We start from the raw sequence: 72,089 nt of genomic DNA on the forward strand, positions 1-72,089 counted from the left end.
AAGAAGGTAGTGAACACAGCAGAACACAGTAGAAATCCTTGAAATAATATGAAGTGGTGACTCTTATTCTTATAGTATTTGGCATCACAGAACTCTTTCATATGCCTAGTTTTACAATGATGGAATCGAAGCTCTGAAGATTGTCTTGCCAGAAGTCACACAGCTACTTACAGGCACAGAGAAAACTAGATCTAGTGACTGGAAGGAAAATTGTTTTTTACTCTGCAGCTCACTAAAATGTTAATTATGAATGCACTATATGTATTAATTGTATAAGAGAACCCCATGTACTTTTAAAAATGTTAATGCCATGTCAAAATCCAGCCTCACTGTATCATTCGTTGGAATTGTAAAAGGGGCTTGTACTGTAAACTGTCTCAAATTCTTTAAAATTATGTAAGAACTGCTTTATAAACACATAGGATTACATCTCACGTATATGATCTCTGATATGAGCATTTCAGCAAATATGGTAAATATTCATAAATATTTAATAATAAAATCTGGGGGGCTTCCCTGGTGGCGCAGTGGTTGAGAGTCCACCTGCCGATGCAGGGGACACGGGTTCGTGCCCTGGTCCGGGAGGATCCCACATGCCGCGGAGCGGCTGGGCCCATAAGCCATGGCCACTGAGCCTGCGCGTCCGGAGCCTGTGCTCCACAACGGGAGAGGCCACAACAGTGAGAGGCCCGCGTACCAGAAAAAAAAAAAAAAAAAAAAAATCTGGGTATTTTCAGAGGGTATGAAAGGGATTCGTATGGTGGGATTGCCCATATTATTTTAAAAAGTTGTTCATAAAAATGGGAACAACATCTTAGTTTTCCTTCAATACATTTCCTCAAAACAAACAGCTGTTCAGAATCCTTCCATGAACTATTCTTTTCACAAGGATTTTGAGCATCTGGAGAGGAAAGCAGTTTTTAAATCTTATCTCATCAACATTAATGATGATTTTTCCCAGGGCACAGCTCTGGGCCCTTTCTATATTTTTCTTTCTTTTTTTTTTTTTAATCTTCACAACACTCTTCCAAGGTAAGTATTACTAATAGTAATATTATTCCAATTTTACAGGCAGGTGAACTCACTGGCTCACCCAGCATCACAGGGGGCTGGTGGGAAAGCTGCGACTGGATCTGGAAACCCATGCCCTTTCTCATTCCTATGGTTCCTCCCCTCTACCCTCCCCATCCACCCCTAGCATCGGAGGTCCGTGTGACATTACCTTCCCGGATACTACAGGGGGAAAATTTGAAGGGACTGTTCTTCAGGAGGAGGGGGAGACCAGGGCGGTATGTAGAGTTCACGTTCTTGGGCTGATGTAAATGCCCGGTATTTTGTAGAAGGAGCCAGGATGGTGATGACTAACCATTACCTGTGTGCACAGCTGAAATTGTGCCCACTGCCATGCAGATCCACCACACACAGCCAGCCAGATGCCCCCAAACTTCCACCCTCAAAGGAATGGCTGCTTTGACAGGAGGGATGATCCCAGTTGCACCTGGTTTTGGATCAGTCCACAATTGACATTCATTCTTTTGCTTCATATTTTCCCAAACTTAGGGAGGAACTAGAACTAGACCTAAGAGGAACAATAAATGATTAAAGGGAAAATTAAAATTCACCCTTTTAAAGTATACAATTGAATGGTTTTTAGTATATTCACAAGGTTGTGCAACCATCACTACTATCTAATTCCAGGACATTGCATTACCTCAAAAGAAAATCTATCCCCATTAACAGTCACTCCCCACCCCCACCCCCAAACACCTCCACCCTTGGCAAGGGTAATCTATTTTCTGGCTCCACGGATTTGCCTGTTCTGGACACGTCATGTAAAGGGAATCATACATATGTGGTCTTCTATGTCTGGCTTCTTTCACTTAGTATGTTTTCAAGGTTATCCATATTGTAGCATGTTTCAGTATTTCATTTTTATTGCCAAGTAATATTCCATTTTTGTATATACCACATTTTTTAATCCATTCATCAGTTGATGGGCACTTGGGTTGTTTCCACTTTCTGGCTGTTATGAATAATGTCACTATGAACATTCAAGGACAAGTCTTTGTGTGCACATATGTTTTAAGTTTTCTTGGGCATATACTCAGGAGTGGAATTACTGGGTCAAATGGTAATTCTCTTTTTAACTTTTTCAGAAATTGCTAAACTGTTTTCCAAAGTGACTGCACCATTTTACACTCCTACCAACAATGTATAAAAGTTCCAATTTCTCTACATCCTTGTCAACTCTTGTTATTATCTGTTTTTTTTTATTACAGTTGTCCTAGTGGGTATAAAGTGGTTTTGATCTGCATTTCCCTAAAGATGTTGAGCATCCTTTCAAGTACTCATTGGCAATTTGCTTATCTTCTTTGGAGAAATGTCTATTTAAATCCTTTGCCCATTTTTTAAATTGGGTTATATGTCTGGATACTAGACCCTTATCTGATATAAGATTTATAGATATTTTAGATACTTTCTCCCACATTAGCTGTCTTCTCACTTTCTTAATAGTGTCCTTTGATGTACAAGTTTTTCATTTCATTGAAGGCTGATTTAACAACTTTTTTATTTTCTTGTATGTGCTTTTGGTATCGTATCCAAAAATTCATTGACAAATCCAAAGTTATTCAGATTTACCCTATGTTTCCTTCTAAGAATTTTATAGTTTTAGCTCTTACATTTGTATCTTTGATCTATTTTGAGTCAATTTTTCTATGGAGTATGAGGGTAGGGGTCCAACTTCATTCTTTTGCATGAGGGTATCCAGTGGTCCCAGCACCATTTGTTGAGGAGGTTATGCTTTCCCCCACTGAATGGTCTTGACACTCATCTATTGATCATAAATGTAAGGATTTACTTATGGAACCCTTTCATGAGGGAACTTGCCTCTGCTTTTACTTTCCAACCAAGTATGTGACTATCCAGTGATAAGAATGGATGTGAAAATGTGTGGTAACCTTATAGTGCTGTGCACATCAGAGGGTGATGACGTTGATGATGAAGACTGGTCAGGTAGAAAATAGAGAGGTCTGGTTTGCCCCCTGCCTCATAGCCGAACAAGTTGGATCTGTGCTCTCAATTTATGATTTTCACATTCTGGGTGCAAAATGCGTGTGACCAATGTCTGCATGAACTGAAATAGGACATCAGGGAAGAAGGATGCCTAGAACAGGCAATGTTCTTTGGGGCAGAGGGAGCATAGGACAACGATAAAATAATAAGAAAGGCTGGAGATTTGCTTCCCTGCACACCTGCAGGAAGGAACGAAACATTCACTGCAGCCCCTAAGGGCCTGCGACCCCTTCACCGCAGCTTCCTCTGCAGTGTGCAGTGAGGCCACATGTCAGAAGGAAAGGGATGTGGAAGCACTTCTTTGTCACAGGACGACGCAGGGCACCCAACTCAGGGTACAGAGGAAGGGAAGTGGGGGCAGGCAGTGCCTCGTCCCTCCCAGCCAGGTTGTCTTAGGGGACTGAACGCTGCTCAGCCCCCCCTAAGGGGTTGGTTGACTTCGCGAGACTTGGGTTCACCAAAAGCTTTCTTGACCTCGGTATTTCCTGGAATAAAGCCCTTTCTTTGGGGTGATTACCCATGATGGGACCCAAATGTAGCATTTTCTACTAAGTGATTTGGTGCTGAAATTATAAACTTAAATTATAATTGAAAAATATTTTCAAGAGGAAATCTGGAAGTTGTCAGGGGCGTGTCACTGCAATCACAACACTCACAGCTGGCTCATTTAAAACATGGAGCCAGAACGCTTCTTAAAACAATGACCAAAAGTAAAATGTCCGGAGGTCTTGGCGCAGTCATAGCCAACAGCTTCAGAGAACAGAGAGGCTTACTTTCTCTTGCTGGCCACACTTGGTGCACCGGAACTGGGCTAGTAATGTCCCTTGTGTCGGCACTGGGGACGAAGGCACCAATAGGATGTACAATGGGATGCATATTGGATGGTATTCTCACCCTGGACCTTACCAGATATAGTCCAAAGTAAAGCACTGCTTTGTGTCTGTGAGTGTGCAGTGCAGTAAAAACAAAACAAACCCCAAATTCATTTTTTTTGGCCTCTGAACCTGAATTAGTGGAGCAATTTCACTACAGAGTAGATGGTCTTTGTTTAGCAAAATACTTTGGTACGGTACACCGTTGTAACGTGAAAGAGGAGGCCCCCAAGATGTTATTTGGAAAGGGACAATGGAAGATATAGTTAAAAGACATTGTCTAGAAAATCAAAGGGAATGCAGGGGTGGGGAAGGCCACAGAGAAGAGGACACATCTCAGAGGAAGGGAGAAAAAAAGCGGGGGCGGGGGAAGGAGGGACAGCCACATGGCCCACTTAGAAGAGAGACGTGCAGTGACAAATTCCCAGAGGCACAGGGTGGCTGACTACTTTGAAACACAGGGCTAGCATACATTAGTTTTATTTTTTTTTATTACATGCTACTGACATTTCACCTCCCCCTACTCTCTCAAACCTTTAAGGATCAGCTAAACTCCTACATCCTTTTGAGGTGGTGGTCTGGAAACACGATATTAGCAGCAAAGGAAAAAAGGTTTCCACCTCCTTTTCAGGGCCATGATCCCAGAAAGTAGTATCTAAAGAAGAGGTCAGAGGTCCTGAAGAGCCCTGCAGTCACCAGAAGCAAAGAGAGCTGAGGGAATGCCTAGAGGAGCCAGGGCTGGTGGGAGGAGCTGGGGCTGGTGGGAGGGGCCGGGCTGGTGGGAGGGGCAACTGCCAAGTTACTGCAGGAAGGAATGAAACATTCAGGAGCACTTTCAGAACCAATCCTATTTGTCTCATCACAGAAGGAAGTGGGTGGTGCAGGGGAGAGCTACATAGGTATCCTCTCCTTAATGTCATTAAAGCAATGAAAATAGAGAATTGATTCAAAGTAAGAGCAGAAAGCTGGGAAAATTGGTGCTAGTTTTATGGTTGAAAGGCTACAAGTAGTGCTGGATGTTGCTTGGACTTCAGAGGCAGCACAAATCGAATGGGAACCCTACTTCTGTCACCTGTGAGCTGGGTAATCTTGAACGGAACAGAGCCTCACGGGACCCCAAACTAAGAAATGGAAGTAAGAATAATGCTCTTGCTGGGAATCATGCCCCCTTTTATCCCTCTTCTCCCCACCACTCCCAGAGGAAGAAGCCAATTTCCCCCTTCACCATGGCCACCCAAGGCGTTAAGACAGCCAGGGGATCTGAATTAAGGAGACCCTATCGAAAGGAGCTCCAGCTCCCTCTGCAGTCCTTTCTTCCTACACCTGTGCTCTCCCAAGGGCCCCCAGCTTCTCTCTCCGCTTGTGGCTGCCAGGGAGCCCCTTTTCACGCTACGTGGACCAACTCCCCTCTCACTCTCCAGCATCATGCAAGCCGGCAGCTCTAGGGCAGTATCTCAGAAGTGGGTTTGTGGTGGATTCCAACACAAACTGAGCAGCCCTTTATTTTTTTTAGCAAAATAAATGTTTGGAAATGTAGGAAGTGGATGGGTGGGGAGAGGTACAAAGAACCCACCCTGTATGAATCAGATACAGCAGGAGACAATGATTATGTCCCGAAATGGATAAAAGGAAGTTCTGGGACATACCCTGCACTCTCAGCATTCCCTGATTTCTTTATGATGCCAGGATTGGACAAACTTATTCCCCAGTGGAAGAGGCTTTCTAAGTCAGAGAGCAGAAGCACCACACGCCTGGGCTGGGGAAGCCCTCATGGCAAAGATACAGTTTCTCTGACCAATACACTTTGCAGAACCCAAAGGTTACCTTGACAGCTTACCATTGAAAGTCTTCCTTGGTGCTCATTTCACAGCTCAGTGATGACTATCTTTGTTAGCTGGTGTCTTGACTTTCTCAGTCCAAACTTGCCTGTCCCCTACCCTCTTCTGCCACGCCAGGCATCTAAAGCCCTCTCAAGCTTCTTAAAAGTGTCACAGGCTGGGCTTCCCTGGTGGCGCAGTGGTTGAGAGTCTGCCTGCCGATGCAGGGGACACGGGTTCGTGCCCCGGTCTGGGAAGATCCCACATGCCGTGGAACAGCTGGGCCTGTGAGCCATGGCCGCTGAGCCTGCGCGTCCGGAGCCTGTGCTCCGCAACGGGAGAGGCCACAACAGTGAGAGGCCCGCGTACCGCAAAAACAAAAAAGGGTCACAGGCTGTAATGCAGCTACCTGGGGTGCCCTACCTGCCTGGAAGACTCAGTCCTGTCCTTCATTTGCTCTGCTTTATTTTCTTCTGTCCTTCCTCCAGATTTTGAGCTCCTCAAGGACAGTCACTTGCTGGAGGTACCTGGGCATAAAAACATTTTGTTGAACGAGTGATCCTTTGCTGTTGGTTGTTGTACGTGTACGCACACACACGCATTAGTCAATGTTTATTGACTTCACCATGTGCCAGCATTTTGCTGAGCATTTTATATGCATTTTCTCATTTCATCCTAAAAACACATTGTCCCAATTTAAAACCAAGAAACAAAGTAATTGACCTAAAGTCAGACGACTTGTAAGTAGCAGAGTCACGACTCTGACCAGATTTATCCACCTGCCCTCCAGAGTTGTTTGAAGGTAGAAAACTTCAGAAATCATTCTAAGCGAATTGGAGAGATGAAATCCAGTGAGCTGTGCAGTTCAGGGAATGTGCATGGGCTTATTCACTGTGTGACTTTGAACCTGAGCCTCAGTGTCTTCTATCTATAAAATGGGGATAAGGGTTTTGAACAACAGGCTTTTGTACAAATTAAATAGGCTAATGTTAATGGGTCTTACCAAACCTCCTGATCAGGGCTAGCACTAGGGTGAAGCCAGCCGGCCACCCACCAAGGGCCCAACTTTGAAAGAAGGCGGTCTCTCTCAGGAGCCGACCTCCACCCAGCATGACCTTGACCTTGAGCACCTGTGTATGCCTCACCCTAGTCCTGCTCCTGGCCCTCAGGAGGTGAGGAAGCATTATCAGTGCCTCTCTTTCTTATTTCTCCCTAACGAAGCTGAGTTTTCTCAGGCACCAGGGTGGAATTGTTCTATCTGTAGGAGGAGCTATTTCCTCCAGTCATCTCTCTTTCCTCGTAGTCATACATACTAGGAAACCCCCCTGACCCCAGAACTACCTTCATATCCTCAATGCAGTTTCCACACACGGGGGGAGTGGTTTACAGTGGGTCTAGTTTTCTATGGTAGCTCAAAGGGTGTCCTTGTGCAGATGTGGTCCCAGGCACAGTCTCTCCAGGAATCACGCTTTTCTTTCCATTTCTATAACCTTCGCGGCTTCCCCCAGACATAGGGATCTTACCAAGGCTTCAGCAGAAACTCTGCCCTGGGCTGTGGATGCCGTGCTTGTGCCCTCAGCGCTGTGCCGGGCCTGAGGCTTTTGACTCCTCTTTAACTGTTGGACATGCAGGTAGCTCTGGGGCCACGTCGGAACGTCAGCCAGGCCCTGGTTGCTATAAAGTTGCTGAATGACGTCTGGGTTCTCTGGGAATCATTGCCATGCGGAGCTGTAAGGGAAAGGCCGCTGGCTGCCGGGTGGAGGAGATAGGGCAGGCGGTGTGCCACGTGCCCCCAGGACTGGGAGCCGCTGCAGGAATGGGGGCTCAGTGCCGGGTGGAGGAGGGGCTCCTGTCCCCTCGTTGAGAGCTCTGTGCGTTCATAAAGTAAATGTGAAGATAGGCCTCGGGGAGCTTAAAAAAATATTCAATCTTTTTATTTTGTTAGCATTCACTCAATATTTTCATCCTCCCCCTTTTTCTCTCCCTCTTGTTCTTAATAAAATGGCATATTTTTTTCCTAGAAGTTTCTGAAATGTAGCTTGAGAAATAACCCTGCCCAAGGACAGAAGAAACTAAGTTATATGGCTAATGCCCCTTTCTGTTTTTGGAAATATTTCTTTGGGCATTTATTCCTGTTTGCCCTTCCTGTCTTGAAAAGCCAAACAAGAAAATGGAGCTTCGATTCTCGATGCAAGCTCTCCATCCCTCTGTCCAGCAGAAATGTGTGAACCACACGTGGGAGCCACACCTGTTATTTTCAGTTTTCTTACAGCCACATCCAGAAGAGTGAAAAAAGAAACAGTGAAATGAATGTTCATAATATATTTGCTTTAACTCAATATATCCAAAATAATATTTCAACATACGATCAATATAAAAAATTATTGATATATTTTACATTTACACAAAACCCAGTGTGCATTTCACACTCACAGCACATCTGCATTTCAGCTGGCCACACTTCCAGCGCTCTGTAGCCACCTGTGGCTAGTGACTTCCACACTGGACTGCACAGTTCTAGATTCTCTGTATCCACTGAGTTAGAACCACCATGCCTGGCAAGGCAGCGCGATGGACTCAGGCAGACCCGCCCACCAGTTGCCACATGATGGTGTGTCACTTTGAGCAAGTGACCCGAGCATGCTGCACCTCAGTCTTTCTCATCTATAAATGAGAACAGCGTCTCTATCTCCTAAGTCTGTTATAAGGATTTAAAACATTGCTGAATGCAAAGCCACAGATGCAGAGTCAATGAGTGTCGATCACTGTTATCAGTACTAGTAGTAACAGCATCCAGGTACAGATCTCACAGACAACGGGTCTATATTGTGAGTGATCATCTCAGGACGTGGTGGGAGACTTGGAAGGGAGGTTTGACATCACCCAGTCCCAGCCACCCATCACATAAGCAAGAAGACTGAGGCCCAGAGAAAGGAAGTGATGCCACAACACCCCGTGGCAGGTTAGAGTGGACCCCTGACATCTAGTCACATGTTCTCACGTATTCCTCCACCTCCCAAAGGCACATATTAGGCTCTGACATCAATTCCACATTTTTTATTTTATTTATTTATGTTTTTATTGAAGTATAGTCGATGTACCATATTATATAAATTACAGGTGTACAATACAGTGATTCACAATTTTTAAAGGTTATACTCCATTTATATTATGATTATTTAAGGAGAGATAAAAGTTCTCACGTTTAATGTATTATACAATTAATATGTAATATAGTATATAATAAGTATAGTCTAGTAGGTAGTATGAAATATAGTATAGTCTAGTATACAGTGTGTACTATATATTATAAAATAAACCTAAAACAGTAGCTATCTTCTATAAGGTCCTTGTCATACGTACCATACACACAGCACACATGTTCGGGCACACCCTGAAGAGATGGATGTTATCTGTATTAAAAACAAAAGGTGTAAGAAGACATAATAGTATGAAATCAGTGCAGGACAATTTATGAGTAATATCAGGAAGTCTTTGTTAAGTGTGCCGTCTATTATTAGACTAAAATAGCCTCCCCAGGGACACAGAGGAGGCCCCATGACTTGAGACATTTCGGCCAGGACAAGGCACTGCTAAGCACAGAGAGAAACAAAGTGCCCCCCTCCCAGGGGATGCTCCCAGGGACAAAGCTTGAGTCTTAGCCTCCTTTCTGAGTCTAGGACGTAGAGCAGAAGTTTGCGCCCGAACAGAGCATGCCTCTGTGTGAAGCAGCCTCATCTTAGTGTCCGACCGTGTGAGCTGAGCTATAGGCTTAGAAACTACTAAGGGCAACTTAAAAGATGCTATGTCAGAACCCCACAGCAGGGCAGGGGAGCACGAAGACAATTACTAGCTGCATGTAGAGATATGTGATGGGCTCAGTGTCTCTGGATTTCTGTGAAGTGTGTGACAAGGTGACACGTGGAAGCTTTTTGATCTAAAGACGACAGAACAAGAGCCTCATGGGCCCCTCATAAAAGCTTTGGTAGTTGATTGAACAATCTCTCACAAAGGGGAGTGATGAATGTGGACCCAAGGGAGCTCTCTAGGAGCTGCAGAGTCTCCTTAAATAAATATTAAGATGGATTGTGGTAATCAGAGGCACTAGGACAGAAAGGCTGCCTGCCAAACTCACTAAATTGTTTTGGAAAGCACTACAGATATACTGGATATCAAAAAAATAAATCACATCCCAAATGATGATACAAAAATTGTGAAGAAACACCAAGATTGAACAACAGTTATAGCAACTGCCTGGCGTGTAATATTCAATAGGAATGAAAGGTTTGCTGGCTCCGCTAATGGATGGGATTAATTAATAGCATGTATAAAAATAAAAAGTTGAACATAAACTCGAAGTGTGTCAGAAGTGCAAAGGTTGTGCCACATCAACTGCTGTGACCTCCACTGTGTGCCCAAGTCCAGCCGTCAGCCCTGGGAGGTGACATCTCATCTCGTGCGCTGCTCAGACCCTGCCTACAGGGTCAGGTGGGCTTCTGGGCACCACTGTGTGAGAGAGGGTTGGAGAAATGAATTGTGTCTGGAAGCGAGGGATCCAAATGGTGACGTCACATCACAGCCCGACGGCTGAAGGCCTTAGGAAGGTTTAGAAAGAGGGGAGGAACTCGGGTTAGGTGATGGTTGGGTTCAAATTCTGGAAGGATTGTTGTGAGAAACAGAACTATTTTTGCTCAGGGTGACTTAAAAGGACAGAGTCAGGGGACGTGGAACAAATGCTAAAGGGCAGATATTGGCTTAACATAGGGAGCTGTTTCCAATGGTGGGAGTTGACAACAGTGGAATGGACTGCTGATGAACTCCCCGTCACTGCAAGTGTTCAGTCAGAGGCTGAACGGTTACTTCCCGTGTTTGGCACGAGCAGATTCGATTCACGCCTGGGGTGGACGATCAGACGGGTTTGTATCCCCCTTAGGGTTGAGTCTAGAGGAAGGCTGCCACCTTGCTGGCCCAGGCAGAAGAACCCATTGCCAGCAGAGGGCGTGCTTACTGATGACCGGTGCGCGGGCTGCCTGGACCACGGGCTGGTGTTGTAAGGAGATGTGATGGGATTCGAAGTGAAAACACCTGGCAGGGGCCTGGTCACCGGGTCCAGAGAGAAGTTGATGAAGCAGGCAGGGCCCAGGGTGAAGAAACTTGTTCACCTGAGCTAGGGGGCCACGGGTTTCTAGCGCTGGCATGAACGCAAAGGCCTGCAGGCCATAGGCGGCTGCGGTCAATAGGTGAAGTGGGCCGGGAGGGGCCATGGGAGAGCTTGGGGCCCCTCTGCAGGGGACAGTGGCCACTCAACTCCAGACCACCCACTCTTGCCCCTTCCTCTGTGCAGCATGTCAGGAACTCTTACTAAACCACAGTCCTTGCATTTCTCACGTTTCCACTTTGGGGTTTTTTCCATACACCGTTCTCTTCAGGCCTGCCTTCCTTCTCCCCCTGCCCCCAGTTGGGTCCCATCCATATCCACACACTCCTGGTCTCACGATGGGCACCTACAGGCAGTGGGGGAAAGGGGGTTTCTCCCCCTGGCCCTCTAGAAATCAGCTGCTCAGAAATGAACCCTCTGACTCTGTGTACATCTCGTGCTTAAGAGGTGAAGAGAAGCCAATCAGCCCTAGAGGCAAAAAAACCATCTTTTCGGTGCCACCCTCTCTAGTTTCCTTAGTGGCTTTTCACTTTTACACACCTTAACGTGAAAATTCCTCTGCAGGTTTCCCTGGGGGTAAGCCCAGTTGAGTCACACCTGGACTGCACTATTAGACACCAGCATCCTGCTTCCCACCGGTTTAGCAAACCCCACCATCTCAAGTGCCTTCCCCACAGGGAAAAAGGGGATGAAGGGAAGTGAGACTCATATTGAGCCTCCCAGGGCCAAGTCTCTGGTCTGTGTCAGTCACATCAGGCAGCCAAGTTTTTACAGAGACGTCTGGCCCTTGCTGGGGTACATTTCATCTTTATGAAACGTGTCCTTTTCCCTCTGCCCCCTAGCCCACCCTCCCTCACCGTGTGTCCAGTGGGCAGCAAAGCTGGTACTTCTGCTGATGCCCCAACCTGTGGGAGAGTCCAGCTTATGAAAGCAGGCAGCCTGACTTCAGGCTTTCATTTGTGGACTGAATAAGCAGGCGGGGTTTCTCCGCATCACCCAGAATCCTCAGCACCAAGCTTGGAATAGTCTGCACCAGGAAGAGAGTCAGGGTGGCTTTATCTGGGGTCAGGAGGCTGAATGGGGAGGTGAAGAGCTGAAATTCCTCCATGCACACCAGGACCCGTTCACTTGGTCGGGGTGCCTCTCTCTCTCTCACACACACAAAACCACATGGATTATTCCTCTAAAAAGTTCTCTGATTTTTTGAACCACATGGTGTTTTCAGTGGATAAACTGTTTATGATTCAAAAGGGCCACAGTTCATTAGACTTTGCTTGTGACAAACTGACTGCTTTCACTTTCTCTAGGCAGCCAGCAGCTCCCAAATGAGTAGCACCACAGCGCCCATTTGTACCTGACAGCGCTGCAATGATTGCGTATGTTCTGCCCTTAAACTTCCCGATGGCAGAGCCCTGGAAACTAGACAGTGGACCAGAGGAGGAGTAATGACAGCCAATGAAAGGGGAGCCAAGGCAGCCCTCCAAAGCGAGTCGCTTACAGACTGAGGGGGACATTTATCAAAATCCAAATCGTCCATACGGTTTCCATCATAACCAGCCAACCCCAACTGTAACACTTGATTTTTGGGGGAAAAAAAAGTAAACACAGCACCCAGCTACAACACTATACTTTTAAACAAATTATTATGTAAACAATTTGGAAGATTTCTGCCAACGATTCACTGGGAAAAATGAAGAGGGCTTGTAAGTTTCAGATTTTTTTTTTTTTAATTAGCAGAGGACTCTTCTATTTGTTTGTGTTATGAAGATTTAATCAGCTAGGTAGGCCCAAAGCAAAGGCTGTCGCTCTGCTTCCCTTTCCCATGTTGAAGTCTTTACTCTCTATTTCTTATTTCTAGGCATCACTGAATTACCTTAGAGCCTCATGATGGATTGAGTTAATTACTCACACGAGAGGGCACAGGTAAAACATCAGATAGGACACTGAAGCTTAACAGGGACAACTGCTTAGAGGTCCAAAAATATATCCCGTTTGTACAGGGCTTGGGGCAGTGTTGGGAGTGAGACTTAGCTCGTGTTAATCAGAAGCACAAGAAGTTGGAAGATGACCAAAGTATCAATTGTTAATACGATATGGGAGTGTAATGTCTCACACCCCCGTGGACTTGGTTGGTACACTCTTTTTTCTGAGCTGACCAAATTCAAGCCAGAAGGTTATATTCTGTGCACTGCCCCCTGGATGAGCCCTGGGTGCTGTTCTGGCTCAGAGGCAGATGAGACGATGATGGGAAAGGCTGAGTAAATAGCTAAAATATCAACAAAAGATTTTATCATCGCCCATCAACAATGGTTAATAGGCTCATGGCTTTTATGAGCCACCACCCAGTGTAAGAATATCTAGCAATCAGTACTTTTTTTGTAATATTATTTTACTGATGCAGGCAAAGGACACTGGATATTTTTTGAGAGAAGAAACTATTTCAGAGGATATGTTAACCATGTCTTTTACTTTCTTTATTCTGGTGCTTTTGACGTCTTAGGACCTTGCTGACCTTGGAGGGACTCCCCCTCCCAAGGTCAGAAAATTCCTGGAGATAGCCAACAACTTGCCTTTCAGCATGCCTGTCAAATGCAGTTAATTGGTCCTATGTCATTTTTAAAATTATAATAATATACATTCATAGTAATAAATCAAATAGTAAAAAAGGCTTATAATACAAAGTGGCAGTTCCTTACCAGATGCCTCCATAGCCCAGAACCAGCCTACAGAGACTGTTCACTCCTTCTGTTGGTAATTGTTCTGAAGTATCTCCCCATAACTCTAAATAACATGCATTATCCACTTATCGCTCCCCGTTCTGCTGGAGATGTAGAGGGGTTTGGTCCCCTTACAACCAACCCCTTCCCTCCTCTCTCTTTGAAATGTTAGAGAATTGTATTATTATTTGTATTATTGTTATTATTTCTAGCATCTCTATTGTTAAATTGTAACTTTAACACACTCCCCCTTTACCTCTAGTTCCAGTTACTTTTGACACACTTTCTCTTTTGTAAAATGAGGGTATTCGTTTCTGGGCACTTTCTTCTACTTTTCTTCTCCCTCTCCCCACTCTTCAAGTCATCTCAGCCCTCCCATCTTCTGTCGGCTGTGCATTTACTCATCCCAATTAATGTGATGTAGCTGACACTCTCCTGCTCGAACTGCAAGTCCAGCATCAGCGTACTACAGCGGCCAGACCAGGAGCTCCTGAGAAGGGAACCGAGGCTGATTTCCACTAGTGGTTTTCTCTGCTCCCCCAAGGAAGCCAGCCAATTCCTTGTAGCAATTCACTACTCTTTGCAAACGATCGTTCCGGTGGAGAACCCATTAATTTTCTTCTACCACCTCCTCAGAGACCCTCTAAGCCTCACAGCATGAGAGGCTTTGGCTTTTATGAGAGTGGGGAGATGGTAGGGGTCAGGGAAGAGAAATATCTGGTTATTTAAAATATCTCTATTTCTTAATTTTTCAATTTACTTGGTGACAGTAATAAATAGAGAGAGCTGGAAAAATGCCAAGCATGTGTCAGACAACACGGGTATTTTTGTCCTGGTGCAAGTTTTGATTCCTCTTAATATCCTATATTAATAGAATATTTAAGAGACTACATTGTAGACGTACTGAGTGCTTTCATCTAGAAGGACCTGCAGCGCCCTCAGATGGAAGCACTGAGCATCTCCACAGCTGCTGCTCCCCACCTCCTGCAAAGATTCCCTGATATCCTGTCTTAAACTTTGATGCTGTCTTGGCCTCCTTTGGCATAGACCTTAATATTTCCTCCTTGGGGCTGCTAAAAATCTTGGGATTGGTTCTTCTCTCAAGGATCACCACCCACTTGCCACTTGCCACTCTGCCCAAAGGTCTAGGACCACTGCAGGCTCTCAACTTGACTCCTCTTCATTATTCAAGTCTTGACTTCCTGTGCTGGCTCTTGGCTTCCCACTCTGCCTGGTTCACTGAGCTGGCCCCAGCCTCCCCTGCAGACGGCTCAGGGCCAACAGATTGCTGACACCAGGAGATTAATTAGGTCCAGGGAAGCTGGAAGCAGGTGGCTTGAGTGACTTGGCCACTCGTTTGCTGCTCTTTCTCTAGGATAGAATGCAAACACACATACACATTCCTAGTGTCATCATGACCATCATAACCCAAAAGACCCTGGCCACAGGGATCTTAACTCCAATAATAATGGGCAGTCAGTTTAGCTGCATCTCAAGCAAAGAAGTACAAGTCAGTAAACCAGTTCTGGAGAATCAGAACCATTGACCACACGGAATTCCGGGGAACAGATCATAGGCTCAAGTCCGAGGGCATGTCTGTCAATAAGTCTGGCCCAGTGCTGAATCATTTAGTTTCTGGTAATTAGGCATCTTCTGTTCAAGCAAAAAGTAACCAGATAAATATCTGCTGAGGTGAGCCAGTAATAACAACAGGAACAGTAATAATCGATTTGCATTGGAATCTCTAGATCTAAAAGCACCTCTCTTTATTTGTTTATGTATTTATATATTCATTCACTCAATGGACAAGTTTAGGCTCAAAAGATGAATGAAGCTGTGTGCAGGGGGCTGTGCTGCACAGAAAGCCCCTGCCACCCAGGAACTCGGTGTGTCTGGGGACACGCTATCTACACAAGGATCCACAGCCTGCAGTTAAAATGCCGAGACAGACGTTACACCACATGCCATGGGAACAGCGTGGGGACTCAAGAACTCTGCTTCTCGATGAGTTCCTTCACGTCCAAACGTATCTCTACATTACTTACTCTCTTTACCTCTGGCAAGGTTGAATGGCCTTATTTTACCCAACACCAGGAATCTTCCAGGAACTCCAGACAGACTCAGGCAGGTGAGGTCAGGCAGGCATGTGTTCATGGAAGGAAGTGGGCAAGCAGCTGCGGGGGCAGACAGGCCTGCCGATAGCCTCTCACTCAGGAAGAACTCTGCCTGCCACCCATCCCGGAGCTGGGGAGTAGACATCCAAGGGTGGACCATGGAGAGAAATGACTTTAGCAAAGCCCCACCATATGAGCAGAGCCTGTGTCCACGACATCTCAGTAAGGAATTTTAATTCTCCATTGTGTAATGTGGCACAGAAAGTCATCTTTGAGGATGGATTAAAGACACCTCGGTAGTCATCAGCTGAAAGCTTTTACCCTGAGCGCTCACATCTCTACGGGAGCCGGGCCTTTCAGAGTCGGATTGTTAACACGAATTCTCTCCTAGGTACCAGCGCTTCTCTGGGAAAAGATCCAAAGTTTGGGTCAGTTCTCCCGGCATATGCATTCCTGGCCTGGGCCATCAGATCTGTGCCAGCCTGTGCAGGCTCAGTGCACCTGCCCTCTTTGCTCCAGACTCCCGACCCGGAGTTGGACTGTGGGGGATGGCCGCCTGTACTGGTGCCAAGAAAGACCCACCCTGACTCTCTGCTCTCTCCCTTCTCCCTGTGTTCTAACATTTTCCTTGGATTATGGCACGTGCCCACCTTGGAAAACTGAGGAAATACAGACAAATTTCAAAGGAGGAAACAACACTTTTTCTAAACCATACCATGCAGCAAAAAATTCAGTTAATATTTTAGTGATTTTTCTTGCAATTTTAAAATCCATGTTGTATATAGAGAGAGAATTTTGAGGCTGTGAGGGGCTAGAGATGATATTCTATAACCAATTTGTCTTCTCATTTCATATTACACGAGTGTTTCCTAAAATCAATAGGAGTGTGTCCGATCACTTAAACACTGGAGATATTTGGGGTCATGCTTTTCTAGACAGACCCACACACATCCTATTTTTGTTCTATTATACATACTATTCTCTTTTTTTTTGCGGTACGCGGGCCTCTCACTGTTGTGGCCTCTCCTGTTGCGGAGCACAGGCTCCGGACACACAGGCTCAGCGGCCATGGCTCACGGGCCCAGCCGCTCCGCGGCATGTGGGATCTTCCTGGACCGGGGCACGAACCCGTGTCCTCTGCATCGGCAGGCGGACTCTTAACCACTGCGCCACCAGGGAAGCCCCATACTATTCTTTAATCATATTTTTTACTTAATAGCCATTATGGGTAGGTCTTTATGTTAGCAAATATAGATCATATGTCAATTTCTTTATAATATTTTGTAGAACAGAGGTTACACAATTTCCTTAATACTGTATCGATAGACATTTAAAATTTGTCCTTTTCTTTTTTAGTCAAATTAAAAAAAGCATCATGATGGGTCCCTGAATTATTTCTTTAGAACAGGCTCCTGAAGCTGGAGTCCCTAGCGTCAGCAGGAGTGTGCTTTGAATTCCTGCCCTTGCCCTGCAGGTAGGTTGTAACACTATTTCTAGCAGCAGTTTATGAGCACGAACAGCTATGGTCCTTGTTAACATTTAAGATCTTTTTAAATCTATGCTGATTTGGGGCTATAAATATCTCACTAAGGCTTTTTCACATTTATTGATCATTTGCATTTCATTATATTCTATCTGAATTGCCTTTTTGTATTCTCTCTGCTTTTAAAAACAGTTGTTTACCTTTTTCTTAATGTTTTATAAGACCTTTTTATATAATAGCTATATTAATCCTTTTATACGCATTTGACAAGTCCTTTCCTGCCCACACCCTCTTACAAATTTTCCTTATCTCTTAACTTTATATCTGGCAGATGGTTGTTTTATTTCAAAGCACAGTTTAAATTTTTATGTATTAACATGTATTAATCTTTTCCTTAGAATATGTCAGATTTTGGTTACGTGCTTAGAAAGAACTTTCGCAATCTAAATTTTCATACAACTTTTCACTCTATATTTTCTTCTATTGCCTTTATGGTTTCTCCTTTTTTTTTTTTTTAACTTTAAAATATTTAGCCCATCTGGAATTCATTTCAGTCTGAGGTATGAATTTAACACTATTTTCCCCTGAAATGATTAGTAGCCTGTCACAACACGTTCCCTGGCTAATCCTTCCTTTTTCCATAGATTTAAAGAGACATCTTTACACATGTACCTCGTCCCATGTGCTTCTGTGGCACTTCTTGTGGGCATCACATCATGATGAGAGATGGTGACACCTGTTAGGGGAACCTCTCTGACTCAGCACTTTTGTTGCTTCCAGGTAAAAACTCTGGAATATACATACACACTGTTGGGATGTTGACTGGCATTTTGTTATATTTGCAGATTACAGAGAATTATGATAGTCTCATTAAATATAATAAACATTTTGTTTCTTCCTTTCCAATATTTATGTAATTTATTTATGTCTCCTTCCTTCTGGGAGTAGCTAAAATGTGGCTCCACAGCAATGCTGAGACATAATACCGAGTGGGGACATCCTTATTTTACTTTACCCACAGATCCCTCTGTCTCACAACTAAGTATAACACAGGCAGGGTATTTCTGACAAATATTGTCCATAATGTGGGGAGAACACAGGAGCAGTTATTGAATTATTATCAATAGCAGTTATTATCTGTCACTTAAGCAATAAATGAGATTGGGGGGTGGATTTTCTCCTTTAGCAAATATAATTTTTAAAATATAAATTATATTAACATACTTCATGCTGATAAACTATTCCCATATTCCTTGGAATAAATCTGGCTAGTTCATGTTACTTTGTTATTTGAATGTGTTCCCAGGTTTAATGTGAAAATATCTCATTAATAAATGTTATATCTATATTCATAAGTGCATTTTTTCTATAGATGCTTTTTATTTTTATTAAGTTCAGGCTTCAATGTGATGCTAGCCTTATATAACCAGTTAAGACAATTTTAAAAAAATTCTATGTTTTGGAATCTTTAAAATAGCATTACATTTAAGTATCTCATCAAGGTCTGATAAAATCATCTGTGACTTGTATTATTTATATGGAATCTGAAGGAGGGTGGACAGTAATTTGCATTTTTAAAAGCCCTCCCTTCTTGGGGTTGGGGTTCTTTGGTAGAAAGAGTAGTTTTACAATTTCCATGTGATTAAATACTGATATTTTTTTGGCCATTACTTTCTAATTTTATTACACTGTGGTCAAAGAATAAGGCTTGAAAATTTCTACTTTATTTAAAGTAGAACTTACGAAAGCTTTTGGGCCTAGTTCATGATCATTATGTATAAATATTTCATTAACATGTTAATATTTTTAAAGAATGTGCTTTATCTCTTTGTGGCTTATAAAAATTTCCTCTGTAGCTAGTATGGCAAGTTTGTTAATTATACTATCAGTCCCTCTATGTCTTTATTTTTTACCTCCTTGATCTGCAAAATTCCTTTTTTTAATAGTTATTTATGTATGTTTTTGTTTGTTTGTTTACGGCTGCATTGGGTCCTCATTGCTGCGTGCAGGCTTTCTCTAGTTGCAGCGAGCATGGCTACTCTTCGTTGCGGTGCATGGGCTTCTCATTGCAGTGGCTTCTCTTGTTGCAGAGCATGGGCTCTAGGTGCGCGGACTTCAGTAGTTGTGGCATGTGGGCTCAGTAGTTGTGGCTCGCAGGCTCTAGAGTGCAGACTCAGTAGTTGTGGCGCATGGGCTTAGTTGCTCCGCAGCATGTGTGATCTTCCCAGACCAGGGCTCGAATCCGTGTCCCCTGCATTGGCAGGTGGATTCTTAACCACTGTGCCACCAGGGAAGTCCCTTGATCTGCAAAATTCTGTGCAATGTGTTAAAACTTTTTGATACCAAACATTCATTTCCTTACATGTTTTACATTTTGCATAGTTTCTTCTGAAACCAGTATTTCAAATGCAAATTTCATGACCACAATGTCTTAATTTTTGATTGTATATTTTATCAATAAACATAATTTTCCCCATTTACTATTTTTATACTTTTTTCCTATATAAAATATGTCTGCTAGATCCTTACCTATCTCCTAAGTGTCAAAGTATCAATCTTTCTGTTCATTTCTCTTTAGGAACATCTAGGTTTTGCCTTTTGAAGCACTCTGAGCTACTTGGGCAGTAGGGAAGTTTAGCTTACTTATTTTTTGAATGTATTCTGATAACTGATCAGTTGGGTCATATTCTTATTTCATCTTCTATATTTATCTTGTCTCTAGTATTTCTGTTTTATCTTCTTTACTTTCAGTGTGTTGACCCAATAATATTTTTTTCCTTTTGCTTGTTCAGAATTTGGCAAGTTATAGATCCAATTTATATTTTCCAGTGGTTACAATTCAGTTTGTAACTGTACAATCCAGTTTTGTAAAACAAAACATTACACGAAAACAACCTTGATGTTATATTTCACTGTAATTGTAAAAAATGAAATCGTTTCCATGAAACAGGCTTTAGAAGAGAAAGACATCTTGTATTTCTCTCCCTCCCTTCTTCCCATATCAGATCTGGATGTCCCACAGTTGGCAAGGCAGCTGGCGAGAAGTTTGAATTTGCCCTTGTTTGAGGGAAAATTAGTTCAGTGTGGCTTTGCCTTTGTCACAGAGAACCTATTTGGGAATGAAAAACGATGAGCTAAACACATGATAACGTAAAAGGGGGTGAACACATTCCAATACTGTGTTTCTTTTAGAACTGTCTTGTTCTTTTAATTGATGTGCATGTAGACTGAGCTATTTATGAAAGCTACTTGTTTTTAGAAGTGTGTGTGCTATGTGCATGTGAATGTGTTGGTGGTGTCTGTGGTATGTGTTGGGTGCTTGGTGTGTGTACTTTCTGGTGTGCATACGGTTTGTATACGTGTGTGATATGTGTATGCAGTGCATGTGTGTAGATGTGTGGTGCGTTTGTGGTGTCTGTGTGTGTGCTGTGTAAATGCCTGTAACGGGTATGGCGTGTGTGGCATTTCTGTGTGGCAAGGTATTTCTGTATTTGTTTGAGTTGTGTGTAGTTTATGTGATCTGTGACATGTGATGCTTATCAATAGAGCAAGTTGTGTGTGGGCACCTGTGATGTGTGTTCCACATGCCTAGAGTACTGCGTTTGATGTGTTTGGCATATGTGTACGTGGTGTGTGTATGTGTGTGAGTGCATATGTGGTGTAATACATGTGTGATGTAGTATGTGTATGTTGTGGGTATTTGTGTGTAAAGTACTTTGTGTCTGGTGTGTGTGTATAGTGTGATAGGTATACGTAGCACGTCTGCGGTGGTGTGTGTGATAGGTGTGTGGCATGTGTCTTGTGTGTGTGTGTTAGTGTATAATGTACGTGTCTGGTTTACTGGACATGTGTAGCACCTGTGGTGCGTATAGTGTGTGGCTTGTGCAAGTGAGTCTGTGTAGGAGGTAGTGTGTGTGTGCACTTGGGTGTGGTCGTGGGCCCTGTGCATCTAATCTTGCACTGGAAGAAGCAATTTCTCTTCACCCCGTGCAGGTCCTGGTGGGGACCAGGCCAAGAGGACTGGAACCCACTCAGCCCGTCTATCCTCCCTGGCCCAGCAGGAGGCATCCTCTCAGATGTGGTGAACAGAAGCCCACAGTCTGGGGGAGATGCATGGAAGTGAGTAGTGGTGTTCCAAAGAATTGTCCCAGGGACCCCAGGCCCTACATCAAGGTCCCATGGGTTAGGGGTGGACTCCTTTATGTCCTGAGGATTGTGAGATTTCCTCCTGTCAATTATTACAAAGGTGGCAGATGCAGGGTCACAAAGGGTGGCCTTGGGGACAGTCCTGGAAACGATTTGGGTGGGCCGGAGACTCAGTGCAGGAGGGAGGTATGGAAAGACTCTCTTTCTCCCTGGGCGATAGGGGACCAGGTGAAAGGCAAGGTGTGCCCATGAGGCATTCAGGAAAAGGATTTCCCTTCTACTCTTAGTCTTCAGCATTACTTTTGGCAGGTGTGCTTTCCTATGCTGTGTTTCTGCTTCATGAACCTCAAGCCGTCAGGAATCTGGCCTTTGCTGAACCGAGGAGCACTTGAGACAGGCTGGTGTGTCTGATTCGCGGTCCAGTAAAACAGAGGGCAGTCTTTGCGTGCCCCCATATCCTCTCTGAAGCCAGCGGCAGGGGGGCAGCACTCCAAGGGAGTGCAGATGCCGGTCGATGCAGGGAAACCTGCATCTTTGCTCCTGGTGGAGCAGGGGAGCTGCAGAGCAAGATGCTGGTCGCGGCCCAGGTAGGGCCAGGAGACTTGAGCGCCGCCCCTCCTCTCTGAGGACCCTCACAGGCACCGGCTCAGCCCTGCTCCTGTGAGCAAATAGATCGGTGCTCTTGGATCTATCCTGCTGTCTCTGATTTCTCTCTCATAATTTCTACCTTCTTTTTTTAGTGATTATATGAATACATGAATGTACTGTTTTTAACTTTCCATTCTGAAATATTGCAAACCACACGCAAAGTCAAAGCCCCCTTTGACACCACTGTCCTGGATTTTACTTCTAATCCTGGCCCTCCTCCTCAAGGGTTATCAGTTTAATGTTTATCGTTTTATACATATTTTCACAGACAAAAATATGTAGTTTTCTTAACATATATAGTATTATATCACACACTTTCTTCAAATTCTCTTTTCACTTATGCCTTAGAGGTATTTCCAGATCAGAACATGCAGAAGGACCTAATCTTAAACTGCTGCATTGCAGTGCACAGTGAAAATACACCCCAATTCCATGTGACACTTTTTTTGGTGGACATTTGAAGTGCTTCCTTTCTATCCTACCTTAAACAATACGGCAATGAACATCTTGATGGATGTGTAGTGTTTCTCTAAAATGGCTACTTAGATTTAGAAATGTCAAGATAAGAAACGTACATTTAAAATTTAACAGATAATGCCAAAAAGTTCCTCAAGAGGATTTGCCGATTGATACTTTCACCAATAATACCCACATTCCTTTTCAATTTTTATAAATATGATGAGCAAACCAACGGTTTCCTTGCTGTTTTAACTTGCATGTCCTTGGTCATGGAGGAGGCTACATAGCTTTTCATGTTTGTTGTCAATCTGCCTTCCCTTTCCTGTGAACTGTCTGCTTTCATCTTTTGCCTAGTTTTTGACTATTTGTTTTCTCATTGATGACAGAAAAGTACTTTATATATTCTGGAGATTGATACATTTTATAAATTGCTAACATTTTCTTCTAGTCTATGGTTTGTCTTTTAACTACGATTACAGTGTCTCATCATCTAAGAACTTTCAACTTTGATGTCATCAAATTTATCACAAATTTTTTTTAAGTTACTTTTTCTTTATAGCTTGGCACTCAGTGGACTCTTCTAAGTGTTCATCTTTTTCCCTTAAGCTTTGGAAAATTTTGTATTTATTTTTAATATTCCCTCTCCTATACTTCTCACATTTGTACCTTCTAGAACTTTGCTAATAAATTTTAGAACTTCGACATCTATTCACATTTCTTAACTTTTAAGTTATTATACCCAACTCTTCCTTTGTTTTATGCTCAGGAAAAATTTCTTAGCTTGATTTTTCTTTACTTATGTCTGTTTGACCATGCAGCATATTGAGTATATAGTAAGTTTTTTTACAATAATAGCTTTGTGTATGTATATGTGTATACATACATACATACATTTTTTAAAGAATCGTGATCATTTCTTTATAATAGCAGCCTATGCTTGTTTCATGGGGATCAACAGTGTCTTGGCTCTCTCTGAGAACTTGAATTATCCCAACACAGAATCTCGCACATCTTGTTTGCAGATGTTGGCTCCTCTCTTGCTGGTCCTGGGCTTCCTCAGCTGCTTGGTAACTCTTGGTATCGCTCATCTTTGAATCTGGCATTCCTCTATGCTGGGACTAGTTGCTGTGACCCAGCAGCAGAGGCTTGGGATGAACCAATAGGCCAAGGGTTCCACTCATTACTCCTCATTATTCTCCTGGGTGAGGAGCTTCCCAGCGCCTCTTGGGTATTTCCAGACATTCAGGTCACTACCCCGACTCTTGGGCTCAGGTACTCAACTCACACCCTCTCCTGATTGACAGAAGCAGCAGGGTGGGGAGAGGGGAGGGTCTGCACCCCTGGCTGCTCCTTTTGTGCCCAGCCAATCACCCTGTCGGTCTCCCCAGATTCCCTTCTGGCTCCTGATTCACCACCTTTGGGGCTTCAAACACCTGGTGGGCTGCATCCACCTTTTGCAAAAGTCCTTTTCTGTGTGAATTTGGCTTATAGTTCCCTTCTGCAAAATGATCCCATTCACTTTCTGTCTTTTAAGGATTCCTCATAGTTTCTGATCCATTATAGAAATGTATTTTTTGTTTGTTCGTTTTCTGGCTCTAATATTGATTTTATAAAATACCTTTTCTGTAACTTTTCAGGATTTGGAATTGGAGATGAGAATGAGAGTAGGTGTAGTTCACCATCCTCATCTAATTTTCCCTCACATTTGTCTCTTGAAACTGGGTTCCAAATTAATTTCTGCATCAGCCTCCTGAATTTATTTTTTCAGTATCCATTTTGCTATTATTTGTTTTATCAATTAATCAAGTTGCCTTCACTGAAGAATTCAACAATGAAGATTTATCTTTAATCACTCTTTTTCCCCCTTCTCAGATTGCTCGCTCTGTATGACAGCCAAGTTATAGACTGGTTCTAAAATATTTATAAATTAAAATAGACTAAGGGGATGTGGATCTTATCTACACTGGCAAAGGCAGAAAGAGCAGAAAGCAAATACCCATCCAAGGAATTGTGCCAACAGCTCTGAGGAAAGTCTGTGTGTGGTTGGCAGGGCACAAAGGAGAGAACATTGTTTTGACCTATTTGGGTGGATTCCAGAAGCCCATACCCAGGATGAGAGGCTCAGCCTTTAATTTCAATCTGCTCGTGGATACAGACACTTAATGGCTCATTAAGCACCAGGACTAATCATGATTTGATTTCCCACAGAATGTGTGTTTGAGAAAGTGGGTTGTACAGTGGTTAAAGGCTTGATTTCCTGAACAGCAATTCTCAAACTTCAGCATACGTCAGCCTCACCTGGAGGGCTTGTTGGAATAGACTGCTGGCTCCAGAGTTCTGATTCCAAAGGGCTGGGGTGAGGCTTGAATATTTGCTTTTCTAACAAATTTTCAAGTGATGCTGATGCTTCTGGCCAGGGACGCACTTTGAAAACGAATCCACAGTCTGACAAATTTAGGATTAACATCTTTATCACTTCTTAACTGCTTGAGCTGGAACAAGCGATCGATCCTCTGCACCCTCAGTGTACTTCACCAAGGATCCTAATAGGCTAGAATAATAGAATTTCCCTCACTGGGTTGGCATAAAGATCAAATAAGATAAAGTTTACACTAAGCACTGAATATGCACCCAGATTACCTCAAATACTCAAAATCTAGATATAATCACGATTTGCTTTGACAAAGTTAAGGACAATAACTTAGAATTTAAAAAATACAATTTATTCTTACCTACACTTTTAAACTGTATGTCAGAAACTTGCCATAGGGTGTTCAGGATTGGATAACTATTGCTTATCTTCCCATTGTTAGGACATAGCCCCAGGCCAACTTATGGAAAAGCCCATTAATCATGGGTCTAGTTAATACCATATTCAGTTTCAGGCTACTTATAAAGGTGAAGAAAAGACATATATTAACAGAACTCATTATGCCACTCTCTTGATAGTTTACATTTTAACATGTAAAATCCACAGGAAACTGCCCAAAATCAATTAAGGATACCAGGCCTGAACTTCGGATCCATATGAAAAAGTCCACTTTTCCATAAATGTATATTATTGCCCTGGAGCTGGTTCTCAAAGTATGTTCCTGACAAACGCCATCAGCCTGACCTGGGAACTTGTTAAATGTAAGGTTCTCAAGCCCTACTTGGAAGAACAGAATCAAAGCTCTGGGGATGGGCCCAGGTGACCAACCCTTGCCCACTAACTTTGACAACCACTGCCCCGAAAGACAAATGATCACAGGAGAAATGTGCTTCAGCCCAGCTCCCTGATTTTACAGGTGGGAACACTTACATCTGGAAAAAAAACGAGCATCAAGTGACAGGGTAGCTTGGTAGCAGAGCTGAGGTTGAGAGGCAGGCATCTCCCTCCTAGCCCTGCCTGCTCCCCCAGGCTGGGTGGGGGCCATCACAGACCTGAGTCACCCAGGCCCACCGATGAAACAAAGGCTCCCCCGGAAGCTTGGAAACTTCCCTTCGGAATGCGACTGCTTCAAGAGACAAGCATGCTTCCTTTGTTTTTAGTGATGTTGTGTTATCACCGTCAGAGCAGCTGAACAGAGAGCCTTACCAGAATCAAAGGCGCCAGGAAGGCAGACCTCCTCTGGAGGCTGTGCGGGCCAGCAGCACACAAGGCCAGGCTGCCAGGAGCACGGTGGGAGACGTGGCTCTGGGAACGGAAGCAGCCCATGGACGGCCTTCTCGGACTTCCTGGCTGCCTGTGGTACAGAGCTGAGACACAGCTGACTTTTTTAATGTGCTGTGAAGGAGTCAGCTCCTCCAAGACACAAGTCAGCCCTGGGATGCTTGAGAAAAATCTTGATTGTATCAACACATCTCAATGACTCTCCTTCTATTCTTCCTTTGTCTGAGAGACCAGTGAAAGCTGAGGCTATGTCACTGCATCTGAGTGTCAGTGAGGGCAACAGGTGCTTTTCCTGGTGGTCACCTTTGGGTGTCAGGTAGCCCCCAACATCACGGGAGCAGGACCACACTGAATGGGAAGCAGGGCTTTTCTTTCTGCTCTTTCCTCCACCCTCCTCCCGGATCTCAACACACGTACACACACCTGCAAGGACTCACTACAACTACAGCAGAAAGGAGGTGGGGGAAGATTAAAAACGTGTGGTTGCTTATATATACATTTATGTACACTTTGGAACATGTATATCTTTACATTTTACATATAGCATATATATATGTATCACATATGTGTATATACATGCATGCATATATTGTATATCACACATGCAGGTATATACATATACATATATAGAGACATACCTTGGAGATACTGTAGGTAAGGTTCCAGACACCACAAAAAATGAATATTGCAATAAAGTGAGTCACATTTTTTGGTTTCCCAGGGCATTTAAAAATTATGTTTACACTCTACTATAGTCTATTAAATGTGCAATAACATTATGTCTAAAAAAACAATGTACATAGTTTAATTAAAAGATACTATATTGCTAAAAAATGGTAACCATCACCTGAGCCTTTAGCAAGTCATAGTAGTAACATCAAAGATCACAGATCACAGATCACCATAACAAATATAATAATACAATGAAAAAGTCTGAAGTATTGCTAGAATTACCAAAATATAACACAGAGACACAAAATGAGCAAATGCTGTTGGAAAAATGATGTCAATAGATTTGGTCCACGGAGGGTTACCACAAACCTTCAATTTGTAAAAAACGCAATAAAGCGAAACGCAGGTAATGAGGTGTGCCTGTATATGTCATAACACATATAATCAGTTGTGGAGTCCAGGTGGAGACTCTTTTCTGTTTGACTCCAAAAGCTGTCCCATCTTCATGTTCTTTAATAGAGTGAAGTCCTTAACAATACAGAATACAGATCTGGCCCCTTATCTGCTGCAAGATTTCTGCACATCTGGCTCCTGCTTCAACCATTCCCAGAGGCCACTCTTGGGCAAATCTGAGTAACCTCTTGATTACTAAACTCAGTTGTCCTCTCTTCCCGTTTCTCCAGGTGGCAGCTCAGGGCACTGTTAACCATGCCCTCTTTCACCTCACCACCCCTTCTCCTCCTACCCCTCCCACCCTTCCATCCAGCTTTGCCTAGAGAAGAGGTGCCACAGCTTAGATCACTTGGACACAAGACCCAGAGAACTTTCTATGGGACCTCATAGCCCAGCCAGGCAGGAGCTGCACGTGCCGGCTGAGTAGGAGAATCCTGGGCTTACATGGCTTTCCTGGCCCAGGCTCCTCAGTTGTACTGAGCACGCTCTATTGATCACTGACAGATGTTCGGGGAAGAAAATAGGGAAACAAGCTGGTCAATCCAGGTAGGATGTACAAAGCACAAACTGCAAGACTTTCTGTTACTGGTTCTTGATGGGGTGGCAGGTACACAGAAAAGAATTCTCAAGCCTCAGTGGAGGGTGAGAATAAACATCTTTTGCTGTTGCTTCACCAACACTCCATCGTCCACAAAGATGGGTCCCAGTGTTGCTCACAAGGACCCTCTCTGAGGACGCACTTTGCCAGCCCTTGGAAGCCCTGCCATTTCTCTCACCCACATGCTCTTGGATATGGTTTTATGAGGCAGGCGGTGTTGTTTCCAAAAGCCACAGCTCAGCATGTTTTCCATAAATCACTTTAATAGAAGACACATGAAAAAGTCAAAAACTTCTTTAGCACGTGTGAAATGAAATTAAGAAACAGTTACAAAAATACCAAAGAATCTGTTGGGTGAATCCAACATCAAGGAGAAAAAGGGGATCTATTCCCGATTCCTAGGTGAGGTATCAGTTTCCTGCCAGGGCCAGAATGAAGGCTGCCTTCCAGAAAGATTAGTTGTAAGAGGGAAGCAAAGGATGCCAAGAAAAATAATACAGCTTGGTTTAATTAACTTAGCTGAATGCATATTTTCCTTCTGTCACGGCAGCTAACTAAAGGTTGCTGGCCCGATTCACTCAATCCCTCCACCCTTTACTCTTCTCCATTCAGTCCTGAACTCCTATAGTGCCCTTAGGAAAGGCCCCCATTAAATGAGTTGTCCTATTATCTTGATGGCCTTGTCTGCTCGGGGCAACTTTCTGTCTTGATATTGGGTTTCTGAAATTCTGAAGAGGCCAGTCTGAGACTTTCTTATATACTATCAGTGGGGCTATAAACTGGTGCAAATTTTATGGAGGGAAATATCATCAAATCTGTTCAAATAAAATATACTCTAGCCTTTGACCAAAAATTTCAGTTTTACGAATTTATTATACAGAAACATGCACACGGGTATGTTGCAAAAACCCAACTTTCCATTGAGAGGTGACTCAATCAATAAATTATGCTACAACAGAGAACTGGATTAATAATAACTGATATTCATTGGAAAGACCAAGATGGTTCTATACGGATTGACATGGAAAGATTCAACAGGATCTTAAGTGAAAAACTAAATTGCAATAAAATATGTATAGTAAACATTATCTGCATAGAACAGGTTATGCATCGTATCACGATCTGAAAGACTATACCCCAATGCTGATGGTTCTGGGAGCGGGGGAAGGGCATGGTAGCTTTCCACCCTCCCCATATGTGGTAATGGAGTACTTTTAACTCTTCCTGCTTCCCAGACGGTTCACCAAGATGCTTCCATTCAGTTCCACTCAGCTGCTTCCACTGGACCTCGTAACCAAGTCCAGAAAAACCCTGCTGTCTTTTTCCCCTCCCTTATCACATCCCTTTTCTGATGAAATACACATGCTTGAATGGGGAGAAAGTAAAACTAAGGGAGAAGGTAAGCAATTTGGGTGAATAATTCACATTTTTATCTATAATGTTTTGATTATTTTTAGAAGACATCACCATAAAGATTAAAAAATACAAAAAATGGAAAAAAGATGAGAATAGCTATCTGCTTTACTCACCATGTGAGCAGATTCGCAGGGTACAGCCATCCCCAGTCCTGGTTCTTGGAGGCCTTTGGAGGAGGAAAGCAGCCTAAGATTCCACAAAGCTGCTCCGTTGTCATGTGGACCCAGACGCGTTGAGAAGGTGCTTTCAAGGCGCCACAGACATTAAGGAGAGTCATGTCCAGCCCTGTGGAGCAACGATGCAAGGGCAGAAGATCTAAAAACAAGATTTTCCCCAGGGAGGGTCAGGAGGGGCCCACAGTAGCTGGGGCTCTCAGAAGCCAAGCAGCACACCTGAGCTCCTCACAGGCCACCACTGAGCCCACTCGCATCAGGTTCAGGGGCAGGGCCACTGCCGGGGAGGCTCTCAGCGGTCAGGGTGCTAGGAGAGCACGGCTGGTGGAGGAAGTGTGTTTCAGGGGCTCCTCCAGGAAGCTCCCCGCTCCAGGACCTTCACGAAGTCACCGCCACCTTCCTGCAATGACAGGCAGGCTCCAGCTCTCTCGGCCCTGCCTCTGCCATTGCAAGTGTTCTCTATAGACATCACCCACCTGGTCTCAGGACGCCTGAGCTCACGTACAATCCTGGTGCTAAAACCTCAGGGCTCCCATTCCCCCCCTGGGCTGTGTGTGTGGGCACAGACACACCTCAGGGGTGAGGATTATTTCAAATTCTCTCCCTAATCCCTTCTTTGCCCTGTGAATTTCTGAACACTCCTTTCCTGAAAGCCTTTTTCAGGCCTATCACCTGATATCCTCCTTGGTACCTGCTTTTCCTATGTGGCCTGAGGTTTTGGTTCCTTAATCACTGTGGTTTTCAGTTCATTGCCATATTGATTACATCAGCATTTCTCTTCAGTTTTCTACTTTCTTTTTAGTTTCCTACTTTCTTTTCAGTTTCCTTGGACAGAAGGCTTTCATTCTGATATTTTAGGCCAATTTTTGTATTTCTACACTAGCTTTAAATCCTAATCCTAACCTTTTTTTTTTTTTTTTTTTTTTTTTGCGGTACGCGGTCCTCTCACTGTTGTGGCCTCTCCCGTTGCGGAGCACAGGCTCCGGACGCGCAGGCTCAGCAGCCATGGCTCACGGGCCCAGCCGCTCCGCGGCATGTGGGATCTTCCCGGACCGGGGCACGAACCCGTGTCCCCTGCATCGGCAGGTGGACTCTGAACCACTGCACCACCAGGGAAGCCCTAATCCTAACCTTTAACACTAACTTTCACCCAAACCTTGCCTCTCTGCCTTTCTTCTGGGTTCCTGCAATGAGATACCACTTAGCCCTGCAAAGATGGTTTTTCCGGTGTTAGAATGAAAGAAGTCCCAGATATAGTGTTAATTTAAAAACAGAGTTGGAGGACAGTATGTTAAGAAGGATCCCATTCTCTCAGTCTCCCTGTAAGCCTCATGCCTGGGTGCACAGTGCTGGGTAGCAACCCCATGACACCTTCGTGTGTCTGGATAGGTGACTTGATGTCACACGGGGCCAGGGGTGACCTCAGAGCTGGCCTGAGCAATGGTTCATTGTCCAGGGGCAGTCAAGCAGTGGCGAGCCAGGACCCTCCCCTCCCCGGGGCAGCTTAAGTACAGGTGGAGCAGTCCTTGGGGAAGGGGTCTTTACCCACATTTCCTGTGGTCACTGTAACAAATTACCACAAACTCAGTAGCTTCAAACAACCAAAATTCATTCTCTCATAGCTCTGGATGCCAGGAGTCTGAAATCAAGATGTCAGCAGGGCCATCCACATTCCCTGCAAAGCCCCCCTGGGAGAACTCTTCCTTGCTCCTTCCAGCTTCTGGCGGCTGCCTTAGCATTCCTGAGCTGTGGCCACGTCACTCCAATCTGCTACCGTCTTCATGGGACCTTCTCCTCTGTGTAGGTCTGTGTCAAATTCCCTCTCTTATAAAGGGTCCACTCAGATAACCCAGGATATGCTCCTCCGCACAAGATCACTAACTTAATCACATCTTTTTCCATATAGGGTGATATTCACAGGTCCTGGGGTTTAGGGTGTGGACATATCTTTCGGGGCCACCATTCACCCCACTACACACACCCACGCTATTCATGGAGCTGGAAGAGATGCCAGATGTTAGATATCGAAAGGGTGTCAAAAGCACAGCCCACACAAATAACTCCCCCCAAATAAACAAGTCAGCAGTGAGTCATACCCAGGCAAAGTGTGTTTCTCTTTGCCAAGTGCTGAGCTGTGTAGACTCAAGTCTCTCACACCACCCTGATCCTTGTGTGTGCCTGCTAGGCCAATTCAAAACTCTGTGTGCTAGGTCTGGCCCTGGGGATTCCTTGGGCCAAAGGGCAGCAGCCATATTTGGGGGAGTGCGTGGGTGTGAGGGCGTGGCGGTGTGATGCAGAAACACTGGGCTCAAGTCCTGGTTCCTCCACTTACTAGCCCTCTGTCCTGGGACAAGACATGTAGCTTTTTTAAAGAAGGACAAAAATAATCTCTATGTTTTATGATTTTGCAAGAATTAAATGGTAAAATGTACGTATATTAAAGCTAAACTCTTAACACGTTCAGGGGATTGAGCAGCCGGGCACCAGGAGAGGAGCACGGTGGGCAGGCTGGTCATCCTGGCACCTGCTGTAAGTGGAACAATCTGAGGCAAGTCCTCACTCTCCACTCTGTTTCCCAGTGGGTTCAGGAAGCCCCAGAGACTCAATGGGCACTTCCTACCTTCCTCCATCCAGCCTGAGAAAGTGGCAACGATCATAGGTCAATGCATTTACGTAGGGAGAGAAACTCTCTTCCGACAGAAGACAGTCACCCCATGATCCAAGATGATTTCCTCCTCCTGTTTCCTGGGTCTCAAATACATAAAGATATTTAGACGCACAATAGGCAAAACAGGGCGTTGCTGAGGACTATCGCTCCCTTTCTGCACCAAGATCTGAAGGGTGGATGCACCCAGCAGGAATGGCCCCCTCTGGGCTGGGATTCAGAAATTAAAGGTATACAGTCCCTCCAGTGCATTCCCTGTCCCCCAGCCCTCTCCTCTTGGGAGGCATGACTATCATATTTGCTACCATCACCATTACCACCTGATGATAACAGGTGGGGACGCAGCCCAGGAGGTGGTCCTGCTTCCCCCTGACTGAGCCCTCTGGGGCCTCCATCCTGACCATCCCTCCCCACCCCATGGAGGTCTGCCGATGCTCCCATGCCCACCCACCCAGTCCCACACAGGCACCTGCCACGGCTAAAATGAAGAGAATCCAAACTGGGAGCTGCTGTGAATAGGCAAATCCCTCAGAGATTTTTCCTAAATCCAGCTAGGACCTGCGGCTTATTTATAAACTCATGTGGCTTTCTGACTTCCTTCACTTTAGCCAGATTGCTGACATGTTCTTAAATTATCCAGTTTTTTTTTTTTTTTCCTTCTTCTCTGTTTCTTGGGAAGATAAAGCCTCAAGCATGTGGCCCCTGTCTGTTCATAACAATGATGGTTTTCTGGGCGGCTGTCCCCCACCCAGACCACCATTCACTGCAGTTACCATTTTAACCCAGACTTCAGAAGCCTCAGAGGTATTTAGCCCTTAGGAACACAGAAAAGAAAGGATTAAGGGGGAGAAACTACAATGCAAAGGTTTTTGTTTTTCATTTCATCTATGTAGCCATATAGTAAGAAATTTTGTTATTAAAAATTAAAATTTGTAATTCAGAAATCCTCAGGCAGCATACATGTTTCTACTGCGTGATCTCTAATGGTCCAAGCAAATTCAGAAAACTTCCAATGGGTTCAAGGACTGACATGATGGCAGGCTTCAAGGAATGACATGATGGCAAGCGTCAAAGACTATTTCATCCGAAGCCATGAGTTATTTTATAGCAGAGAAATGCAATATAGCTTTGGAGACAGTTGACTTTGTCCTGCTCAAAGAGTCCCAAAAGATTTTGCCTGTGGGCTGTCGTTTGAACTCTTCTCTAGTCCTAACCCTGCCCCATCTGGGAAAGGTGCTGTACTAACACTCCCCAAATTCAGCAAGGTTCAGACTGGGGCTGATTAACATATTGTAACTTTCAAATTAAAGACAGGAACTCTCCATCCTCATCCCAATTCTGCACAATTACTCCGTAGATTGCTCATCAGGGAACATCAAAATGGAAAAAAGTAAGCACCACCCACCCACATCACAGCTGGGATTGTCACTTCCTAAAAGAAAACTCTCACTTGCCTTACCTAAGCCTGTAAAGTCCCCCATGAGTTCACTCAGGATGTTAAAAGCACTAGCCAGTGTTCACCTCTGTGTTGGGCGTATCAACATGCCCCCACTTGCACTCACTGTGAGTCTATAGTAGTTTGAAATATGTCCACAAATGCTTGGGCACTCCCTTCAAACAGCAAACCCCTCCCCTGAGTGTGTGGACTCAGTGACTGCCTCCTGGCAAGCAGAGAGAAGGCAGAAGTGCTGGGGTGCAATTTCAGAGAACAAGTATATTCGTTTTTTATTGCCGCATAACAAATTACCATGAACTTGTCTTAATGCACATTTATTATCTCACAGTTCTAGAGATCAGAAGTCCCGGTACAGTGTGACGGAGTCTTCTGCTCAGAGGCTCACAAGGCTGAAATCAGGGGTGGCCAGGACTGAGATCTCATCTGAGGCTCGGGGTCCTCTTCCGAGCTCATGCAAGTTGTTGGCAGAATTCAGTTCCTTGTGGTTGTAGGGACTGAGGTCCCCATAATCTTGCTGACTGTTGGCTGGGGACCACTCTCAGCTCCTAGAGGCTGCTCTTGGGGTCTTGACACATGGGGCCCTCCACAATAAGGCAGTTCGCTCCTTCAAATCCCTGGTTGAACATCTCATTAGATCAGGCCTACCGAGGATAATCTCCCTTCTGATTAACTCAGTCAACTTGTTAGGGATCTTAATCACAATATTCCTGCTTGCCATATAATCATCATGGGAGTGAGATCCCATCATATTTATATAAGTCCTGCTTCTTTTCAAAAGGAGGGTATTACACATGTGTGCCAGGGGGCAGAATCTAAGGGGCCATTACAGAATTCTGCCTGACACACTGAGTGATAAAAAGCCCTGTGGATTCCTGCTTGTCTTTCTTCCTCTCTCTCTGGGATCTCCCACTCTGGAGAAAGTCCACTGCCATACAGTGACTTGCCAAAAGGCCAAGCAGCTTTTTGGAAAAGTCACCAGGTAGAAATGAGGTCTTCTGTTAGCAGTCAGCAAGGAACCAAGTCCTGCATCCCATACCCATGGTTGGTGGGTGGACAGTGGGGACGATCTTAGCAGCAGATCCGCCAGCCCCAATCCAGCCTTCAGATGACAGCGGCCCTGACCAATGTCTTAACTCCAATCCTTCCGCAGATCCTGAGCCCAAACCACCCAACTGAACTGCTCCCAGATTCCTGACCCTCAAAACATGCGTTATACACATACAACACTAGTTTGCTGTTTGGAGATTCTCTATTTTAAGGTAACTTATTACACAGCTATAAATAACTAATACACAGCCTTTATTCACTAAAAGAGCAATTAAAAACAGTGGGAAAATGTTGCATTGAAAAATGAGAAAAAAAAATATCCCAGCCAAACTGCTCTCTATCCTCAAAGACAGAGCTCTCATCCCGGCCTTTGTCACTCCAGCCAGAGGCTCGCAATTACACTGTGCTCACCACTGGATGCCTCCCCTCCTCTGCAGGGGGATGAAAAGCCACATTGCCAAACCCCAGGTTCCATTTCCCAGGGTTCTGCTGTTTCCAAGTTTCTCCCCAGCATTCTCCTTAGTTTGAATTAATATTTTGTTTCACTCTGAGTACCAGGCTCACCAACCCACATGCCCTTCCTCTGGACTCCTTGCTTTCCTCTCGGTGGCCTTTTCCCTGCATGTAGCTTCCAGCCTCGGCAGCGAGCTGGGGCTGTGTGAAAGCAGAGTTCCTCCAAAGAGGGTGCATCTGGAGCTACCCAGGCCCTGGCTTAAAGCCATGGCTTGATTTAAGCCATTTCACGGTGGAAAGCCAGGCTCTTAAATCTAGGTTGTCTTCCTCCCAAGCTGTGAACTTAGATGACAAATCACAGCATATCTTCTCCCTGACTGCCCGGCTGCCCTCATGAGCTGCACCACTCTGGGCCATGATGCAGAATACAGGGGTCCATGGGAGGCACGCCCAGCCTGCATCTCATGCTCTGATGAATGAAAGAGCAGGGTGGGCTGCAGTTCCTCCCCTCTTTGTCACCCATGGGAATCCGCTGCCCGTCCAGTCCGGAGCGAGGTGGGAAAGAGGGTCCTGAGTGCCCCGTCCTCCATGGTAAACAGGGAGAGAATAAGCCATCTGCCTGGGCTGCAGCAGATCAAGCTAAGTTCCAGCTCCAGGTGAAACAAAGTCAGGGCCACGATTTGTATAATTTCAGGTCAGTTCACCCTGAGCTCAAGGAATGGTCAGTCACCAGAAGGCTCGGCTTGACACAGTGCAGACCCCTCACCCCTCACTGCTGGCAGTGAGTAATTGGCACTAAACATGGGATGTGTCTGGATTTAATCTAACCTGAACTCAATTACTTGACTCGCCTGATGGAAAATTACCCGGCCTCCAGTGTTTAAATGAAGAGACGGCTCTAAAATCTTCCGGTCCCTGCAGCCCATGTTCTGTTCTTCCTGCCCTCATAGGTAGGCATAGGGATGCACACGTGCTGGGCCCTGCCTCCAGCTCCCTGGGTACTCCCCCGACCACTACCTCATCTGATACCCAGGACAGAGTGGGGTGTTGGGAGGGAGATGTGCTGATGCTGCATCCCTGTCACTCGGGTCAGAAGATGGAGTCAAAGTCACAAGCCCAAGGGACTAGGCAGTAGTAGCTAAGAGGAGAGAGAAAGCCTGGTTGTCCCTTCTTACATCACTGCAATGGAGCATGGCTCAGCTTCCGGCACCCAGAGAGAGGATGCCTCTAGCCAGGAGAGGCCCACTGGGAGTACCTGAGCCTTGGCTCTGAGTCTCCGCATGGCATCCCACTTTCTGCATTCGATTTTCTGAGGCCAGCCTGCATCTCTCAGCTGGAATCACAATGGCCCTTAGAACTCTCCTCCCACGGCACACAGACACCTAGGCAGGATTTGAGAGGCCCAAATCCCAACCCCACTGGCCTCTTTCCTCTCCTCCAGGCTCTGCACTGCATCAGGCCCACTTCTAGCCCAGGCCTTGGAGGTTTCTCCACTCTGTCCAGCCCATGCCTTCGAGAAGGTGTCTCTGCTCTATCCAGCCTGCCTCTGAACTTGGCAGCCCTTGCCCTGGAAGCCTCTCCCTGGGTACATCCAGGCACTGTTGGATGTGCGGGCTTCCGAGTCGGCCATCTCTTCCTCTCGAGCGCCGCTCTGTGTCCCATAGGATGCCGAGGGTGAGCAGAGTTCTCTTCCTCGGTCTCAGAGAAGCACACGTCCCCACTGTGCTGCAGCCACGGGCCTCACCTGCATCTCAGCCTGGTCCCCGCTGGGCCTGGGGCAAGTGGGAGAGTCCTGGGGAGAACTCTCAGGCAGGAGGTGAGAAACTTCCAACTAGAACCTGCTTCTGTTTGTTTCTGGGCCAAGTAGGCACACCCAGGGAGCAATCAGGCTGCTACCTTGGAATCCTGCCCTGAATCCCAACCAACGTCATGCCTCTCCCGCACGGGGCTGTCCTCAGGACCCCTGCCCTGAGCTGGAGAGAATTAAAATGACATGCAATTGGACGGCAACAAAATTCTCTGTCTCATTTATTTTTCTTTTAAAGCTTTGACTCATAGGCTAAGATGCTGTCAGTGGGAGAAAGAAAAAGTGTATATTTTAGACATAATTTTGAAAAAACTTTCAAAGAAATCGGTAATCATTAAAAGGCCATGCCACAATTGGTTAATGTAATTTGGGCCAAAGTTCAATTCACTGGGTTTGAAACCTGTTTCCATCATTAATTACCTGTGTAATTTGGGGTAATTTGCTTAACTTCTCTCTGCCTCAGTTTCCTCATCTGCAAAATGTGGACTGTGTCAGCACTTGCCCAGTTGGGATGCCATGAAGACTGAGTGAACATATGGAAATAGCTTAGAACAGAGCCTGGTCCCCACTGCGTTCTCAGTGCATGTAGATAAACTAGGATCAGTGTTAGATGGGAGCCGAGGAAGGATGTGGAATCAGAGACCAAGGGCAAGTTTCAAGATGATGGACCAGGAGATGGTGCCCAGAGTCAGGACCCTGCTTTGGGAAAAGGAAGGAGAAAAGGCTGGCCCCGCATCTGTGCTCCAGAGATGACTGGGAGGAAGCGCTGGGCCTGCAGAGCGTGAAGCCAAAGACATTTCATGGGTCCAGCCTGAAGGCCGGCAGCTGCTCAGACCATCCTGTCATCGTGATGATGTCAGAAGAAGAAAGAGAACACAGGCCTAAGCCCTAGCAGGAAGCTGCTAGCCCAGGATCGAGGGAGAGGACTAGCCGACAGGGAAGCCAAGGTGTTCTTGGGCCCCAGGGCCCAGTTACAAACACTGCAGGGGGCCTGATGATTTAGGCTAGGGGTGGGACGCATGGAGCGTTCTCTGCAGAAACAGCAAAATTTAGCAGTATTTTTTCTAGGGGAAATGACAGCTTCGCATTTGGAATTGAGTATCCCTGCTTAGGTGCGCAGGTGGCATCTCTGTTCTCAATTTTCTCTTCCTGGAATAGAGTTGCCTAATGTTGACTCAGGAGCTGGGCTCACTGCTACCGACCTCTTTACACCCCAAGGCTCCTTTTAAATGGGCAGATTCATGGGTCCCTCTCCAGAAATCCCAGCCAGAAGCTCTGGAGGAGTAAGTGCAGCATCTGTGACTGTAACAAGCACCCGAGTGACCAATGTGTGGGACATGGGTCTCCATGTGCAACACAGACTAGGCCCTCAGATAGTAGTGAAAACTGGTAAGAAAGCCATTAACAGAAAAAGCAGGACTCAAAGGCCAAGCAGCACAAACCTCTTTTCTCTCAGACCTCAAATGAAAACAATTCAAGGCAAGGGGACCATGCTTTCTCTTTATTTAGAACTTTCTAGAACAGTGCTGTTCAAAGGGACTGCAGTGATGAAATGTTCTAAATCTGCAGTTCCCAATATGGAAGTCACTAGCCATATGTGGCTATGGAACATTTGAAATTTGTCTAGTGTGACTAAATTTTTAATTTTATGCTGTTAACTAATTCAAATTTAAATATTTGTAGCCACATGTGGCTAGTGGCTGCCATATTGGATGGTGGAATTCTGGAGGCATGTGGACTACAATCTCTATTGGATATGGGGTCACATCCATATGCATACATCTAACAAAGATAATCACATCCAAAGAGCCCACAAGTGAAACAGCACTGCTTGGAAATTGATCTAGTGGAAAGGAGAGAGCCATCCAGGGCATCTATGTCACTGCCTTGCACGGTGACAGCTTATCTCTCAAAAAAAAAAAAGGGAAAGAAACCTGCTTCTCCTTGTAGCCTCCTGGCGTTCCTCTATGTCACTGAACTACAACGAGACAGCTGTGCTTTGCCATCATCCCAGAGAGTCAGGTAACAAAGCAAGCTGCAGATCCGGTGTTGGAAGGTCACGGATATGCCTGGTGACCAGAATACGATACTAGGAGACTCCGAAAGGCCACGAGCTAGCAGAGGGTGTGACTAAAGCAAAACTGACACCAGGGAAGCCATCAGTGAACTCGTGGCAGAAGTAAGAGCTGAATGACCTAGCAGGTGGTGTCTTCTTCACCCACAGCCGCTTTGGGCCCCAGGTGAGTGTGATTCTTGTTCCAAAGAGTCTGTTTGTTTCCAAAGAGTTTTAAAGGCACCACTAGGCACCTGACACTGTAAGACAATTTGAGGCAGGAATGAGCATCTCTAAATTAAGTGACTTGGACTGGATTGGATACCCCATGGGCGAGTGTTTGCAGACCTGACAAGGGCCTCACCCAAGTGAAAAATGATTCTTTTAACTCCTCCATGGGTTGGTAGGTGTGAAGAGTAACTCACATCTGAGTCTTGGACTGTGGCAGCAATGTCACTTTCTGGCATTATCCCTGAGATTCAGAGACGCAATCCTTGAATGCATTTGTGAAAACCAAATGTCTGACACCTTTGCAGGACCCGTGAAGCCAGGGATGGAGGTTTCTGGCATGTTTCCCTGTTGTAGCAGTGCCAAGCCTGGGATATGCTGGTGAAGGCATCTGGACATCACAATGGGTTTGTGAGGCACAAGGGGCCAGCTGAGTATTGGGATCTGAGCATCAAGGCGCTGGGGCTCTGGGAACAGTTCTCCCAAATCCACATTGATGAGGTCCAGGGAGAATGTGCCATCACCCGGGCCTATTGCCCTGCACTTCCTCCTCTGAGGTCTCCGGCCTCAGTTTGGTGGGGAAGACTTGGGTCGATGGGAAACGCACAAAAGTGAAGCCATCTGCCACCAGGAACAAATGACCACTGGCTGGTCCTTCTCTCCGATGAGCGGTTGATCCAAAGTATTCTGTGATTTTGGCAATATGTGCTCCATGAGTCCTCATAATATCCTGTGAGCAGGGTGGGTCTGAGGCTCAAAAGCTATCTGCTGAGACAGGGTGGCCCCCTGAGCTGCCTGGCCCGCAGAGTGAGTGCCCACTGAGCCCCGAGCTCTGTGCAGGGGTGCAGCCCTTCTCCCCTCTCCAGAGGCATGGGCACAGCCTGGGAAGTTATATGACTTTCCCCCAAACAAAGGACAGAATGTAGCACAGCAAAGACTCTAACAGGGGAATCTGCTGAAAAACCTGTTTCCTCTCTCATCTGTGCCCTCTTTGCTGGTTGATGTTGAGGGGTAGGCAGACTTCTTCCACTCTGACGCTTCCTCTTGGGGGAAGGAGAGGAAATGTCATTTGCTGACACTGTTTGTATCATTACAGTCACACTCAGTACCTCCCACGTCTCACATCTGCTCTGGCACTCACCTTGCTAAGATGGGAATGGTTATGAAAGAGTACCACAAGGGACCCTTGTGGTGAGGAAACTGCTCGGTACTTTGTGGTGTGGTCACATGATTCCACACGTGAAAAACTGCATAGAACTAAACACAAAGAGATACACACACAAATGAGTGCGTGTGAAGCTGGTGAAACCTGAGTGAGGTCGCTGGTTGGATCAATGTCCATTTTCTCATTGTGACATTGTACTACAGTTATGTAAGATGTCACCAGTGGGGGAAACCGGGGAATCTCTCAGTATTGTTTCCCACAACTGCATGTGAACCTAACCATTATCTTAAAGTAAAAATTAACAATATATATTGAAAAAAATCTCATGGTGTGAAGTGTGTTTAATTTAAGCTACTTTAAGAAACAGGCAGCTGAAGTCTAGGATGGGATCCTCCTTCATTGCTTCTGTCCCTTCTAGGTCTCAGGATTCTCACTTACCTGCCTGTCCCTCTCTCCAGCACCAGGAACGAGGGAGGCCACTGAGGACAGTGACCACCTGTGGCCTCAAGGTGAGTTCTGGGATCAGCATTTCCACAAGGGAGGTGAGGGGGTGAGGGTGAGTCTGTGGGGGAGCTCTCCAGAGGCCTAGGGATGTGCACGGGGCATGCTCTCACAGCGGGGCAGGTGGCCTGGCTTCTGTGTCCTGCAGGGAAACAAGATGGACCAGGGCCACTCTAGCCTGTCCCCAGACCTTCATCGTGTGGACTGCCTCTCAGGATCTGGGAGAAGAAGATTTAGAGCAAGGATAAAGGAATATTATACTTATTAAATCAACCCCCCAGAAAGTATACCATGAAAGAGTATTTTTAATTGATGTGCTTTTTTGGTTCTATTATAGAATCCAAAAATTTACAAATTTGTTCTCCTATTTTAAGGTAAGTGTGATCTTGTTAATCCTTATTAGTGTACATTATAATTTTAGGAGCATCTCATGGGTGGATACTTTTGGTAGATACTGACAGAGCTAGCCCAGCAGCACCTCTGGGAGAGGCTCTAGGTGATGTTTGGGCTCTTTGTATGTCAATTATATCTCAATAAAAATAATACAAGAATCCTCCAAGTTTTTCATGCCCCAAGGCCGCTTGCCCCTTCCCAGGTCTCAGAGCTCTCTGCATTTGCTCTTGTGTGGCAGGGCCATGATTATTGCAATAGTACTGAGCTGGGTCCATGGATGTAAGCAAATCTTAGCTCTCACAGCTCAGTCTTGGGAAGGCAAGAGAGACGATGGTTGAAAAATTGGGTGGTGTCTGGTCTGAGGTTCAGAAATCCTCCTTTTTGAAGCATGGCATTCCCTTGTGGAAGCTATTGGTACTGGTGTGTGTGTGTGTGTGTGTGTACACATTTTGTTTTATTCGAGATTATAACATTTCCTCTGTGTACCCTTTAAGAAAAGCAGAAATTGGCAAGCTCAGATACCATTCCCTTCTTTAAGTGTTAGCCAGGCTCGATTCCTTCCTTGAAGTCATGTCCTTTCTCCCTTGCTTAGGGGAAACGTCTCAGATCCAGTGTTCCTTGGTTGATGGAAGATATAAATGGAATGCAAACGGGAACAGGAATCTTGGTTCGAATGTATTAACTTATTTGCATAACCACTATCAATTAAAAACTTAAAATATTTCCCAGATGTTCTTATGTGATCATATTACAAGACAGCAATTTAAAATTGCCCCAAGGTCAACATCCTAAGCAAGAGCAACTAATCTAAGAAATACAGAGTAACATATACTAGAAACACGTGCCACGTGAGGGCTATGGAGAGGCCTGGAGCACACACAGGCTGGTGGGTAATTAGAAGGAAAATTGCCTGCAGGGAACTTGAGGGCTATTAGGTTGCGGTTTATGTTCATTAAATTTAAACACCTGGTTTCATAGTCATGTGGTTTCCTAGGCCTTGATATTGGCTCCAAACAGCTATTTCTGCATAATCTGGACCGTGTTTTTCTTACGGTCACCTGATCCATCAATTCCCTGTGAGCACCACTTGTTGTGCCCACTTATCATTGCGGGGACCTGAAAGTGGGCCCTGAAACTCCAAGGTAAGGACTCTGGACAGGAGACTTGTAAAAAGTTCCGTGGCTGCCAGGGGTTGGGGCTGGGGAGAATAAATAGGCAGAGCACAGAGGATTTTTAGGGCAGTGAGAACTTCTGTGTGATACAGTAATGATGGATGCATATCATTATACAGTTTTCCAAACCCATAAAATATATAGCACCAAGAGTGAATCCTATCTAAACTATGGACTTTGGGTGATTACTACATATCAATGTAGGTTCATCAGTGGTAAGAAATGTACCATTCTGGGTAGGGATGCTGACACTGGGAGAGGCTATGCATGTGGGGGGGTGTATATAGATGGGAAACATCTGTACTTTTCTCTCAGTTTTGCTGTGAAGCTTTAACTGCTCTAAAAACACTAAAGTCTTTTGTAAAATGTCCATGAACTCCTGGTGGTTTCAGTTTTGGCGTTGGAGGACCATGAAGTTGACATCTCCTTGAGCCACCCCAAGGCCTCAGGCACCATCCACTAAAAGGCCCTAATTTGGATGTTTAACCAGCCAGTTCTTGCCTTTCTCATAAATCTCCAGACGATCTTAATCCCCATCAGTGATCTATTTATTATTCACAATCTTCTCCCCTCCTTGTTCTGGCCCATGGCAACCTTTCTATCTTGGCTTATGTTACCCCAGCAACCTAAACATTAAACTTGCCATTTTGCCTACTTGGAATGTTCTCTGTCCAGTTCTCCGAGAGCTTCTTCTGCAATTATGTCTTCAGAAGGTTCTCTCTTAACACTAACCGAAGGATCCTTTCCCCACATCCCGCCTCCAGCCACTCTATACCACGTTAAACTATTTTATTGTCTTTATAGCTTTTCTCTCTCTCAGACTTATTCTATTGTTTTCTTGCTTGTTTACTCTCTTCCCCTGTTTCCTTTTTTAAACATAAATTCTTCCAGAGTAAGGGTTTATGTCTGTGTTGTTTCTGCTACATCTTGATGTCTAGAATAGTCCTTGGCATGCAGAATTTGTTGGCTGATTGGATAAGTAAATGGATAGATAAATGAATGACTTCAAGGATAAGTGTATATCCTGGAGTTCAAATGCCTGCCTTGTAAAGACTTTTCATTAAAAATATTATTAATAAATACAGTATAACATCATATTGAGTTTAAACAATGCATTCCCTCGAGTTAGGTACTTTTATAGTTTGGATTGTAGCTTTGCAGACTTTTAATGCATGCTGAGTCATTATGTCTATCTATATCTATCCATCTATCTTCCTATCTATATAATATATATGCTGCTCTGTAATTTGCTCTTTGAAACAACATACTTTCAAATAAAACAGTCATACATTCCATTAGAAAGTTGAGGATTACACAGACTGATAACATAGCCATGAGTCCTAAATTCAAGAATCTCTGAACCAACAAAGTCTCCCGTGGACTAGGTACCATAGAAGAAATAGCATGTCGATGGGCCCAGCATGCCAGCCCCAGCAAGCACTGGCCTGGCCATTCTCCGAATAGCTGCCATGTATGACACACTTGAAGCTTTGCACAACCTGTGTTTTCTCACAGTAGAACCTTCACACCAAGCATCTAAGTATGCCTGAAATGTAGTTGACCCAATGCAAATAAAACAAAAATAAAGAAAGCTAAAACTAAATCTAATCAGTTGAGAATACCAATGATGTCATAACATGCAGTTTTAGTTCTCAGTGATGCCACTGCAAGTATGAATTTGACATTGTGGTAATACTTATCAAAAATAAATAGAAGAAACTTGAGGACACTGTCCTAAGTTAAATAAGCCCAGTCACAAAAATTAATAATACTGTATGATGTCAGGTACCCAGAGTAGCCAAATTCATAGAGACAGAAGGTAGAATGGTGGTTCCCTGGGGCTGAGGGAGGGAGGAATGGGGAGTTGCTGTTTCATGGGTTTGCAGTTTCAGTTTTGCAAGATTAAACAAGTTTTGGAGATTGTATGCCCCAAAATGTAAATGTATTTAACACTACTGAACTGTACACTTAACTATGGCTAAGATGGTAAATTTTATGTTATGTATGGTTTAACCACAAAATGTTTCAATTAAAACAAAAAGAATAAGTGGAAGAGAAATAAATATTCTTCACATGTTATGATTCCTTGTATTTTCACTTTCCCATAATTAGAATTACCATTTACCCCAGTTTACGTAGGACAGTCCTGGCTCACTCTTGTCCTTGTGCAATTATTCACAGGTCTCCCTTTCATTCTTAAAAGTGTTGTGGGTGATAATTATTATGCTCCTCTTATCCAATATGCCTTTGGTAGCAGAGGACAGCCAGAGAACTTAAAACTAGAAAGCTAGCATCTCCATTCATTCATTTACTCCGTCATTCACTCACCTCAAAAGGACCTCTGTACCTTGTGCCTGGTATCACACTGGCTGCTACGTTTGTGTTCAGGTGACTGTCTTCCTAGATAGACTGTGGGTTCCTCAAGGACAGGACTTATATCTAATTCATCCAGCATCCCTAGATCCCAGCCCAATACCTGACACACATCAGGTTCCCAGCAGATGTTTGATGAATTGCAAGATGTCCTAGTTCCAGCTGAAAGACAGCCATGAGGAGGACTGGCCCTCGTTAGTGCTGAACGCCCCAAACAGTCTTTCTTCTGTGCCCATGGGGGTGGTCCTGCAGGGTCTCCTTGGCTGGGTAGACAAGGGGAGGGCAAGGGTGTCAGTGAAAGTTTCTCTCTCACATGTTGCCCACTTCCAAGTGCCTTGCTAGGGTCTTTATATTTCCTGATAATGCTTGTTAGCTTGCTTGCTTTCTCTCTTTCTTTCTTTTTGTAACAAACTAAGAAGCATCTCCACTATGCTTCATAATGGAGATGCTTCAAAATAAATGCTCCATAAAGCTTGCACATGTCTCTCTAATGTAAGTTATTTATTTATAAAGCCAAGCTTTGAAATTCTGCTGCGATGGCTCAGCAAGTCGGGCTAACTCTCCCAGCTCAGTGGCAGGCTTTGTAAAGCTGCTCTTGGTTTCTTCTTTCAAAGGCAGCGCTGTCCTCAAGGTGAGTTTCAGCCAGTCACCTCCTCAAATGCCACACGTTTGTCTCCAAGGGTGGGGTTGAGTTACTCTCCTCGCTTGAGTTTTGTTTGGCTCTTCTCTGATCTCTAATGACCTGTGGTCCTTCAGGGACTCAGGAATGGCATCTCTATCTTCCAAGTTGCTGAGGATCTCTGATTGCAGGAGCTTCACGTGCTCCGCTCCTTCCACAATTTCCTCCTCCTCCACCTCAGCACACTGGATTTGGGGGCCTGAGACCCTAGTGCAGTGGGAGGAGAGGTCTGGACAGGAGTGCTAAGTAAATGTTAATGAAGCAGCAGGTTCAGACTGGAAGGTTTTCATAAATTCAGCCCAACATCTGGATGGCATCTGGCTTAAGAACCACCAAGAACTTCCCACTTATCCCTTGATCAATCTTTCCCGAAATGCATCATTTTTATTAGTCTTTTCCAAACAACTTTGATTTCATTATCCTCTCTAGCGTAATTGTTTGTTTTATTACTTTCTGTTCTTTCATTATTTCCTCCCTTCTACAAATGGTCCTAACTTCTTAATATGGATCCTAGTTCATTAAATTACAACTTTCTGGGACAAATTTTTTCTTTCTTGGTGATTGTCAGATGCATTAGTGTCTTTTTTTTTTTTTTTTTTGACACACATGGATGTGTCTTATGTGTAATTGGCTGATGACTTAAAGATGAGATAATTAACCCCTGGTCTCAAGAGGGTTCTATTTAAGGAAGGAGATAAGACAGTACATGTTAAGGGTTAAATTAATATCACAGTAGAACTAACTATAAGATTTCAGAGTAATGCTTATCAGTAATAGTTCTGAGGAGGAAGGGGGAACAAAGTCAGACCCTGCAGGGCAGGCTGGACCTGGAGTGGCTCAGAGGAGGGCCAGCAGGGACAACTTCATAAGCCCACCATGACCTGGGGAAAGACCACTCCCAAGGCAAGGAGACTGTGAGGTAAAAGGCCAGAGAAAGGAGCCAGGACCACAGTGCAGAGGAGCCTGGATGTGTTGACACCCTAGAGCATTGTCTGTGTGAAGTGACGCATCCTTGACTGTCTCAGCAGCAACACCATGAACAGAGAGAACTTAGAGATAGATGGTTTGATGGGGAGACACTAGAAGTAGGGGGACTGGAGGAGGGAGGAACGGTGGGCAGTGACAGGACGAGAGAACTTTCCACCTGAGTTTCTGGCTGTGGGTGGGGCAGGGGGCACGAGCATGTTCCATTTGTGAAGCTCCTCCAAATCAGGCACAGAGAGACCCTTTGTTCTTTGCTATATGCAAAGAACACCTTCTGGACAAAGCGATGAGTCCCACTCTAGATGGGAGATGGAGGTGAGGCCTTGCTGGAGCTGTGGGCCCAAAAAAGGCCTCCTGGAGGTCTATGCTTGTCCTAGCACCTGCCACCTCCTTTCAGGGCCATCAGGCAGCAGCAAGTAATGTGATAATTGGGGCTCACATGGGTGGCGGGGTTGGACTTCCTCCTACCAGGTGTTTCCAAGCCTGGCGTGACCCTAAGCAGGTGGGTATGGTCCCCTTGAAAGCAGATCCCAGGAGCAGCGTCCAAGGGTCACATCACTATGCTCAGCCTCCCCCCTTGTAAGGAAAACTTCTCACATGCCAGCCCTGGGAGACACAGTGTCCTTTCTCCATGATCCACAGCACTATAAGCCTGCGAACTCAGCACAGGCTTTTAAATGCAACATACGTAAAATTTTAAGTCCTGGAAGGGTCTTCAGATTCAGCATCTCCCCACCTGTAGCTGGGCAGGTGCACGTTACCTGCGGAAAGGACAGCGCCCTCTTGCGCTGAAGGGGGGATTTACCAGGCTCCGATCCCATGAGGAGGAAGAGGACCCTTGCCCAGGATGAGCCTTTAGGTCCAGCCCAGCCAGTGGCCCCACCCTTGCACAGCCGACCCCTAGCCCTCAAGCAGGCTGGGCCAAGGGCTCCCACCTCTGAGACTGGGCCCTTCTGGAAGCTTTCTAGTCCCAAGGAAATGATGGCTCTTCCAGGATGTAAATGATCCGGAAACTCATCCACAGAGAAGGCACTTGCCTGAACCTCCCACAAACACATCTGGTCCCTAATTTCCTCATCAACAACCCCTGAGGTTTTCACACAGGTCAATGCCTCCTTCGGTATTCACTCCAGCCCACAGAGCTCATCTCCACCAAAATCAGAATTTCTCTCAAGCCAAACGAGGCATCTTGCCAGGAATTCACTCACTCATTCATTCACTCATTCATTAGTTCATTCATTCACTCACAAAGGACATGTTCCATTGGCACTGAACACCACAGAGGGAACTAATATCCGAAATCATTAACTCATCTCCTTCCTCACTCTTCAAGCAGACCCCATGAGCCTTCAAGGATCCAACTGTCCCTTCCTTGGTTCCTCAGCAGATCCACTCCAGCTGGGGACCACTCATGTGGACCTTTGTCATAGGGATTCTCTCCAGGGCCCCATCTCTGCTTAGGAAGCACTATGCTGTCATTGGGTCTTTTTAGCCTCCAAGACTATGTTTCAGATAAAATTGTCATGCCTTCTCCTAGTCAATGTCTGAGCTTTAAGATGTTTTTGAAGGCCTTCCTGGTTTGGGGAGTTAGAGAGTCATTAAAGATAAGTCAATATGTTCTACTGTTTGTATTATATAGGCTCCTCCTCATTATTACTGAGTTCCATTTGACTATTATAGTATTTACTTTGCCTTAGAAATTAAATCTGCCTGGTTGTCATGGCAAGTATTATTGGTAAGAGGACCCCAGCACGTATTGTAACTGTCAGCTCTTAGGGTCAGAACGTGGCTTTGGTGGATCTGAACAAGGCAGCCTGTGCAGCCCAGAGAAAGCTCCAAGCCAGCAGGAGTATATCTGGGTTGATCCTTGGAACTTGGTCTCCTGGAGACCTTCTCTGAAAACCCAGTCTTAAATAGTCCCTTCACCCAGACGACTTTTGATCATATCACCTTATTTCCTTCAGAGAAATTATCATGAACTGAAATTATTTTATTTGCCCACTAGTTTGCTGTCTGTCTCTCTCAACTGCAAGGTGACCTACACAAGTTCTCCTCTGAATCTCCAGTGCAACAATATAATAATGTGCCTGGGGTAGAAGGGGCTTGACACACATTTATAGAAATGAACAGACATAACTTTACCCTCAGTATCTTCATCTGTCACTTAGGAACCAGGGTGTCATTCTCAAGGGACGCCTGCACACTTTTGAGACACGGCACTGTGAAATGGAAAGGTGAACCCGTACTACAGTCAGCCTCACGTGGATTCTAACATGGCTTCCTAGCACTGTGGGAATATTTCTCTTTTCAAAAAAATACTGAGTGAATAAAACTCCTGTTAGCTGAGGGTTCTAGGTACTAAGGCTTTCCCTTTTTGGTATAGTCTAGAAGTTAAAAATGTCTATCTGTTACCAGCTGTGCATTGGTCCAGTATCACTCTAACACGACCCAGGCATATGCTGGCATCCTGTGCAGCCGTGGACCACTAGAACAAGTGACACCATCCAGGCCCAATTCCAGCCCCGTCACTCCTGGGTGTGTGACCTTGGGGACATTATCTAACCTCTCTAGGCCTGAGTCTCTCATCTGAAAATCTGGGGAATATTAGTGCCTGCCTCAGAAGATTGTTTAAATGACTGAATAAGATAATCCATGCAAAGTGCCTAACATGCAATGAGTGCTCAGTAAGTACCAGTTCTTCCTCTTCTACCTCTCCTTCCCCTTTATCTCTGCCTTCTTCTCCTCTTTCTTCTTTCCTCTTTTTCTCCTTCTTCCTCTCCTCCTCCCTCTCCTTTTTCTTCTTCTTCTTCCTCCCCTTCTTCTTCTTCTATCCTTCTATTCCTCCTCCTTCTTAGTGAGAGTCTAAATAATAAACGCACATCCTCTTACAATTAAGACTTTTTTATTGGCCATAGGAAAGCCACAGTGTATGAGCCAAGAAGTAGTGGGCACAGGATATGGGATCATTTTTTATATTAACCCATCCCTCTGAGCCACCTAATGCCCAAGATGTTCTTAGGCCAGGCTTCAGGTTTTACACCCTTCCTAAAGTGTGGGTACCAGAACTAAAGCATCTAGGTGTGTCTATCCAGAGCAGAAAAGACAACACCATCACCCACCTGCCCAGGACCTACACTAGGTTTCCTGTGGAGTAGCCCCAAATAGCATGCGTTGGGGAGTCACAAGATCACTGGTTGACTCATACTGAGCATTTTGAAAATCTATGCAATAATATGAATTATCCCAAAATACTGAGCAGAGATCACAGCTACAGAGGTCGAGTTGTGCTAGCAAACCACCTACACGGCAAGGGGAAGGTCTAAAGCAGTTCCTACGGCAAATATCTGCCTGATTTGCACTGTTACCTCAGATCTTGCTTGATTTATCTGGAGATCTCGAAGCCTTTCAAGTTCCCATTTGACGAGCGCCTGGAGGCCCAGGCAGGTGACCACACAGCTTGGCAGGTGTTAGGAATCTGGGCTGAGACACGTTAGTTAGAGTGTCCGAGTGGACTCCCCAGAGCCAGGGTCTGGAAGAGAAGCAGGCAAACCGCCTTTGAGACTCCATCCTTCTCTGCCCAGTCCTTGATGAGCAGCCCGTCATCACCCACTGTGCCACACCATGGTTGCCTTCTCCACATGAAGGTCATGTCATTGACCACCCGTAGGACAGCAGGGCCCAGAACTATTTTGCTGGTAAGTGGGTGCAGTTTCCTGAGTCAGCATCATCACTGGAACAATATTTTGCAATATTTCTGGGACAAGGATGTAGCCTTGACCGCATTTGCCATGTGTTTTAAGTCCTGGTACTTATTAACTCCAAATCTGAGTGTTACCTCTCTATGATAGGAGAGGCTTCCCACAGCCTGTGGAATAACTGTAAATCTCCTGAGAAGCACCATGGTTTTGTCTGGTGGAGGTGAGACCCCATGATAGTTTACCTCTTCAGAGAGTAGTCTTTCTAAGGAATATGAGGAATATGAAGAGAAGGAGGGAAGGGAAGCAAGTAGCAACTTGACCTTGACCGATGTAAAGCTCAGTTTCTTTGTTTATAATTTGGGGATAATAACACAGATGTGATACAAAGGATTCTAAAGGTTGAAATAGCTGATCTCTCTATGCAGCACCCAGCATGTGGTGGATGACCCTAGCCCTGCCCCCTAAAATTGTCCTCTATTCTGAGCTCACCAGCCCAGTAGACCCCAGGTCTAGCAGAGGGGATAAGAACAGTGAGTTACACTTAAGGGGCAAGAACAGCGAAGAGGGAACAGGTGTCAGGATGAACACTCATTAGCAATGGGTCTGAGGGTGGTAAGGGTCAGACCTGGAGCTGGGGTGGCAGGGCCCGGTCCTTCTTTGACAGCAGGTGTTGGACATGACAAAGCAGAGTCAAAGCCAATTGAAATCAGACCAAACATAGACCAGCACCAAACCTGGACTCTGGAAGAAGAGCTGCTCCAATCCTGGCCCTGTGACATTTGCACACATGAGGCCCCTTCTCAACGCAGGGACTCAGGGGTCTCAAGACTCTGCCCACTAACAAGGATGAGTAAGGCCTCCACAGGAATAATAACACTGGGCTAAGCCTCCTGAAGCCACAGTTACAGTTTTGAATTAATTTTCTTTTCTTTCTTTCTTCTTCCCTTCCTTCCTCCCTCCCTCCCATACTTCCTTCCTTCCTTTCTTTCTCTTTAAATCAGTTTAAATCTGTGTAGGGGTAACCATCATGGAAGTCAAATAAATCATCACTGGATAATACTTCTCATTAAATCCTTTGCACTTAGTTCTGTGTTTTTACGTCTCTTTACGACATTGTTTAGAAAAATGAGACTGAGGCCGTTAGGCTGTCAACTTCAATTTGGTTCAGTTTGTAATGTGCTCACAAGTCTTTTGAACTTCAGTATTTTCTAATTTCAATCAGAACTTGCCAAGAAACAAATGAAGTCTGGGCATTTGTGTCTGATGTGATGAAAATGCTGTGATTGGCATATAATCCTATTTATTGTCCTTTCTTTCCTCTTTAATCAATGCTCACTCTCAGATGAACCCCAGCCAGGTATGATAGTGAAGTATTTTAGACACTTACGATTTTAGATGTGTTGTGTTTATGCTGAAAATGTCCTAATCATTTAGACTTACTTCCCCTCCTAGTGCACGTTCTGTATTATCACTCATAAATAAATTACAGTAGACATGGAAATAGAACTAGGCACTGTACGAACACTTTTAGGTATTAAACCCTTTGAATTTCCACAACAATGAAGTAGGTACTTTTATTTTTCCAATTTTACAGATGATAAAACAGACAACGAAGTTAAGTAACTTGTCCAAGTTCACAAGTTGTAAATGACTGAAACAAACCCCAAGGCCAGAGTCAAGTTCCAGATCCTGAACACTTAAACCATTACAGATTAGGGAAAATTTTAGCTGCTATTTCTTCAAATGATTTTTCTGTGCCTTTCTCTCTCTTCTCCTTCTGGGACTCCTATAATGCAAGTGTTATCACGCTTGATGTTGTCCCAAAGGTTCCTCAAGCTATCTCCACTTCTAAAAATTCTTTCATTTTGCTGCTGTCTGGCTGAGTTCCATTGTTTTGTCTTCCAGCTCACTGATTAATTCTTCTACCTCATCCAGTCTGCTTCTGAACCCCTCTAGTGATTTTACAGTTCAGTTATAACTTGTCTCTTTGTTGACGTTCTCACTGTGTTTATTCATTCTTCTCCTGAGTTCAGTGAGTATCTTTATGACCATTACCTTGAACTCTTTATCAGGTAGATTCTTATCTCTGTTTTGTTTGGCTCTTTTTTTTTTTTGAAGTTTTGTTATATTTATTGGAACATAATTCTGTTTCTCACTTTGCCGAATTCTCTGTATTTTTTTTGTTATGTGTTAGGTAAATCAGCTATCTCTTCCATCCTGAAGGTGTGACCATATTTAGGACATGTCCTGTGCAGCTCAAGGCAACATCCCACATGGCCACCAGAGCCAGGCACTCAAGGGATGACCCCTATGTGGGCTCTGTGGACTCCCCTGTTGTGACAGGGCTGTGGCTGTTACTGCAGCATATGAGTGAGGGGGGCTGGTCCCTGGACTGGCTTCAGGGCCCACCCACAACTGCTGCTCATGCTTGTGGGCAAGGCTATCGCTCAGCCAGTTGTGAGGCCCAACCAAGGTGCAGGGATAGGCAGGGCTCTCAGCAGTGCATACCCTCTGACACTAATAGGTTAGAAGGGGATTTCAAAAATGGCAACTGCCAACACTGGCTTTAGCAAGGGAATAGCGCCAACCAGTGTCTCAGTCCCCAGGGATCATCCCAAGTGGTTCCTGCTTCCATGACAGATGCTTCAAGATTAGTAAGTGGGTTCCCTTCACCTATGGTCCATGCCCTTTTTTTTTTCCTTTTTTTTAAACATCCTTATTGGATTATAATTGCTTTACAATGGTGTGGTAGTTTCTGCTGTATAACAAAGTCAATCAGCTATATGTATACATATAGCCCCATATCTCCTTCCGCTTGCGTCTCCCTCCCACCCTCCCTATCCCACCCCTCTAGGTGGTCACAAAGTATTGAGCTGATCTCCCTATGCTATGCAGCTGCTTCCCACTAGCTATGTATTTTACGTTTGATAGTGTATATATGTCCATGCCACTCTCTCACTTTGTCCCAGCTGACCCTTCCCCCTCCCCATGTCCTCAAGTCCATCCTCTACGTGTGCATCTTTATTCCTGTCCTGCCCCTAGGTTCTTCAGAACCTTTTTTACTTTTTTTTAACATTCCATATATATGTGTTAGCATATGGTATTTGTTTTTCTCTTTCTGACTTACTTCACTCTGTATGACATTCTCTAAGTCCATCCACCTCACTACAAATAATTCAATTTCATTTATTTATATGGCTGAGAAATATTCCATTGCATATATGGGTCACATCTGCTTTATCCATTCATCTGTCGATGGACACATAGGTTGCTTCCATGTCCTGGCTACTGAAAATAGAGCTGCAATGAACATTGTGGTAAATGACTCTTTGAATTATGGTTTTCTCAGGGTATATGCCCAGTGGTGGGATTGCTGGGTCATGTGGTAGTTCTATTTTTAGTTTTCTAAGGAACCTCCATACTGTTCTCCATAGTGGCTAGATCAATTTACATTCCCACCAACAGTGCAAGAGTGTTCCCTTTTCTCCACACACTCTCCAGACTTTGTTGTTTGTAGATTTTTTTGATCATGGCCATTCTGACAGGTGTGAGGTGATATCTCACTGTAGTTTCGATTTGCATTTCTCTAATGATTAGTGATGTTGAGCATCCTTTCATGTGTTTGTTGGCAATCTGTATACCTTCTTTGGAGAAATGTCTATTTAGGTCTTCTGCCCATTTATGGATTCGCTTGTTTGTTTTTTAAATATTGACCTGCATGAGCTGCTTGTATATTTTGAAGATTAATCGTTTGTCAGTTGCTTCATTTGCAAATATTTTCTCCCATTCTGAGGGTTGTCTTTTGGTCTCGTTTATGGCTTCCTTTGCTGTGCAAAAGCTTTTAAGTTTCATTAGGTCCTATTTGTTTATTTTTGTTTATATTTCCATTTCTCTAGGAGGTGAGTCAAAAAGGATCTTGCTGTGATTTATGTCACAGAATGTTCTGCCTAAGTTATCCTCTAAGAGTTGTATAGTGTCTGGCTTTACATTTAGGTCTTTAATCCATTTTGAGTTTACTTTTGTGTATGGTGTTAGGGAGTGTTCTAATTTCATTCTTTTACATGTAGCTGTCCAGTTTTCCCAGCAGCACTTATTGAAGAGGCTGTATTTTCTCCATTGTATATTCTTGCCTCCTTATAATGATGCTGTTCATCATTGTTTGTTTGGTCTTTAGTTTTTCTAGGCCCTTGTTAAACGTTTCTTGTATTTTCTCCGTTCTATTTCCAAGATTTTGGATCATTTTTACTGTCATTACTCTGAATTCTTTTTCAGGTAGACTGCCTACTTCCTCTTCATTTGTTTGGTCTGATGGCTTTTTACCTTGCTGCTTCCTCTGCTCTGTGTTTCTCTGTCTTCTCATTTTGCTTCACTTACTGTGTTTGGGGTCTCCTTTTCTCAGGCTGCAGGTTCGTAGTTCCCGTCGTTTTTGTTGTCTGCCCCCAGTGGCTAAAGTTGGTTCAGTGGGTTGTTTAGGCTTCCTGGTGGAGGGGACTGGTGCCTGTGTTCTGGTGGATGAGGCTGGATCTTGTCTTTCTCGTGGGCAGGACCACGTCTGGTGGTGTGTTTTGGGGTGTCTGTGAACTTCTTTTGATTTTAGGCAGCCTCTCTACTAATGGGTGGGGTTGTATTCCTGTCTTGCTAGTCGTTTGGTATAGGGTGTCCAGCATTGTTGCCTGCTGATCGTTGAGTGGAGCTGGGTCTTAGTGTTGAGTTGGAGACTGCTGGGAGAGCTTTTGCTGTTTGATATTACATGGGGCCTGGTGGTCTCTGGTGGTCCAATGTCCTGAACTCAGTTCTCTCACTTAACATGGTCCAATGTCCTGAACTCAGTTCTCTCACTTAACAGGCTCAGGCCTGACACCTGGCTGGAGCACCAAGACCCTGTCAGCCACATCTCTAGAAGAAAAGGGATTAAAAAAAAAAAAGAAGGAAAGAAAGTATAGATAAATAAAATAAAGTTATTAGAATAAAAAAATTATTAGAAGTAAAAAAATAAAAAAGAAAGAAGAGAGTAACCAAACCAATAAAGAAATCCACCAATGATAACAGCGCTAAAACCTATACTAAAAAAAAAAAAGACAGACAGAACACTAGGACAAATGGTAAAAGCAAAGCTATACAGACAAAATCACACAAAGAAGCATACACATACACACTCACAAAAATAGAAAAAGGAAAAATTAATATTTTAAAAAAAGGAAGAGAGCAACCAAATCAATAAACAAATCTACCAATGATAATAAGCTCTATATACTAAACTAAGATAAACATAAAACCAGAAACAAATTAGATGCAGAAAGCAAACCCCATTCTGCAGTTGCTCCCAAAGTCCACCACCTCAATTTTGGGATGATTTGTTGTCTATTTAGGTATTCCACAGATGCAGGGTACATTAAGGTGATTGTGGAGATTTAATCCACTGTTCCTGAGGCTGCTGGGAGAGATTTCCCTTTCTCTTCTTTGTTCACACAGCTCCTGGGGTTCAGCTTTGGATTTGGCCCTGCTTCTGCATGTAGGTCGCCTGAGGGCATCTGTTCTTCGCTCAGACAGGATGGGGTTAAAGTAGCAGCTGATTAGGGGGCTCTGGCTCACTCAGGCCGGGGGTAGAGAGGGGTATGGAATGCAGGGCGAGCCTGTGGTGGCAGAGGTCGACGTGACGTTGCAGCAGCCTGAGGCACGCCATGTGTTCTCCCAGGGAAGTTGTCCCTGGATCACGGGACCCTGGCAGTGGCGGGCTGCACAGGCTCCTGGGAGGGGAGGTGTGGATAGTGATCTGTGCTCGCACACAGGCTTCTTGGTGGCGGCAGCAGCAGCCTTAGCGTCTCATGCCCGTCTCTGGGGTCCCTGCTGATAGCCACAGCTCGCGCCCGTCTCTGGAGCTCCTTGAAGCAGCGCTCTTAATCCCCCCTCCTCTCGCACCAGGAAACAATTGTCTCTTGCCTCTTAGGCAGGTGCAGACTTTTTCCCGGACTCCCTTCTGGCTAGCTGTGACCCACTAGCCCCCTTCAGGCTGTGTTCACGCAGCCAACCCCAGTCCTCTCCCTGGGATCTAAGCTCCGAAGCCTGAACCGCAGCTCCCAGCCCCCACCTGCCCTGGTGGGTGAACAGACAAGCCTCTCAGGCTGGTGAGTGCTGGTCAGCACCGTTCCTCTGTGAGGGAATCCCTCTGCTTTGCCCTCTGCACCCATTGTTGGGCTCTCCTCTATGGCTCCAAAGCTCCCCCCCTCCCCGCCCACCACTCGTCTCTGCCAGTGAAGGGGCTTCCTAGTGTGTGGAAACTTTTCCTCCTTCACAGCTCCCTCCCAGAGGTGCAGGTCTCGTCCCTATTCTTTTGTCTCTGTTTTTTCTTTTGCCCTATCCAGGTACACGGGGTACGTGACTTCTTGCCTTTCGGGAAGTCTGAGGTCTTCTGGCAGCGTTCAGTAGGTGTTCTGTAGGAGTTGCTCCACTTGTAGATGTATTGCTGATGTATTTGTGGGGAGGAAGGTGATCTCCACATCTTACTCCTCTGCCATCTTGAAGGTCCTCCCTGGTCCGTGCTCTTTTTTTTTTTTTTTTTTTGCGGTACGCGGGCTTCTCACTGCTGTGGCCTCTCCCATTGCGGAGCCCAGGCTCTGGACGCGCAGGCTCAGCGGCCACGGCTCACAGGCCCAGCCGCTCCGTGGCATGTGGGATCCTCCCGGACCGGGGCACGAACCCGTGTCCCCTGCATCGGCAGGCGGACTCTCAACCACTGCGCCACCAGGGAAGCCCCGTGCTCTTTTTAATCTGGTGTTTTTGCATTGGTTTTCAGGTTGAGTGAATCTGTATGTGGACCCTTTAAGAGTGGCCATGGGTGGTGATTATTTTTCCTCTGGTTTCTTTCAAGATTTTTCTCTTTATCTTTGATTTTCTGTAGTTTGAAAATGATATGCCTAGGTGGAGTTTTTGTTTGTTTGTTTTTAGTGTTTATCTTGCTTGGTGTTCTATGAGATTCCTAGAGCTGTAGTTTGGTGTCTGAAATTAATTTGGGGAAATCTCATTCATTATTGTTTCCAACATGTCCTCTATTTTTTTCTATCTTCTCCTCTGATATTCCCATTACACATATGTTATACCTTTTGCAGTTGTTCCACAATCCTTGGATATTCCATTCTGTTTTATTTTAGTCTTTGTTCTTTTTGCTTTTGGGTTTTGAAGGGTTCTGTTGATATACCCTCTAGCACAGAGATTCTTTCCTCAGCCATGTCCAGTCTACTAATAAACCCGTCAAAGGCATTCTTCATTTGGGTTACAGTGATTTTCATCTCTAGCATTTCATTTTGGTTCTTTCTTAGGATTTCCACCTCTCTGCTTACATTTAGTCATGCTTGCTGTCTAATGGTCCATTAGAGTGTTAGCATATTAATCATGGTTGTTTTAAATTTCCAATCTGATAATTCCAATGTCTCTGCCACGTCTGGTTCTAATGCTGGGGAAGCGGAAGCTTTCTGTAATCCTATAATTAGGTCTTTGTGTTTTAGTGAGCCTGTACCTCTGTGAACTTCCCAAGGGTTTCTCAGTTTTACATCTTGGTTGGGACAGGATGGCTGGAGTGGGCTGGAGTTGGGTATTTACCTTCCCCAAGTTAGTTAGTTCTTGATAATACCCCAGCAGGTTAAGCTCTGGTTAACTAGTTTCCCCTGAGGTGAGGCTTTGTTAAGAAGAACAAAGTGCTCTGGTATATTCCAAAAATGGTTCCCTTTCCCTTTCTTCTGCCGGAAGCATGAGCAGATTTTTCTCTGATATTTACTGTGGGAACCTGGTCAAGCTCCTGGAGGTTGTGGGGACCCTCCTATGTCTGGGTCCTCCTGGAGTTTTTAGCTCTCAGATTTGTCTGCACTGACCCTCTAGCAATTCATCAATTACAGTTCACATTTTCCTACCCCACCACTGGTTCCCAAGGCGGTTTCCTTGTGTGAGTCTCTGCTTTGGTAAGCTGTGACTCTGTATTCGCCTGTCTCTTCAATCCTAGGAGCAGTGGTTTGCCCTGTGTCCTTCCCTCTTTTATGGATCAAGAAGAGTTGTTGATTTTTCAGTCTATTCAGCTTTTTTCCCCCCTCTATTATTGATTTTGGCAACTACTTTGAGGGAAAACCACCAACTGTTGAGCTTATTTTATGTGGTTTACTTCTCTCAGGCATTCTTGCCACTTAATTCCTAGCTACGTTGGTATCTCGTCAATGCTTTCAATAGCTGTTTATTTTGCATTTTATCTGGATTTTAAAATTTTTCTTGGCACAAGTGTTGGTCTACTTCAAGCTACTCTATTTTTGTCATACTTAGAAACCCCTTTAAATTTTTATTTTATGAGAGACAGAGTAACATACAGCCACAACTCTAGAAATAGGAAGATCTGTGATCCATTTTTGCCTCCGTCACTCACTAACATTGAGAACTTGAACCTGTTTCTTAACCTCTTAGTGAACAAATTTACAAAGTCATATGGTTGTTGGAGCAGACATGTTAATGGAGAAAACATAATAAGAATAAATAAATATATTACAAAACATGATTAATGGTATTAATAAATTATAATTATATATCCTTGCCATACAGATATTGTTTAATGATATGGGAATGGATAGCATATTTTATGGAAACAGGACAAAGAAGAGAAGATATTCTAAAACAAAGCTCTGAGTAATTATATCAACATTTTAAAATTGGGTACAGAAAGAAAGTTGAGAATAAATAGTAGGTGAAAAATTGTGGGAATGTGGCATCACAGTAGATGGGAAAGGAGAATGTTGCCAGAACAAAGAGGTAGACAGCTCTATCAAATGCTGCTATGATATGAAGTAAGAAGAGGACAAAATATCGACCACTGAATTTGACATGTGAAAATTGTTGGAAACTTTGACAAGAGCTATTTCGGTAGATTTTTGTGGACAAAACCAGAAAGAGATGAGTTGAAAAATGAATCAGAGATTTAAACAAGGGAGACAGCCTGTTTAGACAACTTTGTCAAGAAGTTTAGCCTTGAAGAGAGGGCAGGAAGTGGAGTTATGCTTGCAAAATCTCAGTAGAGTGCTTCTCAATATCTACCCCTCTCCACCTCATAAACTGAAGAGCTCCCAACCTCAGTACTGATTTTGTCTTTCCCTCATCTTTTTCAATGAGCCCTTCCTTTTGTTGCCCATTCATATGGCTACGCTTCCTCCTTTCTTTTGCTTGGTGGTAAAACCAATATTATCTTGGGTTAGCCTTTTGTTTTTAACTGAGGGTGAGTTCTTTTTCATATTTTTAAATACTATTTCAGATTATGGTTACTTTAGATAAATTAGTTGGTAGTTAATATCTTGTATTTATTTAAACTTTTCAAAATAGCAGAATCATTTGTCCTAAAACAGTAATTGTTACATTGCAGAGTTCCTATAGCAGATTTAAAAGATAGATTGCAGGCAAAGCAGTAGGGTAGAGTACAAAATCCACAGGATTCTGAGCCAGAAAATCCTGAGTTCAAGTCCAATTTCTGTGTGTCAGCTGGGACAATTTATTAATCTTAATTTTATAGATTTCCTATATGGAGAGATTTATATAGATTTATCTATATAGAGAGACTATATATAAACTATATAGATATTTATATATAAAACCTATCATTTAAGTATATCTTTAATTATGTATCTATATCCTATATGTATGTGCACACCTATGTGTATATCTATATCTATTTATATCTCTCTTTAGAGATCTATTGAGATGCCTCAATGAGATATTCAAATACTGGCCATACAACAAACAGTAGTTCCTCTTTTCTTTTTCCTCAGCTCTCCATCCCATTAGCTAACCAGCAATACAGCTTTTAAAAAATATATATCCTTCTTTCTTCCTTTTCCAAGTTTCTCTTGTTATTTATTGACAGTATCCCTTGCTATTGGCCACTCATCTTTCCCATCTCCCAGGCATCATTCATTCCAGTGCAGTTAATTCAAAAAATTTATTTTGCAACATCCTGGGTCACACACTAGACTATTTTTGACACTCATTATCTCCTTTCATTTCATAGGCTATTTACTCAGGCTGCAGTTCCGAAAACTGTTTCTTTCTCTATTACTACTGCTAAAATTATGTCAAGAGCCATTTAATAGAACCAGCCTTCCCTTTCCACAGTCACCCAATTCTTACTTCTCTTCCCTAATTTCCATCCAACCTCTGCCAAATCACTCTGTATTTTCATATTGTCTGAATCCCTCACTGCTCGCTCTGCATGTTTTTAGATTTAAAATATTCTGCCTTCTCTCAAGTCCTGTCCTAAGGGCTGGCTACATAATTTGTAGGGCCCAGGGAAAAATGAAAATGGGAGTCCCTTGTTCAGAAAACAGGAAAAGGAGTACAGTTAAAAACGAAAAACTATAAGGTTTTCCTTTAAAAATATTTTATTACTCAGAGAATGTAATGGGGCAATAGTGACATTATTTACTCTCAAAATGACATGACATAACATAGCCTAAAAGGAAAAGGGAAGCCTCCAGGCACTTTCTCCATGGTCTCCCGAAACCACGGCCACTCTAGCCAGCTCTGTTGCTTTTGCTGCAACCACCACTGCCACCACTGTCAGTCTAGGCCCAGGTCCCCAGAAATAACAACCCCCTTAGGGCCCTGCAGTGTCCCACACTGCTCCAGGCAGTGCTGGGCAGCCAAGCTGATGGCTGGGTGTGCAAGGTGTTCTCTGCCCACGGTGCACACTGGCTTGGCAGGTGCGTGCGCATGTGGGCCCGCCCAGCGCAGGCTCCTCTACTCAGGTGCGTGCTCCAGTGTCACGTCAGACTTCATTTACAAAACGCAAGTCCAAAGATGAAATTATTAAGGATTTCAAGATGGCCACAGAAGAACATTAAACCAAATGTGGGGCCCTTCTGAGAAGCAGGCTCAGGTGATGGTACTGCTTGCATGCCCATGAAGCTAGTCCGGCCTGGGGTGTCTGTCCCTCTGCTGTGGGCTCCCATGAGAGCAGGGGGAAGCTAGCCGTGCTGTGTCTAGGATGGACAGGGTCTCAACTAATATACCTTACTTTCTTTCTGACTTCCAAATTACAGTTAAGAGAGGCTCAGGACCTAAGTATTCAAAGTTTACGCCAGCATAGACTCTTTTTAGCAATGTGAACTGCCAACATTGTTTATCTTATATTGTCAACAATATAATTTGAGAGAAAAAGTTACTTTAGTAACTTATATAGTTACTGATTTTAAGAACAGATTTTTTTTAACACTTAAGAAGTTCCCAAGTGATATTTACTAGTAAAGTTATATATTTTTCTAAATGACCCTGGTTATGCTTTTTTTAAATTGAGATATAGTTGATGTACATTAGCGGTCCCCAACCTTTTTGGCACCAGGGACTGGTTTAATGGAAGACAATTTTTCCACAGACAGGGGGGTGGGGGTGGGGGGGTTGAGGATGGTTCAGGCAGTAATGTGAGCTATGGGGAGCGATGGGGAGAGGCAGATGAAGCTTTGCTCATTTGCCCGCCACTCACCTCCTGCTGTGTGGCCCAGTTCCTAACAGGCCGTGGACCAGTCCTCAGCCTGGGGGTTGGGGAACCCTGATATACAATATTATATAACTTTCAGGTGTACAATATAGTGATTCACAATTTTTAAAGGTTATAGTCCATTTATAGTTATTATAATATATTGGCTATATTCCCTGTGTTGTACTATATATCCTTGTAGCTTATTTATTTTATACATAGTAGATTGCCCCTCCCCGCTTCCCTCTCTGTACTGGTAACCACTAGTTTGTTCTCCATATCTGTGAGTCTGTTTCTTTTTCGTTATATTCACTAGTATGTTTTATTTTTTGGATTCCACATATATGTGACGTCACACAGTATTTGTCTTTCTCTGTCTGACTTATTTCACTTAACATAATACCTTCCAAATCCATCCATGTTGTTGCAAATGGCAAAATTTCAACTGCTGAATAGTATTCCATTGTGTGTGTGTGTATATATATCTATATATCTATATATCACCTTCTTTATCCATTCATCCATCAGTGGACACTTAGGTTGGTTCCACATTTGGCAATTGTAACCAATGCTGCTGTGAATATAGGGGTGCATTATCTTTTCAAGTTAGTATTTTCATTTCTTTTCTTTCTTTGGATAAATACCGAGGAGTGTAATTGCTGGGTCTTATGGTAGTTCTATTTTTAGTTTTTTGAGAAACCTCCATACTGTTCTCCATAGTGGCTGTACCAATTTACATTCCCGCCAACAGTGTATGAGGGTTCCCTTTTCTGCACATCCTCATCATTTGTTGTTTGAACTTCAGAGTACCTTCTGCACACACACAATTTTTCCAATATCAGCATCGGATTGTTTCTAGCCTTGGATACTTCATGCCCTCAAATGTTTTCCCCTTTTGCCTCTCAAAGTAACCAGCACTTCGGAGCTTAAACTCAGGGACAGAGGTGAAAACTGAAAAGGAGGCTCATCAGTTGGCCAAGGCCCATTGGAGTGTTTCTCTGAAGTATCAGCCTCCAGCAAGACAAAGGCTACTGATGATGACTGTGCTCTTTCTGGTCCCCCTGGCCTGTATCCTATAGGCAGTCCACCCAGCTAGGGGTTTCTAAAGGGAAGTGGTGGAATCTCCCAAGGTTCTGTGTTTGGGCTTTGGGGGCCACCTTGTCACTGTAAATATCCAGGGCTTGGTGTGCTCTCTGCAGTCCCTGTCTGACTGACTGTATGCCAAATCCTCTCCCCTGTGAGTAATCAGCTGAGAGATCTGGTTCTGCTTGAAATGAAGATTCCTTGGGCTAATAATCATGTGCAGCAGCCTCTAGACCCCAGTAGGAATGGCAATTCCTTCTCACCCTGCCAGGTGGAAAGCAGGAGAATTCATTTTGCAAGCCTTCATTGAAGAGTGTGAAGAAAAGAGGATGTGCTTTGAGTCACACTAACTCAGGAGCCACCACTTATTCATTATGACTTTGGCCAAAACTTTCAACTTCTTTCAGCCATGTGGGTTTTTTTTTTTATCATTTGTAAGATGTCAATAATAATATTTTCCTTTTGGCATCCTATAAAGGTTAAGTTTAATGCATGTAGGAATTCCTAGCAGAGAGGCTGGCACATGGATGAAAATTGACAAATAGTAGCTACTATTTTTTATGCAAAGAAATAAACAAGTGATCATAAAGAATGCTAAGAATCATCCTGTCTAACCCTCAGAATGGGAGAAACTATTTGCAAATGAAGCAACTGACAAAGGATTAATTTCCAAAATTTACAAGCAGCTCATGCAGCTCAATAACAAAAAACCGAACAACCCAATCCAAAAATGGGCAGAAGACCTAAATAGACATTTCTCCAAAGAAGATATACAGACTGCCAACAAACACATGAAAGAATGCTCAACATCATTAATCATTAGAGAAATGCAAATCAAAACTACAATGAGCTATCATCTCACACCAGTCACAATGGCCATCATCAAAAAATCTACAAACAATAAATGCTGGAGAGGGTGTGGAGAAAAGGGAACCCTCTTGCACTGTTGGTGGGAATGTAAATTGATACAGCCACTGTGGAGAACAGTATGGAGGTTCCTTAAAAAACTACAAATAGAACTACCATATGACCCAGCAATCCCATACTGGGCATATACCCTGAGAAACACATAATTCAAAAAGAGTCATGTACCAAAATGTTCATTGCAGCTCTATTTACAATAGCCCGGAGATGGAAACAACCTAAGTGCCCATCATTGGATGAATGGATAAAGAAGATGTGGCACATATATACAATGGAATATTACTCAGCCATAAAAAGAAACGAAATGGAGCTATTTGTAATGAGGTGGATAGACCTAGAGTCTGTCATACAGAGTGAAGTAAGTCAGAAAGAGAAAGACAAATACCGTATGCTAACACATATATATGGAATTTAAGAAAATAAATGTCATGAAGAACCTAGGGGTAAGACAGGAATAAAGACACAGACCTGCTAGAGAACGGACTTGAGGATATGGGGAGGGGGAAGGGTGAGCTGTGACAAAACGAGAGAGAGGCATGGACATATATACACTACCAAACGTAAGGTAGATAGCTAGTGGGAAGCAGCCGCATAGCACAGGGAGATCAGCTCGGTGCTTTGTGACCACCTGGAGGGGTGGGATAGGGAGGGTGGGAGGGAGGGAGACGCAAGAGGGAAGAGATATGGGAACATATGTATACGTATAACTGATTCACTTTGTTATAAAGCAGAAACTAACACACCATTGTAAAGCAATTATACCCCAATAAAGATGTTAAAAAAAAAAAAGAATCACACTGTCTAATCTTCACACTTTATTTTTTTCCCTCACGCAAGGACATTGAGTCCTATGATCTCTATACATTCTAATTACTAAAGAAGTTTTGTTTGTTTTCTTTTTATTGTAGGAATTGAATGCTTTTTTTTCCTTAGAGAGCTCCAACGTGGTAGCCTAAATCAGGTTTGTTCCTCATTTCAGGCACAACGGGGTACACCTGCTGAGGCCATTTTGTATATTTCCATTTCAAGAGGATGGAGAGTAGGAATGTGGTAACTTGGAGCAAGTATGATGGTCCAGTGTGGCCCGGAGAGGTGGTTCTGAGTACAGTATGGTGGACTTTCTCTAGATTGGCCTGTACTACATGAACTAAAGAGACAGGAGTTCAAAAACTAAGGAGACCTATTTCACTAAAAACCATGTGAGAACTAGAGATTGAGGAGGAACCCTCCTTGGAGTCCAGTACAATAGTGTTGCATGAGTAGTGGTCAGAAGTACTCTTGTCAAATCAGTTGTTGGGGCATGCTGAAATGTCAGAGAAAAGTGTGAAAGAGTTTGAAATGGAAACTAGAAAGGATTATTCGTTGCCCTGTCCACTGAACCCTCTGGTTTACCTCTACCTTTCACTGCCTTTTAGCTGTTTTACAATTGTGAAAAACTGATAATAATGCAAATGATTCTTGCCTGTAGAAATACAAATTAACTGTGTTCAGTGGAATGCAATTATTGCCCTATGGATATTCCCGTTCTGCATCCAAGTTAATTTTAACATCTCTTGTCTTCCTATGAATGAGTGGTACTTTAAATTCACCTTTGAACCAGTTGAAAGAAACATCTTACACATACTCATTGCATTATTATTATTCCAACATTATTATATTATTAATGTGTAAAAATATACTTGACAAGTGTTCTTTTAATAAATATCTGTATGAGAGACTTGGTTATAGCCTCTTTAAAATAATCTTTTAATAGTTTGGGACATCCTTCACTGAGATGCCCAGTGGACTCACCTGACAGAGGTAGGTACAATGCCTTTGGGTTGCCCCTGGTTTGAATCCTGTTCCCAATCAGTGGCCACAGAGTGTCCTCAGTGCTACTTGGAGGCATGTAAGGATTTCTTGCCCAAGCGTGAAAACAGGTCTCCCTTCCCCTCCCAGCTCTGCTAAGACTTTCCTCTGCCCTTCCTGTCCTCTGGCATCCTACTTGTCGGGGGAGTAAGAGAAGAGAAAAAATAATGCTATACATCCCTCAGTTCACCTGGGTCTCTGATGCCCACCAGGAACTAACCAAGGTCACTGCACACACATTCACGAGGAGTTCTGTGTCACTCACTGAAGCCCGCTTGCACGTTCACTGGGGTGAGATAGATGGAAGACGGGTCAATGAGACTGAAGAACACTTTCTTTGGAGAAGGGGTAAACAAGGCCCCCACAGCCTAACACACATCCCCACTGACTGCTCTCAAGGATGTGCAAGGGGGCAGATTGCTCTCCATCACCATTAATACTGAGCTCAGAGGGAAGAACAGGGCCATGTCCTCAGCCTTCCTCAGCAAGAGAATGGGGTCATGGGGGCCAGTGGCTGCTGTTCCCCCACTAAGAGATCCAGGGCCAGGGACTGCTCCCCTGCTTCTGATCTCAGGGCCTAGCTACCTCCCAACCTTCACATTCTACCATTTTTGCCATACAAAGCTACTTGTCTCTTCCCTTTCCTGCAGAAAAAGTGGGAAATTTCTTACCACGTTAGGTCTGTTTAACACCCCCCCCCAAGCCCCAGACTCCCACACACAGCTGTATAAAGTTCAAAACAGTGAGGGAACAGGGTGGCAGACTGACTGAACCAGGTCCCTAGGGTTGAGACTTTATTTCTCACTTAGACAAGCTGTTGAATATTTTCATAGTGGTTTTCCTATCATTTTTCCCCAGTGAAAGTTTTTGAAAAATCTTAGGTATTTCAAAAAGAAGTTAGTTTAGAAGGTGGAGATGAAGGAGCCTTGAATGATGGGGGGCTTGTGAAACCCCTTTCATCCTCCCTCTAGCAACCAGGGAACCCTCTGGAAGCCTAAGCAAGCACTCTGTCCAGCCTGAGGCTGACCTCTTCCTTCTTGGAGCCTGAGTTCCTGGCATACCCTGAGCCTGGACCTCACCATGGCACGGACAGAGGACGCCTCTCTCTGGCACTCTCCTATTAGAAGAAACAAATGCATTTGGAAAGAATGAATCTCCTTGGTAACGAGAAGTAGAGACCATTTTCTGAGGAGGATGTTTAATAGGACTAATGGAGCTTCTGAGACTGGATAGAAACATTTCTTTGAGTGAAATTTCCTTCATGGGGGGGATGGAGGGGGACTTTATGTTGAGACACATGCCCAAAGAGAGAGCCAGGGGCAGCAGGGAAGTGCTCTGCCTCCCCAGCACCCGTGCTGCCCCCTGGCAGATCCTGGAGGGGTCCCAAGCACCCAGGATGTGGGCGGAGGATTCCTTAGCCACAGCTGTTGATTCTGCGATCTCACGTTTTCCTGGCCTGTCTGCCTCTGTCCTTTATCTGCCTCTTTCTGCTCTCCAAAAACACAAGCATTGGAGCCTGCGTGAATGTGGCACCTACCTTTTCTTGGCTCAGGGGTGAGCCAGCTACAGGATTTTTCATGTGGGAGACCAGAAGTCACATGATTAACACCAGGCCTCAGGAAGAAAACCACAGGAAGGGAGAGAGGAGGCAGCAGCCGTGCTTATTCCACTCAAGCGCCAAGCCCCAGACACCACGCTCGCTCCACCCCTCCTTTTCATCACAGCTCATCCTGTGGCCATTCATTACCACAGCTTACCCAGAACCACGAGGCGGGCAAGGCAACACCTCCTACGTCAGACAGTCACAAGTTCTTGGTTTTCCTCGCTTTGGGAAGAGTCCAGTTAGTCTGCACTATAAGCCAAGGGAATAGTGACGATGCACTTGAACGGAAGGTTGACATCCTATCATGGAGGCTGTGATTGCCCAGGACAGCTCTGCCCATCACTGGGGTCTCCTCAACTGCTCTTCTGGGCAAGTTGCATCTGCACTTTCCGTCACTCGCACTTAATTTCACATTGTTAAGGTTAACGTTCATTTTCTCAGTTTATTTATTTATACTTGACATTGTATCCTGATGTCTGTGTGCCTAGTGCTATTCTAAGCAGTTTGGAAATATTAACTCAACGAATTCCCCGCTACCCGCTTGACACAGGTGCTATCCATGTACTGCTGGACTGACTACCAGCCACACAACTGGCTCCCACGGCCTGTGCTCTCATGAGCCCTGCTGGGCCCCCCTCCTCTCTGCCTCCAGCCCAGCTCTGCGAGCCCTCGCTCATCCCCCTTGGGATGGACTCTTCTCTCACTGCCCAGAGCTCCACTAATTCCTTTGATTCATTGTGTGAATGACGGTCCAGTGCTGTCATGGACTCTTCTCTCACTGCCCAGAGCTCCACTAATTCCTTTGATTCATTGTGTGAATGACAGTCCAGTGCCAGGCCCTGTGTTCAAGCTGGAGACCCCACCTTGAGCTGTTCTGACATGGTTGATGTCTGATGAGCTCACAGTCCAGAGAAAAAAACAGAGGAGTATTCAGCTGTCACCATCCCCTGAGTACACTCAGCCCCATAGGTAACCCATGGACACCTTCATTAGAATTAGAACAAGATGCCCCTTGCCCATTGTTGCAAACTGTTTTTGTTTTTGTTTTTTGCTATTGAGTTGTATAAGTTCTTAATATATTTTGGATATTAACCCCTTATCAGATATATGATTTGCAAATATTTTCTCCCTTTCTGTAAGTTGCCTTTTCATTTTGTTCATCATCTCCTTTGCTGTGCAGAAGCCTTTTAGTTTGATGTAGTCCCACTTGTTTATTTTTTTATTTTGTTGTTTGTGCTTTAGGTGTCATATCCAAAAACTCATTAAGACCCATGTCAAGGAGCTTTTCCCTTATGTTTTCTTCTAGGAGTTTTACGGTTTCAGGTCTTACATTTTAGTCTTTAATCCATTTCAAGTTAATTTTTATGAAAAGATATTTTTCCAGAGAAGATATTCAAATGGCCAACAGGTACATAAAAAGGTGCTCAACATTACTGATCATCAGGAAAAAACAAATCTAAACCACTAAACCACAATAAGATATCACCTCACACCTGTTAGAATGGCTATTATCAAAAAGACAAGAGACAAATACTGGTGAGAATGTGGAGAAAAGGATGTGGGGAACCCTTGTGCACTGTTGCTGGGAATGTAAACTGGTACAGCCACAATGGAAAACAGTATGGAGGCTCCTCAAAAGATTTAAAAATAGAACCACTATATGATCCAGCAATTCCACTTCTGGATATATATCTGATGGAAATGAAATCACTATGTTGAAGAGATATCTGCAACCCTATGTTCATTGCAGCATTATTTACAATAGCCAAGACATGGAAACAATGTAAATATCTATTGACAGATGAATGGATAAAGCCATAAAAAAAGAAGGAAATCCTACCATTTGCAACAACACAGACAGACCTAGAGGACATTATTCTAAGTGAAGTAAGCCAGACAGAGACAAATACTGTATGATCTCACTTACATGTGGAATCTAAAAAAAGGCTAAACTCATAGAAAGAGAGATTAGATTTGTGGTTACCAGAGGCGGGGGATAGGAGGTGGGGGAATCAGATGAAGATGGTGGAAAGGCACAAACTTTCAGTTATCAGGTAAGTAAATACTGGGGATATAACTTAAAACATGATGACTACAGTTAACACCGCTGTATGGTGTATTTAAAAGTTGCTAAGAGAACAGATCTTAAAAGTTCTCATTACAAGAGAAAAAGATTTTTTTGTAACTCTGTGGGTAATGGATGTTAACTAAATTATTGCATTTTGTAATATATGTAAGTCAAGTCATTACGCTGCCCACCTTCAACTTATATAGTGCTGTGTGTCAATCAAATCTCAATAAAACGGGGTGGGGGGTGAACCACCACCACCAAGATGCCCCTTGCTCCAGACATGTAACTACCATCCATGGAAAATGGGTCGTATTACAATATGTATCTATAATGACTCTGAATGTGAATTGTGTTCTGTGCACAGTCTCCACAACTAGATGTGGAGACCCCAGGAAGGGACATGGGGTCAGAGGGGCTCATCCAAGCTTGCAGAAGGGTCAGCAAGGCTTCTCACTGGAGGTTGAGATTTGAAGGTGGAATGAGCAAGGGAGAAGGAGAGTTATGGGGAGAGTCTCCCCTGCAGAGGGAACAGTATGTGAGGAGAGGGGACAGGGCTCTGCGTGGTGCAACCTACCCATTCCTTCATCTTAACCATGACTGAGTGTTCTATGCTCTGTCCACACATGAGCTTGAAGAGACAAAAATCAATAAGGAGCATTTAGCATTTATGTGCATATGATCACGTAAATACTGTACATGACGGAATACATAGGGTTCGGGGCAAAGGTTTCAATCCCTGGGCCACTATGAGGAGAATGTTTCTGGAGTTGGACCTGAAATTGGAAGGAGAGGCCTATCTGCCTCCAAAATCACCAAGTTATTCTGCCTTCCAGTCCTCCGGGATGTGCTGGTTTCAAAAGTAAATATATAAGAATCTTTAAAAAAATAAATTTTTTTTAGCAATGTTAGGTTATTTCTTGTCCCAAATGCTTACCACCACCATCCTTCACCACATGCCTGACATTCCTAGACATCTGGCTAGGATGACTCAGAGAATCCCAAAAAGAGCTGCCCACAGCCAGGAGCCTGCAGCCCTGGGTACCCCGGGAGCATCCCCCAGCAGTCAGAGGAAAACATCTCTCTCATATTGACAGGGGCGTATGCTGGGGGCATGTGCAAGATTGGAGGGAAGAACGGAGAGGACCCAGCCCCTCCTGGGTAGCCACTTTCTTCTCTGGCCACTGTGGATCTCAAATAACTTTTCTTGGTCCTTTTAGGACGTGGATACTGCTCCCCTCTTCCCTCCACTCACTTTCCCTCTCTCTAAGCCCATTTCATACTGGCTCCCATGCCTTGCAGGACACTTAAAAATCTGGGCATTTTTCACCTCCCACCCTCTCTGACTCCCTCTTCTACCTCTCCCACGTGATAGGGAAAAGTAGGTAGCAAACTCATTCCCTTCTTTACTCTGATCCCCTTTCATGACGCATGCATGACGCATGCATGCAAGAAAAGTGGAGGGAGGATTCCAACACCTACACAGATAATTCAGGTCTGAAACTGTTGGTTAGTTTTCTAATGGAAAGACACAAGAATCTAATTGCTCAAGCTCTTATTTTGTGTTGCCTGATTTTCAACTCCGAAAGTCTAGAGCTGTAAAAGATACACAAGATTACCTATTATACTCCCCCCAACCCCCATGTTACAGATGAAGAGATTAAATTGAGAACAGCGAGAGAAAGGACACCTTTAATTGCCCCATTCTGGGCTGAATTGTGTTTCTCCCTCCAAAATTCCTGTTGAAGTCCTAAACCCCCAGTACTTCAGAATGTAACCTTACTTGGAGATAGGGTCTTTACAGAGATGAGTAAGTTAAAATGAGGTCATTAGGGTGGGCCTTAGTCCAGTATGACTGGTGTTCTCATAAAAAGGTGAAATTTGGACACTGACAGCACAGAGGGAAGACCACGTGAAGATACAGGGAGAAGACCTCTACCTACAAGCCAAGGAGAGAGGCCTCAGAAGAAACTAAACCTGCCAACTCCTTGATCTCAGATTTCCAACTTCCAAGAATGTGAGAAAATAAAAGTTCTGCTGTTTAAGTCTCCCAGTCTGTGCCTTTTGTTAGAGCAGCCCTACCTAACTAAGGCACCCGATATTACACAGCAGGAGGTGGCCGGTGGGGAAGCTGTGGCCTGTCTCAGTTCTCTGCTCTGCCCACTGTCTGAGGCTTCTGCCCACTCAGTCTCATTCTCACTTTGAAGCATTTCTCTCCTTTTCCAGGAGAGCACCTGGCTTTGGATGTTTGGATCCTGAAACATTAGTGTGTAGTTACTCAGGTAGAGAAAGGGAGTAAGAAAATATGTAAAGGAAAGAAAAAGACACCAGCCACACTGTGGGGGAACTGCCAGCCTGGTGGTGGGGTCATTAGAAGCAGCTGAAAGAGGCCTAAGGAAAACTCAGGGAGGGTCTAGAGATCAGGGTTGGGCCCTAGAGCATCTGGTCTCTCAGGTAAGGATCTCCCACTTTATCCTATGAACAGAGGATGCCCTGAAAGATTTTAGACAGGGAGTGACGAGCCCAGATTTAGTCTTAGACAGTTTGTTCTGACAACACAGGAGACCTGGACTGTTGGCTGGAGACCAAAAGCAGAAAAACCACAAGAGGACTGACTGCACCGATGGTCCCCGTGAAGGATGCTGGTGTTCTGCAGGCCTGGGCATACCATGTGAAGGAGAGCGAGCTGGGATGACTGCCTGTGGCCCTTCCCACTTCTCTGCTGCCCCCAGAGGTCCATGGGGAGGGGTCCAAGGGAGGGCAGGTGTGTTCTGTAGCCACTAGGGGCAGGGGGGGGAGCCCAGCCTTGGAACTATTTTCTAACTCTCAAACCTAAAAGAGCAAAGCAGTTTGCAAAGTTTAAAGAGCATATGACCCAGCAACCCCACTTCTGGGTATACACTGAAAGAAAATGAAAACAGGATATTGAAAAGATATCTGCA

General features: G+C 44.4%; 3 long non-coding RNA genes across 3 annotated transcripts; 2 read left to right on the forward strand and 1 right to left on the reverse strand.

Annotated features, from left to right (window-relative positions):
* The first annotated feature begins 15,837 nt into the window (after window positions 1-15,837).
* LOC117197964 (uncharacterized) lies at window positions 15,838-18,989 on the forward strand. Its single transcript, XR_007471458.1, has 3 exons — window positions 15,838-15,975; window positions 17,110-17,227; window positions 17,881-18,989. It is a non-coding gene; the product is annotated as an uncharacterized LOC117197964 (long non-coding RNA).
* A 3,521-nt stretch (window positions 18,990-22,510) lies between these two features.
* Window positions 22,511-50,088, reverse strand: LOC117197965 (uncharacterized). Its single transcript, XR_004478882.2, has 3 exons — window positions 49,795-50,088; window positions 29,394-29,565; window positions 22,511-26,214 (listed from the first exon to the last, which is right to left on the reverse strand). It is a non-coding gene; the product is annotated as an uncharacterized LOC117197965 (long non-coding RNA).
* Window positions 38,845-43,917, forward strand: LOC125961125 (uncharacterized). Its single transcript, XR_007471460.1, has 4 exons — window positions 38,845-39,903; window positions 40,746-40,836; window positions 41,166-41,202; window positions 41,814-43,917. It is a non-coding gene; the product is annotated as an uncharacterized LOC125961125 (long non-coding RNA).
* Window positions 50,089-72,089: the final 22,001 nt, after the last annotated feature.

The sequence above is a fragment of the Orcinus orca genome, chromosome 14 (assembly GCF_937001465.1).
Source record: "Orcinus orca chromosome 14, mOrcOrc1.1, whole genome shotgun sequence".
NCBI classification, from domain to species: Eukaryota; Metazoa; Chordata; class Mammalia; order Artiodactyla; family Delphinidae; genus Orcinus; species Orcinus orca.